This window comes from Coregonus clupeaformis, chromosome 16 (assembly GCF_020615455.1).
Source record: "Coregonus clupeaformis isolate EN_2021a chromosome 16, ASM2061545v1, whole genome shotgun sequence".
In the NCBI taxonomy this organism is placed as follows: domain Eukaryota; kingdom Metazoa; phylum Chordata; class Actinopteri; order Salmoniformes; family Salmonidae; genus Coregonus; species Coregonus clupeaformis.
In genome coordinates, this window is record NC_059207.1 from 35,554,663 (window position 1) to 35,626,751 (window position 72,089).

General features: G+C 43.5%; 2 protein-coding genes across 3 annotated transcripts; one reads left to right on the forward strand and one right to left on the reverse strand.

Annotated features, from left to right (window-relative positions):
• Positions 1 to 219: 219 nt before the first annotated feature.
• LOC121584822 (rho-related BTB domain-containing protein 2) lies at positions 220 to 16,496 on the reverse strand. 2 transcript variants are annotated; one of them, XM_041900963.2, is made up of 10 exons: positions 16,240 to 16,496; positions 11,696 to 11,897; positions 11,259 to 11,362; positions 10,965 to 11,150; positions 9,782 to 10,725; positions 9,485 to 9,603; positions 9,116 to 9,266; positions 4,958 to 5,046; positions 4,665 to 4,770; positions 220 to 4,482 (listed from the first exon to the last, which is right to left on the reverse strand). In XM_041900963.2, the coding sequence occupies exons 1-10, from the start codon at positions 16,302 to 16,304 to the stop codon at positions 4,277 to 4,279; spliced, it is 2,172 nt and encodes a 723-aa protein (XP_041756897.1). In that variant the 5' UTR covers positions 16,305 to 16,496; the 3' UTR covers positions 220 to 4,276. The 2 variants fall into 2 exon arrangements, with proteins under 2 accessions (XP_041756897.1, XP_041756898.1); XM_041900964.2 differs by lacking the exon at positions 16,240 to 16,496 and adding an exon at positions 15,250 to 15,279.
• Positions 16,497 to 18,287: 1,791 nt separating this feature from the next.
• LOC121584820 (indoleamine 2,3-dioxygenase 2-like) lies at positions 18,288 to 32,142 on the forward strand. The gene is made up of 11 exons (XM_041900962.2): positions 18,288 to 18,400; positions 18,633 to 18,742; positions 19,124 to 19,219; positions 19,631 to 19,750; positions 23,235 to 23,353; positions 23,467 to 23,481; positions 28,657 to 28,756; positions 28,998 to 29,115; positions 29,213 to 29,264; positions 29,907 to 30,055; positions 30,374 to 32,142. Exons 2-11 carry the CDS (start codon positions 18,650 to 18,652, stop codon positions 30,835 to 30,837), a joined length of 1,326 nt encoding a protein of 441 aa, XP_041756896.1. The 5' UTR covers positions 18,288 to 18,400; positions 18,633 to 18,649; the 3' UTR covers positions 30,838 to 32,142.
• The last annotated feature ends 39,947 nt before the right edge of the window (positions 32,143 to 72,089 follow it).

Consider the following 72,089-nt stretch of genomic DNA (forward strand, 5'->3'; position numbering starts at 1 on the left):
AAAAATGTAAATTTTTCTATCTGCTGTGATGAGAGGGGGCACTAAAATGTTTTGCAGCGAGGTGAGGCGCCCCTGAACCACATCTCGCTTAGGGCCCCCAAAAGGCTAGAACCGGCCCTGCCTATCAGCAATATATGACTGGAGATGTCAGATCATTAACCCACACCCTGTTTGGCGATTGGACCACTTTCAATAAGATCTCAGTCATACACAAAGACATCCGTGTGGAGGCTGCTACTTTATATTTATTACATAAACACTATTTACACATTTCAAGAATACATGCTACAGAACTCAAGATCTACAGCTCCTAACAAACAATACAAACATCTGTAACTCTCCAGAACAACAAAAATAAATACCTGTTGACGAGCAAAAATGTCAGACCAGGCTATAAACACTGAGAAAAGATTCAAGTTTTGAATTCAGCCATTTCAATACAAGTTCTTTATAACTACGCAACTGATTGTGCAGCAGATTCTTGTCCTGGTACTGCTACAAGCTCCCTTTGATTTGTGCTTCTAAGCAGCAGTGATTTAACACCTAAACACATGGAAAAGGGCTTTAAAAGTTCTGAGTTATAACTTTTATTTTTATCTAGTCATAATATATTTGCAGTTTTTAACACCTGAAGTTTCCTACTCATCTACGAATATGAGCTGTGTACATGTTATACCCCCTTATACAATTCAATGAAAATCGAAGCTAAGGCTCTCAGTCTACATAATGCAATGTGCATTTATGGTTTAAATGACACTGGTATGCCTATGTCCTGCATAGTGCACAAAATCAGCTAGTATCTATGCTGAAATATGTACAGCTAAAAGCTTGTTTATTTTCTCGGCCACATTATAACAGGCAGTTGTAAAACAATTGGCCATTATCTATGTTTTTGATTTATAATCCAACTTTTAATTCCCACACCAAGTCAATGCCATCCATTGTAATGATAATACTGATATTTCTCCATAGTGAGGTTCATGATCAGAAAATTTAGAATTGGTATTCTCTGCATTAATTTGATGGGGATGTGCTGACTTTTGTAATTGATTAATGTGTTTTCTAGAGTGGGCTTGTCATTGTGTTAGTCAATTGGTGTGATCTTATAGTGGTGAAAAGTTGTTTACTACTAAACATTCCGTTCAGAGCATGAACATTTTTAACCAAAACACTGTCTAAACTAACAAAAGCACAGGCTCACGATGCTCTCAAGTGTACACACAGTAATGCCACACTCAGATATGTACACTTACACATAAACAAAGCCTTCAGTACCATGGTACATTGACACATCTTTAGTACACACAAACTAGTGACCACAGTAACAATATCTACATTCAATGTCTCTCACACACTATACATTAAGGCATGAGGTGTCTTCTTCGATGCAGTGCATCAGAAGATGAGGGTTCATTGAGATATCAACTCAAATGCATTTCAACCACAGCATGTAAATGCGGATTGTCAAGTGGAATGGATGAAACTGAAAAAAAGGAACTGAATCAAAACATAAATAGTCTAAGGGTACATTTGATCAATACAATATCTCAAAGTGAGACAGTGGTTAATTGATGCAACATTTACCATTCTGAAAATAGAGGAAGTTCAACAATTTGACAAAACACAACAAAACCATTTTACAGTGTAACAATTCCAACACAATGAATAATTTCACTATTTGGCAAAAACAGAACATTGACCACTAAATCAAGCCTACGTACTCTGATGTTCAGTGCAATACAGGATGATCCAAGTGATTATGAGTTGGGATGGTATGCCAAGTGATTTATCATTTTACGAGATAAATATATCAATCCTGCCCTTTTCAATTAGATTATAGCAACAAATCACATACAAACTTTAATCTAAAAATGTAAAGCTACTGCCTTGTGATCCTGTACTGCCATAATCAATACCTTAAATTACAGATTAAAAATCTATATCAGCCTTGTACATGCAGTCTATTTGTATAATTGAGCATTTAAACAACATTTTGAGTTATCGTGTTAGATTGGTAAGTGTATTCATGGCATTTAAATGACTGTAAAGCTCATTTTAGGGATGTCATAAGGGATGTAGGCTATAATTTCTAAGTGCATGAAGGAGAACAATATCCTACAAGTATCCTACATTATCTTACAAAAAACTGTCTACAATCTATTATTATATATATATATATATATATATATATATATAAAACAAGTAAATTCTTGACAATACTGTATATTGACTGGGAGGGTGCTCCAGGTCATATTTTAATTCTCAAGCTGTAGTGCCACTTCTTTTGATCTCAAAGCAGTTTGCCTGCATACCGTGCATGTAACCAGAGGTCAGCACAAGCATTGGAGAAATTTGAAAATAACTATCCATAAAACAAGCAAAAATCTAGTAGACTATCACACCTTACAACAAATTGCCCAAATAGCACAAAACAAGTTTTGTTATTATTTCTGGCCACCACCGGCATTTCATAGTAATTCCAGGGCACTGCAATGGGGACAACTTCATGTAATGTGTTGCTAGAAATCGGTAATCCACTTTTGATATACACCTACTGTAAATACTCACAATAATGAATGAGCACCATGCTTATAAATCCAAACAATACTGTGGGTTGTCTTTGGTGAAATGACAACAGGGAGATAAACATCCTCTTCAGATATCTCTTCAGTGTACACTAAGGATTTCAATTAATCTTCCTATCAACTTGTCTTGTAGTGCTGTTATTTTTCTCATCCTATGATCATCTCTACAAGCCCATTTAGATAGTTTGAAACTTATGTCAGACACCTGTGAGTCCAGTACTGTAGTGGCCTCGGTGCTCTTCTCATCAGCATGCTGATACATACAGGTGGCGCTCTCACCTCTCTTGAGAAGAGTCCAATAGCAGAGTGTGAGGAGGAATTTATAGATGAATGACGAGACCCAGACACGAGACAGTCTCCTGTATGTGTACGTCTGAAACAACCAATGACATGCAATCACAGGGATACCCTATAAGCATAATGTCAAACTTCTAAAAGGCAAGGTCATTCCCATTACAGACAGACAAGCCGAAGACGCCACCGTCCAAGAGGGGAACTGCTGTACATGTGGATTCTCCAAGTCCAAGAGTTGGCCTATTGGTTTCTGAAATGCACCAGATCCATTGCTATAATGTGAATGACAATGGTCTGGTTGATAGTGGCATTCACCATAAAGCTGTGGGATTCAAGATACGTGGATAAATATATCAGACTGTCCTGATAAGGTACAATTGCAGATTTTAAGGAGAAGGAAACTTGGTAGTGCAAAGCTATTCCATTGTTGCAACACATAGTGGTAAGCTTTGTTTGTGTTTGTTGGCGTTTCAAAAGCAAATCCTGAACAATACTCTGTGATTCAGGCTCTCTTGCATCTTGTCAAAAGACGAATGTGGCCGTGTAAAAGAAAGCCATACGTCACAAGAACACAGGGGTCGTGTATAGACTCACATCAACGTCAGCTGTGCAAGTTGTACAGAAAAATTCAATATACAATAACTGTACAAAAGAGGACAGGAGTCAAATCTCCGCTATCTTCATTTAAATTGTAATTCTGTACAGATTTAAAGAGGTTTCCAGTAGGCAGATGATCTAAGGGGATGTCCTATATGACATGAATAGATTAATCTTGATGCAGACCTAATGCATTTTGTTGATATTTCTGGTTGAGTGGTTATAATTGTACTGTACACATCCTGGTTTGGTAGATTGTGCAAACACTTAAGGGCAAGAAAGTGTTCTATCACTGAGACTTGATTTCTGTGTTGGTTTGCTGGTCATTGGTCTTTGCTATGTCTGTTGCAGCTGATAAGCACTTGGTTGTCAATTCAAGTCAGTCAATGGTTATCATGAGCTTAGGATCACAGTTCTATCCCTTTAAGCAAAGCCCCCTCATAACTTTCTCAGTTCTCCCCCTGGTGGTGTATGCAGGAATATCAACAACATATTGAGCAGTCACCAGCACCAACATCTACCTTGTCTTGTTCATAAGGTTTAAGTCATTGATCTTTAAGGTTTGAGCTTCATTGTCTTTGCATGGATATGCTAACACAAAAAGCAAGAGACTCATTTCGTTCATTACCCGATTTAGCTGACCCTGCAAACCTGGGGGTGTGTAGCTTGGCTGCAGATGCAAAACAGAAATGAGGGAGGGAGGGCCCGAATGAGTAGCCCTAGAGTCTGGCCGACAGTGCCGATTCTCCACTTTCCCAAGTGATCCCTACAGAGGGCCTTGTCTGTACCCTAAGTGCCAATCAGATGACAGCATTGGAACCAGAAGAGGTGGAGTTGGCAGAGGGAGAAGAGGGAAAGTTCCAGAAGAGCCACTTGCGTTTACACTGCCTCCTCTGGTACAGGTAGTCCTCCTTGTCCCGCTCCTTCCTTGCTCTCTGGTAGTGGTCGTCCTCCTTCAGGAACCACACTGGTGGCCAGCGGTGCTTCTCAAAGTAGTCCTGGTTGTCTGCAAGAGGCATGGCTCAACAGCTTTAGTAACATCAAATGCAGACAGATGTGCAGACACAAATGCTTCATATAATGATAACTTCTCTACAAATCCTGCATTGATGTAAATGGGAGATTCAAATGAAAGTTGTAGTTTCACGCACATACAGGTCTCTTTAGTTAGTATTTGACTTGCATTACCTGTAGACGTGGCCTTCATGTCTCGAGGAAACTTGCGGCACACACTATTATAGTTGGTGCAGATGTGGTGAAGGCACCAGCCAGTTAGCTGTTGGGCACAATGGAACTGCCAGAGAGACACAAGATATTATCGAAGGCCTTATTCCATACGTGATAACCTTTTACATTTAAAAGTGTAACACTTGTTAAAGAACTTAGCATTAGAAATATAAACATTTGTGAGATTGGAGAAAAACAGTATAAAAAATATAAACACTCTTGGAATTGCAATAGGAACAAGGCCTCGATCTTACCTGAGCCATCTCCAGGTATAACAGCACATCTCCATCAATATCAGCCCCCATCATAGCAGCCTCCATCAGGACTGTCACTGTATAGAGTTCTGAAACAGAGGCATAACACGCAGGGTATCCCAAATGGTCCACCCACGCAGAAAGTGTGGTGAAGAAGGCGCAACAGAGCCTCTTCAACCTCAGGAGGCTGAATAAATTTGGCTTGGCACCTAAACCCTCACAAACGTTTACAGAAGCACAATTGAGAGCATCCTGTCGGGCTGTATCACCGCCTGGTACGGCAACTGCACCGCCCGCAACCGCAGGGCTCTCCCGAGGGCGGTGTGGTCTGCCGAACGCATTACCGGGGGCAAACTACCCGCCCTCCAGGATGGCCAAAAAGATCATCAAGGACATCAACCACCCGAGCCACTGCCTGTTCACCCCGCTATCATCCAGAAGGCGAGGTCAGTACAGGTGCATCAAAGTTGGGACCGAGAGAATGAAAAACAGCTTCTATCTCAAGGCCATCAGACTGTTAAATAGCCATCACTAGCACATTAGAGGCTGCTGCTGCCTATTGAAATCACTGGCCACTTTAAGAAATGGAACACTAGTCACTTTAATAATGTTTACATATCTTGCATTACTCATCTCATATGTATATACTGTATTCTATAATATTCTACTGTATCTTAGTCCATGCCGCTCTGTCATTGCTTGTCCATATATGTATCTATTCTTAAATTCCATTCCTTACTTAGATGTGTGTATTGGGTATATGTTGTGAAATTGTTAGATATTACTTGTTAGATATTACTGCACTGTCGGAGCTAGAAGCACAAGCATTTCGCTACACCGGCAATAACATCTGCTAAACACGTGTATGTGACAAATACATTTTGATTTGATCAACAGAATAATAATAATTTGCAGTAATTCTGATAATACCGCCATTCAAGGTCTGATGTATAAACATGCTGATACTACTGTGTACAGGTCAGAGATTCAAAGGTTTGTCAAGTGGTGTGATGATCACCATCTCATCCATAATGTAAAGAAAACAGAGAAGATAGTGTTTGACCCCAAATCTGTTGGTGACCATGTGCCTGTGGTTGTCCACAATGCCAACATAGCCCAGGTTAGTTGGTACAGGTACCTGGGTGTATATATGGACAATGTGCTGAGCTGGAGGGTCCAAGTAGAGAGTGTCTGCTCCAGAGTCCAACAACACCTCTACTTCCTATGTAGACTCAGGCTTTTTGGAGTTGGCCAGAAAATAATGCTCCTGATCTACCACGCGGTCATAGAGATGGCATCACAGTCTGGTTTGGCAATTTATCAGTTCAACTGAAATCTCAAATAGCCCGCCTGATACAAACTGCCATGAAGGTCATGGGTGTGAGGCAGCATAATTTCAGATCCCTCACATGTACTTCACTCTGAGTATAACTCCTCCCTTCAGGCAGACGCTATAGGGTCCCTACGTGTAAGCTGAACAGATATAAGCACTCCTTAAACCTGAGCTATGTTAGTACACCACTGACAGAATATAAGGGAATGTGCAATGTATTATTTATTTGGCTATATGAGAAGTGTACAAGGTGTATGATAAGGGTAACATGTAGTGTATATATTATGTTGAGTGTGTAATGTACAGTGTCTATTTTGTTTACAGCAGTAATGTGTCTAAGACAATTATTCCCTTGGGGACATTAAAGTTAATCCTATCCTATAAAAGACCCACAGTCTGTCACTATGCACATTGCCAAATCTAACTCGCAACAGAATTATTAAAGTAACAGAAACAGACAGTTCTCTCAACACACATACAGTGCATTCGGAAAGTATTCAGACCCCTTGACTTTTTCCACATTTTGTTAGGTTACAGCCTAATTCTAAAATGAATTACATTTGTTTTGTTTTACATTTACATTACAGTAATTTAGCAGACACTCTTATCCAGAGTGACTTACAGTTAGTGAGTGCACACAGTTCTCTCTTCAATCTACACACAATGACCCATAATGACAAACAAAAACAGTTTTTTTTTTTTTTTTTACATTTTAGCTAATTTATAAAAATAAAAAAAACTGAAATATGACATTTACATAAGTATTTAGACCATTTACTCAGTACTTTGTTGAAGCACCTTTGGCAGCGATTACAGCCTCAAGTCTTCTTGGGTATGATGCTACAAGCTTGGCACACCTGTATTTGGGAAGTTTCTCCCAATCTTCTCTGCAGATCCTTTCAAGCTCTGTCAGGTTGGATGGGGAGCGTAGGGCACAGCTATTTTAAGGTCTCTCCAGAGATGTTCGATCGGGTTCAAGTCTGGGCTCTGGCTGGGCCACTCAAGGACATTCAGAGACTTGTCCCGAAGCCACTCCTGCGTTGTCTTGGCTGTGCTTAGGGTCGTTGTCCTATTGGAAGGTGAACCTTCGCCCCAGTCTGAGGTCCTGAGTGCTCTGGAGCAGGTTTTCATTAAGGATCTCTGTACTTTTCTCCTTTCATCTTTGCCTAGATCCTGACTAGTCTCCCAGTCCCTGCCGCTGAAAAATATCCCCACAGCATGATGCTGCCACCACCATGCTTCACCGTAGGGATGGTGCCAGGTTTCCTCCAGACTGTGGGGTTCAAGATACAGGTTTCATCAGACCAGAGAATCTTGTTTCTCTCTTTAGGTGCCTTTTGGCAAACTCCAAGAGGGCTGTCATGTGCCTTTTACTGAGGAGTGGCTTCCGTCTGGCCACTCTACCATAAACATTTACATTTTACATTTACATTTTAGTCATTTAGCAGACGCTCTTATCCAGAGCGACTTACAGGAGCAATTAGGGTTAAGTGCCTTGCTCAAGGGCACATTTACGTCATTTAGCAGACGCTCTAGTCCAGAGCGACTCACAAATTGATGCATTCACCCTATAGCCAGTGGGATAACCACTTTACAATTTTTTATTTTTTTTTGGGGGGGGTAGAAGGATTACTTTATCCTATCCCAGGTATTCCTTAAAGAGGTGGGGTTTCAAATGTCTCCGGAAGGTGGTGAGCGACTCCGCTGTGTGTGTGTGGGGGGGGGGTGTATACGTTCATGTTTTTTTAAGTTGCCAAGAAGAGAGAAACTCTTCCCACAGTCAGAGCAGGAGTAAGGCTTCTCTCCTGTATGTATACGTTCATGTTGTTTTAAGTTGTCCAGTAGAGAGAAACTCTTCCCACAGTCAGGCCGGATTGGTGGATTGGTGGAGTGCTGCAGAGATGGTTGTCCTTCTGGAAGGTTCTTCCATCTGCACAGAAGAACTCTGGAGCGCTCTCAGATTGACCATCGGGTTCTTGGTCACCTCCCTGACCAAGGCCCTTCTCCCCCAATTGCTCAGTTTGGCCGGGCGGCCAACTCCAGGAAGATTCTTGGTGGTTCCAAACTTCTTCCATTTAAGAATAATGGAGGCCACTGTGTTCTTGGGGACCTTCAAGGCTGAAGAAATGTTTTGGTACCCTTCCACAGATCTGTGCCGAGACACAATCCTGTCTCGGAGCTCTATGGACAATTCCTTCGACCTCATGGCTTGGTTTTTGCTCTGACATGCACTGTCAACTGTGGGACCTTATATAGACAGGTGTGTGCCTTTCCAAATCATGTCCAATCAATTGAATTTACTCCAATCAAGTTGTAGAAACATCTCAAGGATGATCAACGGAAACAGGATGCACCTGATCTAAATTTTGAGTCTCATAGCAAAGGTTCTAAATACTTACGTAAATAAGGTATTTCTGTTTTTTGCTTTTAATAAATTAGCAAAAATTGTGTCATTATGTGGTACTGTGTGTAGATTGCTGAGGAAATTGTTTTATTTAATACATTTTAGAATAAGGCTGTAATGTAGCAAAATGTGGAAAAAGTCAAGGGGTCTGAATACTTTCCAAAGGCACCGTCCTAGCCTAATAGACACTATGAAGAGAAGGAAAAAGAGAGTAAGTGTGTGTTAAACTATAGACTAGTCAATTGGTAGAGCATGGCGCTTGTAATGCCAGGGTAGTGGGTTCGATCCCCGGGACCACCCATACGTAAAAATGTATGCACACAAGACTGTAAGTCGCTTTGGATAAAAGCGTCTGCTAAATGGCATATTATTATTATTATTATTATTGTGTATGAGGGTGTGCTCAAAAACAACTAGATACCTGTTAGTGCAACTAGGTGTGGGAGGCAAAGACGGTTGGCAAGAACAATGAGCTCCATGGCATCCAGGTCAGTGCGGGAACAGAAGCGCCCAGTGTACAGGTACTCCAGCACAGCCCTCATACAGCTGCGAGTAGTGTTAGGAAACAGCACCTGAGACAACAACAGGCACAGATCGACATCATTTTTCCCGTTCCTGTTCACTAGTGCATTCTACTGTGATCTTGTGTGTTTGGTTATTTAGGTTGGCTATTTAGGCGACTTTCAGAAGGTCTTGTTATTGTGCACATGACCAAGACCAAGGTTTTAGAAAATAAAATATAGTGGCACACTCTGTAACTCCAGCGAGACGGTGTAAAGGATCGACTTACTTCTTTGGTGCAGCTCTCCACAAAGGGCCCCCCAAACATAGCTGCCATCCAGTCACAGCTGGAGATGAGCAGGGGCTTATGGGCCATGATCGTTCCATCATCCAGCTTGAACACTACATCTGGAACACAAAGAGAAATCATACTTCTCCTTCTTCCTCTATTACTACAAGTCCTGTCAAAAGTTTACCTTGTTTTTTTAACAGCATGTTCTTCCCCATCCTCAGACCTCTATATCCCAGAGGAGAAACACTTAGGACAGAGTGTACAAAAGCCCTCAGTATTATGATGTGCTCTCACCAGAGAAGGTGCCTTTGGCCAGGCACTCTTTGACTCTGTTGGTGCGCCGTACATGAAAGGCTTTGGTGATTTCCTGGTTCATGAAGGCCTCGTTGTTAAGGACGTTGGCCACCATCATGCGCAGGTCAAAGACCTCCAGCAGCTCAGCAATGTGTGCGATGTGCATCAGCTCCTTCTCGTGCTCATCCATCTGGCCTGTGTACAGGTAGCGCAGCACAGCGCGGAAGGGCCCCAGCTGCATGGACTGGTCCATGTGCACCACGGTCATAGGCCTGGGGCTGTAGGTCACTGGGTCATCCACCAGCTCCTCCTGGATGCTGACAAAAGCCCTGCTCCAGGTAGACAGCAGTCTGCCCCTCCGGCCCCCCTCAGAGTCCCTCAGGGTGCCGTCACTGGTGCAGGCCCGCAGGTTGGCCCTGTCGCCCTCGTCAGGGCTCTCACACACATCGAAGCTGGCAGCACGCATCAGCATCTCGCGGCCAGACAGAGCAGTGGTGCGCGGGGGCCGCTCAGCCTCCTCAGACCGGGCATCCAGGATGAAGAGGTCATAGAACTTGGAGGAGGACGTGGCCAAGTAGATCTTGTGGGCGAAGATTCTCTGCTTCTCCTGTAGGACCAGGATGACATCGGAACACAGGGGGTCCTCTAGAAGACGGCCAGGATGCTCCTCAGTGGTGGTGGGGGGAGGTGGCACAGTGATGATGGGTGGTGGAGGTTTGGGAGGCAGGAAGGGGGCCTGGAGGAGGGACCGCTGCACGTTGCGCAGGTGAGACTTCCAGAACTGCAGGTGGCGGCGTGAGATTAGGGCGGCCCGGATGGCGTTATCAAATACGTCCTTTACTCCAAACTGAGCCACAACACTGGTCTCATAGTATGGCACTCCCAGCTCTTTGGCCACCTCACGGCCCCTCTCTGGAGGCAGAATCTCATTGTATTTAATGGGTCTGAAAGATATGACCATAAATGAGGCCAAGGTTAAGTGAGTTTAAGAACTAAATTAACATGATTCAGAGCAGCATCAACATGAGGGTAAATTACATTGTTTACTAATCTTAGCACAAAGTGGTACCTACATTTCTAATGGTGACACAGTGAATCTATCAATCACAGGCTATCAACTTTAACTTGAGATGAAAAGCACTGCTTTAGATTGAAAGCACTGGACTTAGTAGTTGTAGGGCACCTTGCTAGTGGCCGTCGTGCCCTGTTGACTGCTTCCAGGTCAGCGTAGCGCAGGTCCAGCTGGCAGCCCACCAGGATGACTGGAGCCCGGGGGCAGAAGTGCTTGATCTCAGGGTACCACATGGTCTTCACATGGTACAGGGAGTTGGGGTTTGCGATGGAGAAACACAGAACCACCACATCCGACCTGCAGTGACGAGTGGGGTTACGGGAGAGACAGAGAGGAAAGGTCCACTTAGTTTACTCTGCACCAGTTCCATGACTTGCATGAGTAAACAAGGTCAGCTGATCTCACCTTCCATATGCAAAGCGCCGGTCCTTGTGATGGTCCCCAAACGTGTCCCAGAGCCGCAGCGACACACTGACGTCATCCACCACATCCCTAGATCGCTCCAGAACCTGACCAGAGACACATCTTTCACATGCATGGATATTACCAACAACGGCAGGATGTGAAACTAACACCTGACCACCAGCCTAATGTGCTAAGCCAACGGTAAACATTGTGTGTTGCAGGTTTGTCAAAGTGCAACAACAGTTTACACAACTGTAGCACTTAAAACAGAGGATTTCAGTATTGTTTTTCTTCACCATCAAGTTGCTGGTGGACCAAACGGTTCATTTCAAACCCCATGCAGTCCATTATCTAAAACGTAGACAACTGAGAAAACAGACAAACAGATAAAGCTTTTCAGTAATTAACAGTCAAAACCAGATAACTCCACCACTCACCTCCTGGCAAACTCTGTACTGGTCTATGGCCCAGACAGTGGGTACATGTGTAGCAAGCAATTGGTACTGAGTGAGTGTGGCATTACAGGCCCGGGCACAGATAAGGCGGGTCTTCCCAACAGCGTTGTCCCCTACCACCACACACTTGATAGTCTCAACATTTGGCCTCTCATAGTCCATGTCAGAATCCATCAACTGGGGCCTGTCAGGGAAAAGGAAAGCAGAGTTTGATAAAATTCCAAAGGATTAATCAACTGGAGATCAAATATCACAGAGGTACTGAGGAGCTTGTTAAAAACATTGCACCTCATCACAACCCCTCTGACCCCATCAGGGATCAATACCGCAATCAAATCACATTTTATTTGTCACATGCTTCGTAAAACAATAGGTGTAGACTAACAGTGAAATGGTTACTTACGGGCCCTTCCCAACAATGCAGAGAGAAAGAAAATAGAGAAATAACAGAACACGTAATAAAACACATAATAAATAAACAATGATACACGGGGTACCAGTACCGAGTCGATGTGCAGGGGTACGAGTTAATTGAGGTAGATATGTACATATAACTAGGAAATTAGTGACAATAATAAACAGTAGCAGCAGCATATGTGGTGAGTCAAAAAACGTTAGTGCAAAAAGGGTCAATGCAGATAGTCTGGGTAGCTATTTGGTTAACTATTTAACTAACTATTTAGCAGTATTATGGCTTGGTGGTAGAAGCTGTTCAGGGTAATGTTGGTTCTAGACTTGGTGTATCAGTACCGCTTGCTGTGCGGTAGCAGAGAGAACTGTCTATGACTTGGGTGGCTGGAGTGTTTGACAATTTTTATGGCCTTCCTCTGACACCACCTGGTATAGAGGTCCTGGATGGCAGGGAGCTCAGCCCAAGTGAGGTGGCTGCCTGGCTGAGTCCCTGTGCCAATTCAGAAGGTCCCTGACGTTCCTTACTCTTTTATTCCAACAGACGCTGGGGATTTCAGAGTTCTGGAAGTGAAGTAGGATGTGTTCCTAAAAATAAGCACAGACTCTGCTAACTCAATTTGTCCAGCATCTGGGTTATACTCAGGCAGGATCTGCGTCTTGTCATTTTGTGTTTCCCTGTGTTTTATGCAGACTTAAATACTATGTTATACTGAAAGGAGAGGTCATTGCATTTCCCAGAACAATGTGTTATAGGATCACAATCTCTCTCCAACATAAGCCACTTTCAACATAACAAAATATAATATGATTCACATTGTTACCCCATGAGATATATCTTTGATCAAATAAAACAGACCACAGGGAGTGCTATTATGCAAGGATGCAGCTGAAATCACAGTTCCATATAAAACACTTACAACCCAAACAAATCTTTCAATAAATTCAGCTATGGTCTTACCAATAGGCCTGACAATGTCGAACAACACAGTGTTCTTTTGAACAAAAATACTCACACTGACATTGTCTCTTGATGAATTTATACAATCAATCATCTATAAGCATTATTTCATCAATAACCCCTCCTTTGCAGTGTCTTAGCAAGCCCCCCAAAAAAAGATTCTAACCATAGATCAGTCTAGGATCCAAGAAAATGAAGGTGAACATAATAATAATAATAATAATAATAATAATAATATGCCATTTAGCAGACGCTTTTATCCAAAGCGACTTACAGTCATGCGTGCATAATTTTTTTTGTGTATGGGTGGTCCCGGGGATCGAACCCACTACCTTGGCGTTACAAGCGCCGTGCTCTACCAGTTGAGCTACAGAGGACCAGTCAATAGGTTTCAATAGTCATGAATAGTCACGAGGATGAGCTCAGGAGCTGAAGTCACTCGGGCGGGCTAAGACCTGAGACCACGCGGGTTGAGACCTATGGAACAGTATTACCACGAGCTATATGTATTCCTTTTATACAACATAGTCATAACCGACTGGGAAGACAACCTTAGTACTGCCTGTGAGTCAGCCCTCTAGAACTGTATTCCCCTACATGGGTCCTTCACAAGCTAATGAGGCACTCCTGTGAAACACTCAGTAGTAGAGTTGCACTTCAGTAACGATGCATCGTGAAAACCATTGAAAGCTGGAAACCAGTCCCAAATCTGAGTGTATGATGGGGGTATGAATAAAAGATGGCTGAACTGTTATACTCAAGCGGTAGACTTGTTCTACTGTTTCTCAATGAAAAGCGCTGCCGATGGCCTTACAAAGCAGCGGGGTGCAAAATGTTTGAAGTTGGAATGAATTGGTCAATGCATCAAATAGTGGATCTGAACTGGCAAAAAGCAAACTAACAAAAACCCTGATATTATCCTAAAGGCGATTTCAAATGAAGACAATTTAATATATTCAACTACCACTATATGTTAGTGTATGGCGCTCCACTTATGCCAACATTTATCCAGAGTGAAGTAACACACAACACAACAATACATAGCAAGCATTCCGGTCTATTCAAACCTCAGCACACCCACTAACATAATTAGTTCAGACAGACGGACACCCTCTATCCACAAATAAGGCTGCAATGATTCATTAAAATTAAGAGAAAAGGGTAAACAGACTACTTTCCTCACTTCACGATTCGAAAAATTGTGGTTGCTGATCTCGTTATCCAGTTTCCAAGGGAACCAGATTTGCTTCTGTGTCATACCCTGCTACCACACATGCAACGGGCTATAGATTGACAGATTATATACCTATCATAAACTCGATATACTGTAACAGGGGTATGGCAACTGAATGACCTTTACAGTGTAGACTGACAGCCACGCGCAAAAATGTAAACAATGTGGCCAGACTGCACCATGAGGGAAAAAAATATCATAGCATGCAAAGCCAGCTAATACACCGTGGAAAATTAAAATTTCACATATGCATGAAAGCCAAGTACTAACGTATACCAGTGTTCCTGCCTATCTGCTTCGTGATGCTGCAGTCCACAGTAGCTTTATTCGATAATAAAAATATGCATTCCCGGTACCAGCCAACCTCCGCAAATATGAGTTGCAACAATGTAACCGTTTTTGACAATGAGCGCGCGAAACTGATGACGTTGAGTTTCGACGAAATTCGAGTGTCTTCTCTGCATGGCTGTCCTGCTGGTTATGTTTGGTCTCTGTGGGTTCCAATATAGGGCTAATTAATCCTCTCACTATGTAGTTAGTAGGCTATCTGTAGCCAAAATGCACGCCAATTCATATAAAATAACTTCAATATTATGTTACTGAATGGGAGAAGAAGGCTGGGATCTTGGACAGCGGCGCACACTGAATTCAGGGGTGGATTGCCAACCTACCCCTCAATGCCATTTTCTCTCGTTGGTAATGTTGGCTATTTGGCAACAGTCTGCGCTTAACAAATAGCCACGTCATCAATTATCATTCTGCAAGAACTCAACCGAGGCTACAGTGTTGCCAATTTAGCGACTTTGTCGCTATATTTAGCGAGTTTTCAGACCCCTCTAGCGACACATTTTCAAAAAAGCGACTAGCGACAAAACTTGCGACTTTTTCTGGTGTTATTGGAGACTCTGACGTGAAAGCACGTATCGTTCTTACTCTTCTCAACGAGCAGCGGGTGCTTTGTTAACCCCGTCTCAAAGCACTCACAGGCGGCCCAGTCCTCGCGCAGCAGTCCCTCCCAGCTGCAGTCAGAGTAGGAGATGTTCACCCCTCCGCGTCCAGACTGCAAATGAATCGCGCATGCGGGAAGTCGCCGCTTGGCTGATCCCGCCCTGGCTTACATTCAGGGCGGGATGTAAATGTATGGTGTTTTTTACTCACTTTTTGTCTCTCCCACGACGTTATTCCTCTCTCATACAGCGTCCATCACAATTACACGCACATGGCCAATTATGCAAATTAGGCGATTACGTCATTTAGCGACTTTAACGACAGCCAATCGCTACTTTCCTTACTGAGGAGTTGGCAACACTGCCGAGGCACTTTAGCTGCAGTTCAGACCTCTGTCTAATGCCGGGGTGATGCAACCAACTACTGTCTGTCATAGAATAGCCTATACAACAACAAGTCTAGCACTATCTTGTGTGCAATAAATGCCAGTTATTTCGTTATATTATGGACGTATGGATTCTCATGAGCCTATGACCATTTAGTTAGGCAGCTTTAGATGCAAACTAGACAGACATAACTAGTACGTTTGATATATCATAGGCTAAAAACATCATTATTTCAGAGGATTCCATTAATTAGATAACTTAGCCATACAGACCATATGATAGCCTCTTTACAATATAACTATACTGTAAGCTATATCCGCTCCAAGAACTGACCATACGTGCAGGTCAGCAAATTTAAGAAGGGCTTAGCTAATAACATTCACCCAGCTTGCTACAAAAGCGTTTTCCATCAAGCCGAGTCACTGGTCATTCAGCGCCACCGTTATGAAACACGCAGAGGTTCCTTTCTTGTGCCATTTTGTGTTATTGAGGTGCATGCCAAAATGTTAGATTATTATAGTCTATTATAGGTTACTAACCCAAAGTCCTATCCCGTTGCGCATTTGCCCAAAATGTTGTTTCTCCTTACCTCAACATAAGGAAATGGCGCATCGGATTGACCGATGTTTGAGACTGAGAAGAAGAGGGCTCCATCGGATGCGGCTAGCACCTTACCGTAGCCTGGGTTGAACGTCATTTTCGCAGCAAGGATAAATATAGGGGATTAAATAGCAGAAAAGTATACTTGGTAAAAATAATAACGATATCATCACCGTGTGCCTGATGACACTTGTGGTCTACATGAGTCCGTCTGCACCGGCAACAGCAGGCCACGCTGCGTCAAAGAACCACCTCCAGTCACCTACGTAATTTATTATAGAGGCACGCGCACCAATAAAACCCCCATTCATTACAAACAGCGTTCCACTGCAAATCTCTCGCAAATCCCATTCCATCCAAACGTAGGCTGTTTAGCTGCTGTATTTTCTGGTTCACATTCTACTGTAAATACTTTTAGTCTCAGCTCGGCGACAATACAGATCATTATTACGGTTAATGTGTAAACTCCAAATATTATGTCTAAGATAAGCAATAAACTATATCTGTCTCTTAAAATTGTAGGCTATTGCAAACATAATGTGAAGTGATCTGAGTGGACTTTAAAGTTGCCATGACTGCCATGATGTGGCACTGTGAGTCAATATGGTCCTGGTCCTGGAATTTGAATAAGATTTTATGATCACTCAATTGGGTTGTTTTTTTCTCTCAAGTATTCTGTTCAAAAAACATAAAACCTTCCAAAAAGAAAGAAAATATTTGCATGACTATAGGTCAATTTAACCATGTCTCATGGATTGATCTCATTTACAAAGTTCTAACCTAAATGGTAACTCAAAGCATAGCCTACATAAACAAGATTGTATACACTTTTTAAAATGTCACAGGCATCATAAATACTGTTTGAAAATGACTTTAAGCTCCTTACCTGTTCTCTTGTGGGCTGGCCAAACACAGCACCTTAGTTTGTTTAGGAAAGATGGTCACTCATCCTGCCACTTTCAATATTCTACTCCCTCCCTTCCTTTTTTGCCTGCCTGCCTGCCTGCCTGCCTGCCTGCCTGCCTGCCTGCCTGCCTGCCTGCCTGCCTGCCTGCCTGCCTGCCTGCCTGCCTGCCTGCCTGCCTGCCTGCCTGCCTCTCTCTCTCTCTCTCTCTCTCTCTCTCTCTCTCTCTCTCTCTCTCTCTCTCTCTCTCTCTCTCTCTCTCTCTCTCTCACACACACACTTCACACAATACAATTTTTTGGTATATTTTAACTTTTTTTAAGAGAACAGGAAGATCAAATTACATTTGACCTTTAGAGATGAAAGTTTGTATGAACTTACCCAGAGCAGTATTTTTCCACAGTGTTAAATGTCCTTGTGTGGAAGAAAATCCAGAGTAGGCCTACTGGATACACCAAAATTGTATAATTGTGTAATGACAGTTTGTAATGTATTTTCTATAGATTGAAAAGCTGTCCTGATACAATGTTTTTAGATAACAATAATGTGCCAGAGGCTGCATCGCACCCATATCGGTGCACACTCTCATCTTACAGTAAACAGCTATTGTTAACAGTAAACCCCTTTGGGAAGGACTAATTAGTTATTGACTTTCATAAACACATTGCTGTAACTGTGTGTTTTTGGCTACTGTAACCCTAATCACAACATTGCTTGAGACAATGACATTGCGTATGTTAATAGACATAGGAATAAGTACCAAAATGTGTCCACCATGTTATTCTAATCATTGTAATGTATTATCTATTCCACTAGATGAGGCTGCTGCATTACTAATTTCTTCACGTCTAAATAAGCTGCTATTTTGTTATCACTGGTAATCACAATGCGATATTGATTGAACATTTCTCGCATAAACATGTTTATAGATTGATACCAGTACAAGTCAAATCAGTTCTCAAGGCCAAAAGCAGGTCTCGACCCTAGAACTACTAACTCATAATGATATGAGACCATTGTGCAATAGTGTGGCTAAAGGTAAAGAGAAAAGTTGTGTAAGCAGATCTTTGTTGACAGGGTTTATGAGTGAACTCTGTGCTGGGGTCCAGACAGTTTGAGGTCTGGCTGGACTCTCACTTTGCATACTTACCAGATCATTCAAACTGCCTGACGATCGCTCAAACTGCCTGACGATTACCTCAACTACCTCAACTAGCCGGTGCCCCCGCACATTGACTCTGCAACGGTACCCCCCTGTATATATAGCCTCCCTACTGTCACTTTATTTTACTTCTGCTCTTTTTTTCTCAACACTTTTTTTGTTGTTGTTTTATTCTTACTTTTTTTGTTTAAAATAAATGCACTGTTGGTTAAGGGCTGTAAGTAAGCATTTCACTGTAATGTCTGCACCTGTTGTATTCGGCACATGTGACCAATAAAATTTGATTTGATTTGATTTGATTTTGCACATATTACAGCCGCTCTTTCAGCCCCCATGGCCACTACTATCATAGACTCACAGAAGCCTTTCTCTCTGGACCACTACCATGTCTCTGAGGAATTTGGCTTCATCCTCCGTGCACCCCTGGTAGGTACAGACTCCTTATCTTATGGGATACCCATTGCATTTGTAATCGGTGTCCGTCATTACTTGGTATTTGCTGAATCTCATTAGTTGTATGGCTGCTGCTTATAGGCATTATAGTTTTCCTGGAGAGCTACCCGTCTATAGGTTTTCGCTCCTACCCCAGTTGTTACTAATCTGATTCTGCATATCAACCAGTTACTGTAATGATTAGAATCAGCTGGCTATATTAGGGTTGGAGTGAAAACCTACAGGACTCTCCAGGAACAGGGTTGGAGAGCCCTGCTCTAGACTGCATTGGCGTTTGAATTTGGAGTGCAGATGAGAGCATTCCAATCCAGGACAATACCTTGACACTTTTCAATATGACTCAATACCCTAAAGGCAGAGCTGCCACCATACTACCAGCCCTGGATGGACATTGCCCAGCACGTTACAGAGCTCATCTATTCTCACACGTTGCGCTCCCACATTCTCAAGGTAAAGCTGTCTATGCTGTAAAACTCAGCTGATCTGTAAGTAACAAGGGGTCAAATAGAGGGGAATGGAATGGAATTACACCAGCTGGTTGAATTCTACCAACTTGGTTTGGAAGACATTAAACAGTGGAAATTAAATATATTTATAAGTTCAACAGCTTTTGGTGACAGTTCCACACTGTTAATAACAATGTGTGACTTCACATGTAAAGAGATGATGACAAAAGAGACATCTGGTTTGATTATGAAGATAATTAATTTCATTGATTCATTACATAGCCTGAAGCATTCAAATGTCTAACAAAGTAAAATGGGTAATGTGTAATATTTCAAGCATAGTGCATTAATAATGACCATCATTTGTACGTGATATACTGTAGTGTCAGCTCCATTCTTCTACTTACTCCCTCAGATGCCCCTGCTGAACACCCAATCCCTGGAGAGCCACAGAGAGCTGCGTCTGGCCCACTTGGCCCTGAGTGTGATGACCATGGGCTACGTGTGGCAGGAGGGGGAGCATGACACAGTCAAGGTTTCACACCAACCCTTCTTATTATGAATGTTCTGGACCTGGAGTGTGAAGAGAGACACATGTAACCTTTAGATTGTTTTGGAAAAAGGGTTCCTTCCATAATCACAGCAGGTGAAAAAATTGCTGAAAATATTTTCTGACTATAAATCAAAGGTCAAAATATCCAGCCACTTTTGCACCTTCAGGTTTGAGATCAAATCATCAAATCAAATGTTATAGGTCACATGCGCCGAATACAACAGGTGTAGACTTTACAGTGAAATGCTTACTCACGAGCCCATTCCCAACAGTGCAGAGTTAAAAAGTAAGACAAATATTTGCTAAATAAAAAAGGAAATAGTAACACAAAAAATAACAATATTGAGGCTATATACAAGGTGTACTTGTACCAAGTCAATGTGCAGGGGAATGAGGTAGTTGAGGAAATTGAGGTAATACAGTATGCCCATGTGGGTAGGGTCAAAGTGACTAGACAATGAGGTTTTACAGTGCATTCGGAAAGTATTCAGACCCCTTTCCTTTTCCACATTTTGTTACGTTACAGCCTTATTCTAAAATGGATTAAATAAATAAAAATTATCCTCAATCTACACACACTACCCCATAATGACAAAGCGAAAACAGGTTTTTAGAAATGTTGTAAACAATGTAAAAAACATAAATACCTTATTTACATAAGTATTCGGACCCTTTGCTATGAGACTCGAAATTGAGCTCAGGTGCATCCTGTTTCCATTGATCTACCTTGAGATGTTTCTACATCTTGATTGGAGTCCACCTGTGGTAAATTCAATTGATTGGACATGATTTGGAAAGGCACACACCTGTCTATATAAGGTCCCACAGTTGACAGTGCATGTCAGAGCAAAAACCAAGCCATGAGGTTGAAGGAATTGTCCGTAGAGCTCAGAGACAGGATTGTGTCGAGGCACAGCTCTGCGGAAGGGTACCGAAACATTTCTGCAGCATTGAACGTCCCCAAGAACACAGTGGCATCCATCATACTTAAATGGAAGAAGTTTGGAACCACCAAGACTCTTCCTAGAGCTGGCCGCCCGGCCAAACTGAGCAATCGGGGGAGAAGGGCCTTGGTAAGGGAGGTGACCAAGAACCCGATGGTCACTCTGACAGAGCTCCAGAGTTCCTCTGTGGAGATGGGAGAACCTTCCAGAAGGTCAACCATCTCTGCAGCACTCCACCAATCAGGCCTTTATGGTAGAGTGGCCAGACGGAAGCCACTCCTCAGGAAAAGGCACATGACAGCCTGCTTGGAGTTTGCCAAAAGGCACCTAAAGGACTCTCAAACCATGAGAAACAAGATTATCTGGTCTGATGAAACAAAGATTGAACTCTTTGGCCTGAATGCCAAGCATCACATCTAGAAGAAACCGGGCACCATCCCTACGGTGAAGCATGGTGGTGGTAGCATCATGCTGTGGGGATGTTTTTCAGCGGCAGGGACTTGGAGACTAGACAGGATCGAGTGAAAGATTAACTGAACCTGCTCCAGAGCGCTCAGGACCTCAGACTGGTGCGAAGGTTCACATTCCAACAGGACAACGACACTAAGCACAAAGCCAAGACAACACAGGAGTGGCTTCGGGACAAATCTCTGAATGTCCTTGAGTGGCCCAGCCAGAGCCCGGACTTGAATCCGATCGAACATCTCTGGAGAGACCTGAAAATAGCTGTGCAGCGACGCTCCCCATCCAACCTGATAGAGCTTGAGAGGATCTGCAGAGAAGAATGGGAGAAACTCCCCAAATACAGGTGTGACAAGCTTGTAGTGTCATACCCAAGAAGACTTGAGGCTGTAATCGTTGCCAAAGGTGCTTCAGCAAAGTATTGAGTCAAGAGGTCTGAATACTGATGTAAATGTGAATTTGCAAAAATTTCTAAAAACCTGTTTTTGCTTTGTCATTATGGGGTATTGTGTGTAGATTGATTTTAGGGTAAGGCTGTAACGTAACAAAATGTGGAAAAAGTCAAGGGGTATGAATACTTTCCGAATGCACTGTATAATAAACAGTAACAGCAGCATATGTGAAAGTGTGTCTATGTGTGGGTGTGTGTGTGGCGTCAAAATGCATGTGTGTGTGTGTGTGTGTTGGAGTGTCAGTGTAGTCTCTGTGAGTGTGTGGGTAGAGTCTAGTGAGTGTGCATACAGCATGTGCAAGGGAGGCAGTGCAAAACAATTACAATAAAGGAATAAATAATAAAGGGGGTCAATGTAAATAGTCCGGGTAGCCATTTGATTAACTGTTCAGCAGCCTTATGGCTTCGGGGTAGAAGCTGTTCAGGTGCCTTTTGGTCACAGACTTGGCGCTCCGGTACCGCTTGCTGTGCGGTTGTAGTGAGAACAGTCTATGACTTGGGTGACTGGAGTCTTTGACAATTTTTAGGGCCTTCCTCTGACACCGCCTGGTAGATCAACATCTCAAGGTAGATCAATTTTTAGGGTCCTACATGGCAGGGAGTTCGGCCCCATGATGTACTGGGCCATACGCACTACCTTTTGTAGCGCCTTGCGGTCGGATGCCAAGCAGTTGCCATGTCAAGCGGTGATGCAGCCAGTCAAGATGCTCTCAATGGTGCAACTGTAGAACATTTTGAGGATCTGAGGGCCAATGCCAAATCTTTTCAGCCTTTTGAAGTGGAAGAGGCATTGTCGTGCCCTCTTCACAACTGTGTTGGTGTGTGTGGACCACGATAGATCCTTAGTGATGTGGACACCAAGGAACTTGAAGCTCTCGACCCGCTCTGCTACAGCCCGTCGATGTGAATGGGGCCGTGTTAAGCTCTCTGTTTCCTATAGTCCACGATAAGCTCCTTTGTCTTGCTGACGTTGAGGGAGAGCTTGTTGTCCTGGCACCATACTGCCAGGTCTCTGACCTCCTCCCTATAGGCTGTCTCTTCGTCATCAGTGATTAGGCCTACCTCCGTCGTTGGACAAGTTAATGATGGTGTTGGAGTCGTGCGTGGCCACGCAGTCGTGGGTGAACAGGGAGAACAGGAAGGGACTGAGCATGCCCCCTGAGGGGCCCCCGTGTTGTGGGTCAGCGTGACGGATTTGTTGTTGTCTACCCTCTCCACCTGGGGGCGGCCCGTCAGGAAGTTCAGGATCCAGTTGCAGAGGGAGGTGTTCAGTCTCAGGGTCCTTAGCTTAGTGATGAGCTTGGAGGGCAATATGTAGTTGAATGCTGAGCTGTAGTCAATTAACAGCATTCTCACATAGGTGTTCCTTTGGTACTGGTGGGAAAGGGCAGTGTGGAGTGCAATAGAGATTGTGTCATCTGTGCGAATTGGAGATGGGTCCAGGGATACGAAGAGCAACAAATCATTACTGGATCCATACACATTAAGGACTTACTGTATGCACATTGGCTATCTGTAAACAAAACCCCAGTCATCATGCAATGCACTGCGAGTATCATCTGGTATATAACAGGAAGTCCCTCTTATATGAACTCTTATCTCTCATAAGATGCTGCCCCGCAACCTGGCCATTCCATACTGTGAGGTGTCTCAGCGCCTAGGACTTCCTCCCATCCTTACCCATGCAGACGCAGTACTGGCTAACTGGAAGAAGAGGGATCCACAGGGGTAAGAGTAGAATTCTCAAGAGTCTCCTGTTATGCTATTCTATTATTGTCTGTCAGAGATATTTAAGGAAAATTTGTTTCTTTTTCATGTCACCTCCTCATCTTCCGTACCAGACTGTTTGACATGGAGTAAGTATCGCCTTGAATAACTGATTCCAACAAGCTGTCTTTATAGATTCCACACATTCCAATAGTCTTTGGTTGTTAGCTAATGCAATTTGAAAATCTCATAAAATGTTTGCTGGAACTTTGACTTTTTTACCAGCTGTCATTGTGGTCATGGTGATACAGTGGCTTGCAAAAGTATTCACCCCCCTGCCATTTTTCCTATATTGTTGCCTTTCAACCTGGAATTAATATTGATTTTTTGGGGGGTTGTATCATTTGATTTACACAACATGCCTACCACTTTGAAGATGCAAAATATTTTTTATTGTGAAACAAACAAGAAATAAGACAAAAAAACAGAAAACTTGAGCGTGCATAACTATTCACCCCCCCAAAGTCAATACTTTGTAGAGCCACCTTTTGCAGGAATTACAGCTGCAAGTCTCTTGTGGTATGTCTCTATAAGCTTGGCACATCTAGCCACTGGGATTTTTTCCCATTCTTCAAGGCAAAACTGCTCCAGCTCCTTCAAGTTGGATGGGTTCCGCTGGTGTACAGCAATCTTTAAGTCATACCACAGATTCTCAATTGGATTGAGGTCTGGGCTTTGACTAGGCCATTCCAAGACATTTAAATGTTTCCCACTCGAGTGTTGCTTTAGCAGTATGCTTAGGGTCATTGTCCTGCTGGAAGGTGAACCTCCGTCCCAATCTCAAATCTCTGGAAGACTGAAACAGGTTTCCCTCAAGAATTTCCCTGTATTTAGCGCCATCCTCATTCCTTCAATTCTGACCATTTCCCCAGTCCCTGCCGATGAAAAACATCCCCACAGCATGATGCTGCCACCAGCATGGATGGTGTTCTCGGGGTGATGAAAGGTGTTGGGTTTGCGCCAGACATAGCGTTTACAGTGGGGAAAAAAAGTATTTAGTCAGCCACCAATTGTGCAAGTTCTCCCACTTAAAAAGATGAGAGAGGCCTGTAATTTTCATCATAGGTACACGTCAACTATGACAGACAAATTGAGAAAAGAAAATCCAGAAAATCACATTGTAGGATTTTTAATGAATTTATTTGCAAATTATGGTGGAAAATAAGTATTTGGTCAATAACAAAAATGTCTCAATACTTTGTTATATACCCTTTGTTGGCAATGACACAGGTCAAATGTTTTCTGTAAGTCTTCACAAGGTTTTCACAGACTGTTGCTGGTATTTTGGCCCATTCCTCCATGCAGATCTCCTCTAGAGCAGTGATGTTTTGGGGCTGTCGCTGGGCAACACAGACTTTCAACTCCCTCCAAAGATTTTCTATGGGGTTGAGATCTGGAGACTGGCTAGGCCACTCCAGGACCTTGAAATGCTTCTTACGAAGCCACTCCTTCGTTGCCCGGGCGGTGTGTTTGGGATCATTGTCATGCTGAAAGACCCAGCCACGTTTCATCTTCAATGCCCTTGCTGATGGAAGGAGGTTTTCACTCAAAATCTCCACGATACATGGCCCCATTCATTCTTTCCTTTACGGATCAGTCGTCCTGGTCCCTTTGCAGAAAAAACAACCCCAAAACATGATGTTTCCACCCCCATGCTTCACAGTAGGTATGGTGTTCTTTGGATGCAACTCAGCATTCTTTGTCCTCCAAACACGACGAGTTGAGTTTTTACCAAAAAGTTCTATTTTGGTTTCATCTGACCATATGACATTCTCCCAATCCTCTTCTGGATCATCCAAATGCACTCTAGCAAACTTCAGACGGGCCTGGACATGTACTGGCTTAAGCAGGGGGACATGTCTGGCACTGCAGGATTTGAGTCCCTGGCGGCGTAGTGTTTTACTGATGGTAGGCTTTGTTACTTTGGTCCCAGCTCTCTGCAGGTCATTCACTAGGTCCCCCGTGTGGTTCTGGGATTTTTGCTCACCGTTCTTGTGATCATTTTGACCCCACGGGGTGAGATCTTGCGTGGAGCCCCAGATTGAGGGAGATTATCAGTGGTCTTGTATGTCTTCCATTTCCCTAATAATTGCTCCCACAGTTGATTTCTTCAAACCAAGCTGCTTACCTATTGCAGATTCAGTCTTCCCAGCCTGGTGCAGGTCTACAATTTTGTTTCTGGTGTCCTTTGACAGCTCTTTGGTCTTGGCCATAGTGGAGTTTGGAGTGTGACTGTTTGAGGCTGTGGACAGGTGTCTTTTATACTGATAACAAGTTCAAACAGGTGCCATTAATACAGGTAACGAGTGGAGGACAGAGGAGCCTCTTAAAGAAGAAGTTACAGGTCTGTGAGAGCCAGAAATCTTGCTTGTTTGTAGGTGACCAAATACTTATTTTCCACCATAATTTGCTAATAAATTCATAAAAAATCCTACAATGTGATTTTCTGGAATTTTTTTCCTCAATTTGTCTGTCATAGTTGACGTGTACCTATGATGAAAATTACAGGCCTCTCTCATCTTTTTAAGTGGGAGAACTTGCACAATTGGTGGCTGACTAAATACTTTTTTCCCCCACTGTACCTTGATGACCGAAAAGCTCAATTCTAGTCTCATCAGACCAGAGTACCTTCTTCCATATGTTTGGGGAGTCTCCCACAAGCCTTTTGGAGAACACCAAACATGTTTCCTTATTTCTTTTTGTAAGCAAATGGCATTTTTCTGGCCACTCTTCCGTAAAGCCCAGCTCTGTGGAGTGTACGGCTTAAAGTGGTCCTATGGACAGATACTCCAATCTCCGCTGTGGAGCTTTGCAGCTCCTTCAGGGTTATCTTTGGTCTCTTTGTTGCCTCTCTGATTAATGCCCTCCTTGCCTGGTCCGTAAGTTTTGGTTGCGGGCCTCTCTTGGCAGATTTGTTGTGGTGCCATATTCTTTCCATTTTTTAATAATGGATTTAATGGTGTTTCGTGGGATGTTCAAAGTTTCTGATATTTTTTTATAACCCAACCCTGATCTTGTCACGATCGTTGACACATGATGAAGCGGACCAAGGCGCAGCGTGATAGGTGTACATACTTTTATTAGTGTACACACAACGAACCAAAACAATAAACGATACGTGAAGTCCTAGGTTAAATACACAAACCTTCCGGAACAAGATCCCACAATGAACTAGTGCAAACAGGCTGCCTAAGTATGGTCCCCAATCAGAGACAACGAGCTACAGCTGTCTCTGATTGGGAACCACCCTGGCCAACATAGATATAAATGATCTAGAACAAAACATAGAAAACTATAACATAGAACCTACACACCCTGGCTCAACATAAAAGAGTCCCCAGAGCCAGGGCGTGACAGTCCCCCAAAGGCGCGGACTGCGACCGCGCCAACCAAAACCAACAGGGGAGGGGCCGGGTGGGCATTCCGCCTCGGAGGCGGATCCGGCTCCGGGCATGACCACCACTCTCTTTCTACCCCTCCGTAGCGGCCCTGGTCTGGTCCCGCTGGCTGGAGCTGGACTGGACACCGGTGGAGCGGATTGCTCTGGCTCCGGAGTGGAGCAGCTGACCGGTGCCGGACCAGGCACCGGTGGAACAGGCACGGGCCGTGCTGGACTGACGACGTGCACCACTGGCTTGGTGCGGGGGCAGGGAACGGGCCGGACCGGGCTGACGACGCGCACCACTGGCTTGGTGCGGGGAGCAGGAACGGGCGGACCAGGCTGACGCACGCGCACCACTGGCGGGTGCGGGGAGCAGGAACAGGCCGGACCGGGCTGGCGACGCGCACCACTGGCTTGGTGCGGGGAGCAGGAACGGGCGGACCGGGCTGGCGGCGCGCACCACTGGCTAGTGCGGGGGCAGGAACAGGCGGAACGGGCTGGCGACGCGTGCACCACAGGCTTGGTGCGAGGGGCAGGAACAGGCCGGACCGGGCTGGCGACGCGCACCACAGGCTTGGTGCGAGGGACAGGAACAGGCCGGACCGGGCTGGCGACGCGCACCACAGGCTTGGTGCGGGGGGCAGGAACAGGCCGGACCGGGCTGGGAACACGCACCATAGGCTTGGTGCGGGAGCCGAGACGGGCCGGGCTGGACTGGGAACACGCACCATAGGCTTGGTGCGGGGAGCCGGAACGGGCCGGGCCGGACTGTGGATGCGGACTGGAGGTCTGGAGCGGAGAGCTGACACAACCCGTCCTGGCTGAATGCCTACTTCCACACAATATGTGTGAGGCATCAGCACAGGACGTACAGGGCTGTGCACTCGTACTGGCGCTACAGCACGTGGCACTGGCGCAGGATATATACGGGACCGAGGAGGGGTACTGGAGGCCACGAGCGTTGAGCCGGCACACTCTGTCCTGGCTGCATGCCCACCTTATCACGACACGTGCTTGGTGCTAGCACAGGACGTACAGGACTGTGCCGGAACACTCGCGGCACAGTACGTGGCTCCGCATAACACGGAGCCTGCCCTTTTAGCCCCCCAAAAAAAAGTTATTGGGGCTGTCTCTCGGGCTTCCTCCTCGGCCGGTACCCACTGCGTTGCCGCTGCTCCTCTCTGTAGCGCGCCTCCACAGTCTCCTCCCAAGGACGGCGATCCATTCCGGCCTGGATCTCTTCCCAAGTCCAGGATCACTTCCCGTCCAGGATCTCCTCCCAAGTCTGTTCCTGGACACGCTGCTTGGTCCTCCTTTGGTGGGAACATAGAACCTACACACCCTGGCTCAACATAAAAGAGTCCCCAGAGCCAGGGCGTGACAGATCTGTACTTCTCCACAACTTTGTCCATGACTTGTTTGGAGAGCTCCTTGGTCTTCATGGTACTGCTTGCTTGGTGGTGCCCCTTGCTTAGTGGTGTTGCAGACTCTGTGGCCTTTCAGAACAGGTGTATATATACTGAGATCATGTGACAGATCATGTGACACTTAGATTGCACACAGGTGGACTTTATTTAACTAATTATGTGACTTCTGAAGGTAATTGGTTGCACCAGATCTTATTTAGGGGCTTCATAGCAAAGGGGGTGAATACATATGCACGCACCACTTTTCCGTTATTTATTTTTTAGAAATGTTTGAAACAAGTTATTTTTATAATTTCACTTCACCAATTTGGACTATTTTGTGTATGTCCATTACATGAAATCCAAATAAAAATCCATTTAAATTACAGGTTGTAATGCAACAAAATAGGAAAAACGCCAAGGGGGATGAATACTTTTGGAAGGCACTGTAGTTGTTATTTTTATCGCTTTCTCAGGAACTTGGAGCTGCTTGTCACGCTGCCTGGTGGGGACAATGTGAGAGGGTTCTTCATGGTCACTCTGCTAGTAGAGCTTGCTGCAGTGCCAGCCATTAAGGTGAAGGCCTCTCCTGAAACACACAAACAGAGCTGTATAATCAGATGTCCAGTTGGTCACACATGTGTTGCACATTCTGAGAAGGATAGGCATGAAACTGTCAGAGGAAACACTGGTCTTTTAGTTGTTACTAGTAAAGACAAAACAGACAAGACACACAAATATAAATACTAGATCACATAACTGAGCAGATAATATCCATAGTATTATGTTTGTTTTTTGATGCCTTGTTGTGTTTCAGAGTATTCCTGTGGTTATTAATGGGGTCCAGTGCGGTGATGCTGAGACTGTGACCAGAGCACTAGAGGAATCCAGCCAGGCCATGCAGGGCATGACAGATGCACTTAAACTGATGCATGGTACTACAGCTGAAACAAATTAGATGTTTTACTGCATTGACATTCAGTCCAGTTCACCTGCATTCTTAGCATATAGATGTCTCTTATGTTGTTCCAGTGTATGTCAAGCCAGAAGTCTTCTATGGCATTATGAGGATCTATCTTTCTGGGTAGGTACTGAATACCCCTAGGCCTAGACGATACAAAATGAGTTTGTATGTCTGATAAAAGTTAATGACGCATATAAAATACATATAATATATGACGATATACTGAGAATACCAAACATTAGGAACACCTTCCTAATATTGAGTTGCCCCCCTTTGCCCTCAGAACAGCCTCAATTTGTCGGGGCATGGACTCTACAAGGTGTCAACAGAATTCCACAGGAAAGCTGGCGCATGTTGACTCCAATGCTTCCTATAGTAGTGTCAAGTTGGCTGGATGTCCTTTGGGTGGTGGACCATTCTTGATACACACGGGAAACTGTTGAGCGTGAAAAACCCAGCAGCGTTTCAGTTCTTGACACAAACCAGTGCACCTGGCACCTACTACAATACCCTGTTCAAAGGCACTTCAATCTTTTGTCTTGCCCATTCGTCCTCTGAATGTCACACACACACAATCCATGTCTCAATTGTCTCAAGGCTTAAAAATCCTTCTTTAACCTGTCTCCTCCCCTTCATCTACACTGATTGAAGTGGATTTAACAAGTGACATCAATAAGGGATCATAGCTTTAACCTGGATACACCTGGTCAGTCTATGTCATGGATACTCAGTGTATTATATACCTGTATGTGTTTGGGTCAGGTGGAAAGACAACTCCTCCATGCCAGCTGGGTTGGTGTATGAGGGCGTCCAGGCAGAGCCTATGGAGTATTCTGGTGGGAGTGCTGCCCAGAGCAGTCTGCTGCACTGCTTTGATGAGCTGCTGGGTGTCAAACATGAAGCAAAGAGTGGTAAGAAAGCAAAGGTCCAGAGGAGTCAGTGCATAGAAAAAATATTACCACACAAAAATCCATCAATGTTATGCAGAGATATGAATGGCTGCTTTAACACATACTTTTTAACAGCCGTTTATTTAGGCAATAAGGAAATGTTCAATTAGAACCACAAAGAGTTTTTGAGGAGGGGGGTGGGGGGTGGGGACGTGTTATACAGACGTCTACAACATGCATTGGCATGGCATTTTATTCTACATAGAAATCTTTCTTTACACTTAGGTATCCTAAAGACGTAATATCCAGTGAGGGTGAATGTGCTATCTACTTGTACAGGTGCCTTTCTGACCCTTATGAGGAACTACATGCCCCCTTCCCACAAGCGTCTGATCCAGGACATCTCTCTGCAGCCCTCCCTGCGAGGCTTCGTCCAGCAGCAGGCCTGTGAGCCGCTGACCGCAGCCTTCCAGCTCTGTGTGACCAAGCTGCTGGCCCTCCGCAGTTACCACATCAACGTGGTCAGCCGCTTCATCACTGTGCCTGCTGCCCGTGCCCGACAGCTCCGAAAACAGGGAAACAGTTCCCAGGAGGAGACTGTCAGCAGGGCGCCCACGGCTCTGGAGGAGACGGGCACCGGCGGCTCGGGCATCATGAGCTTCCTCAAGACTGTAAGGGACAGCACACGGGACGTCTCCCTGCCTCTGGACAACAGGGACATGCAGAAGAGCCCAAACGGATCACAGCTTCAAAACACACAACATGCAACACAACCAAAACATCTGCAATCTAACACACTTTAGAGACACTTTAATACCTATGTTTAATACATTTATGAAATGACTGGAAATTATAAGAGCTTTGTGCATAACCTGTTGCTCTATCAAGGTTTAATGTCTGACTAAACAAGTCCCAGTGTTATTGACTGTAGAAATGATGTCACTCTTTCAGTCCAAACCTTAATTTAAACCATCAGTGTTCATTTCCATTAAATGCAACCACTAATTTCTTAATTGAATCTAAAATATAATGTAAAATATGTATTGGATGACTAGTCCAGACCGACTGTGCTCATACCACAATCCCCAATTCCTGCATCACAGTCTCATGCAAGAAATCTCGCACTTATCCCCAGGGAAGTTATTTTTAGAGTCAGACTGAGGAAAGTTTAGAAAGTTTAGCTTACCATGATCTGAGGTCCAGACTGTTAATACGTACAACCAGGGTTATACTTAACCATAATCTGAATATTGATTTAATAGGTCACCATTACATACAGTCAGGGTTTTTCTGTTGGCAGTTGTATGATGGTTGTTGAATTTGTTGTGTACCTATTTCTGCTTTTTATTAGATATGTATGTCCTGTTTGGGAGTTTTTGCAAAATAAGTAATTTGAAGATCCCTGCAATTGATCATCATGACCAACATAAAAAAGTCCTAAGGGCTGCAGTACCCAGAGACACCAGAGTAGGGCACTGAAGTGACAGCATGTCAGAGAGAGAGAGAGAGAGAGAGAGAGAGAGAGAGAGAGAGAGAGAGAGAGAGAGAGAGAGAGAGAGAGAGAGAGAGAGAGAGAGAGAGTGACCACTGGCCATGTACATCAGATAACTGAGGAAATGGATAGTCCACACCACCTTCCATCATTATTATTATGGTCCCGTTGAGGCACATGTACTGGCTCATGTTTTCGTCTTATGTTTTAATCATGGGATGAAAGAAAGCATCACATCAAATTCAATCAGAGACATGCCAAGTAAGCAAGGAGTGTAAAGTGTTCAGGAACAACAGGCTTATTCTTAAAATGTCTGTAGTCATTGTGTATACAATTTAGGTCCAAGTAGGGCACTACAATGTTTTGCACACTGGATATAAACTGCCATTGTCAGTCCTCTATATAAAGGAGTGCTATCTCCATCAGGGAATTATTTCAGAGCACAATGCCCAATGCAGTGGATTGAAGCTCCATCAGTTACCAGAGAGATTCCTTCACTCCTCCAGACCAGCGCTCCTCCTGCCCACATACACCCCCCACATGCCCCAGCTATCCCTTCCTGGAGTGATAGAGCATGGAATACCCAGAGAAATAAAGAGCTGGATTGTGCCATGAATGGCCTGTGTGCCGTGGTATTATCTTCACCTTTCCTGGCTCGCCTCCATTGGCGTTTCATTACAATAACTGTCATGCCCCATCAGATAAAGCTGGTGATGTGTGTCAATCTGCCATGGAAATCCAATTCCACAAACCTGACCGATCTATCTTACCCTCTCTCTTCTCCCACATGCTGAATAGGGAGGACATGCAAAAACAAGAGATTGTCATTGAGGGGAAATTGATCTCAGGCATCTGTCCCAAAAAGCCATGGTTTTAGGGGCTGTATACTAACTACTTATTTTTCACTAAACAAGCAAACAGAGAAAGAAAGAGCTCATTTACTTACTCACACATACCTCTTTTACAATTGGAGAAACTGAGTGTAAAACATGACAGGGAGGGAGGGTCAGTCAGACAGACAGACAGACAGACAGACAGACAGAGGGTCAGAAAGACAGACAGACAGACAGACAGACAGAGGGTCAGACAGACAGACAGACAGACAGACAGACAGACAGACAGACAGACAGACAGACAGACAGACAGACAGAGGGTCAGACAGACAGACAGAGGGTCAGACAGGGGGTCAGACAGAGGGTCAGTCAGACAGAGGGTCAGTCAGACAGAGGGTCAGTCAGACAGACAGACAGACAGACAGACAGACAGACAGACAGACAGACAGACAGACAGACAGACAGACAGACAGACAGACAGACAGACAGACAGACAGACAGACAGACAGACAGACAGACAGACAGACAGACAGACAGACAGACAGACAGACAGACAGACAGACAGGGGAGTAGAATAGAGAACAAGAAGGGAGGGACAAACACTGCACTCATGTCGTAGTGATCTGATTAGAGCCCTCTTCTGCAGCCAAAGCAAATAATCCGTTCCTTATTACCTCAGAGCGGAGGAGTCCCTGACAACCCGAAAGTAAACACTGGCCATCACTAAGGATCTGTTCATTGTGTGCCGGGCCTGTTGGGCCTGTCTGTCACGTGGGAGAGGGTTCATTGGATCTTACAACAGTGGCCGGTTTCGGGGGATGTGATACACAAACACACACACAAACACACAAACACACACAAAAACATACACACACCCTTCATTCTTTCATATGTTGTTCATTCAAGTCCATTGTATTGACTATGATGTCATAAAACATCAAAACTACATGGTGAAACCCCACTTTAACCTTTGGCCATGGAAATCAACCTAGAGCTGGGGGCTTCATTGGTCTCTGTCCTCATTCGGTAGTGCTGGTACAAACTCCTGTTACAGCACTCAATCCTCCATAAGATAAAGTAAATTTAGTAAAATTGCTGTTAATGATCTTACTGTACTGTATTAAATAACCTGGAAACTTGAATTTCGCAATCTGTTTTATTACAAACAAGAAGACAAAAATGCTTTCATGATTCACCTTTGGAGTTGATGAATGGTTTCCCAAGAGATTTTTTCCAGTTGTTATAAAATGAGCCATCGTTGGAAGAGAGAAGAATAAATGTTATTCAAGGCGCCTCCCCTCACGAGGTTAGTAGGAGCCTGAGCACGTCAGGGCCTTTTGTCTTAAAGGTTAACAGAGCCACGACCAGAGTGACGAGCATAGCGGCTCACACTGACACCACTAGTGAGTGACTCACTGGCCAGGTGTGGATCAGAGACAGTGGTAATGATTTTATTAGATTTATTAGGATCCCCATTAGCTGACGCCAATGGCGACAGTTAGTCTTACTGGGGTCCGACATAAAACGAAAAATACATTACAGACAAAATACTTTACAATTTACATACATTTCAAAACATTAACATGTAGTGTGTGTGTGCATCTATCAGTTACACATACATGTCAGTACATACACACAACAAGTAGGTCACGTGCCGTGAGGTGTTACTATATTTGTTTTTTTAAACCAATGGGTCACACACACTCACACGTAAACATCCGCAAGTACTCACACGTGCACAGTCAAACACACACACACACACACACACACAGTCATAACACCAGTGACTATCCACATGTTCCTGTGTCTGGCCTGTAGCCAGAGATTCCCCTGTGCACCACCACTGAACATCCCCCTCTGCCCCATCACACGTCCCACTGCTGGTTGTCCACCTCCCTCCTGCTCCACTGATTGACTTCCTCTTCCACTAAAGGTTGTCTCTAATGTCACCTTCCCTGCTGGCGCCCACACAATCATGTTATCAACAGCTTCTCATCCGTGTTTTTAACAAACTTACAGGAAGCTCCCCGGGGCTCTCCAGCATGGAGAGGGAATGTCCATCTATCCATCAATCTCTCTTTCTCTCGCACTCGCTCTCTCTGACACACACACCCCCACACGCCTACGAGTACTGTACATGCAGAAACACTAAAAGATACATAGCTTGATATGGAGAGCATGGCTGAGAGATAAAGTAGAAACTGAGTAGATTACAAAGCAGGTAATCGAAGATAAATACCAATCATCTATGGATGATGGTGATGAATTTGCAAACACTCAGGAACCATTAGGCTGTGTTCACACATCTGCCTGTTCAAAACCCAGCTAAGCTCAGTCCTGGTGTGCCTGTGCTTCAGTTGAGTGACAGCTGTTTGGAGCTGTGGCCCTTTTACACAAGGCTTTAAAAATACATACATGACCAAAAGTATGTGGACACCTGCTCGTCGAACATCTCATTCTAAAATCATGGGCCTTAATATGGAGTTGTTCCCCCCTTTGCTGCTCTAACAGCCTCCACTCTTCTGGGAAGGCTTTCCACTTGATATTAGAACATTGCTGCGGGGAATTGTTTTCATTCATCTACAAGAGCATTAGTGAGGTCGGGCACTGATGGGGTTGAGGTCAGGGCTCTGTGTAGGCCAATCAAGTTCTTCCACACCGATCTCGACAAACCATTTCTGTATGGACCTCGCTTTGTGCAGGGGGCATTGTCATGCTGAAACAGGAAAGGGCCTTCCCCAAACTGTTGCCACAAAGTTGGAAGCACAGAATCGTCTAGAATGTCACTGTAATGCTGTTGTGTTAAGATTTCACTAAGGGCCTAGCCCGAACCATAAAAAACAGCCCCAGACCATTATTCCTCCTCCACCAAACTTTACAGTTGGCACTATGCATTGGGGTAGGTACAGTGGCTTGCGAAAGTATTCACCCCCCGTGGCATTTTTGCTATTTTGTTGCCTTACAAGCTGGAATTAAAATAGATATTTTGGGGGTTTGTATCATTTGATTTACCCAACATGCCTACCACTTTGAAGATGCAAAATATGTTTTATTGTGAAACAAGCAAGAAATGAGACAAAAAAACTGAAAACATGAGCGTGCATAACTATTCACCCCCCCCAAAGTCAATACTTTGTAGAGCCACCTTTTGCAGGAATTACAGCTGCAAGTCTCTTGTGGTATGTCTCTATAAGCTTGGCACATCTAGCCACTGGGACTTTTTCCCATTCTTCGAGGCAAAACTGCTCCAGCTCCTTCAAGTTGGATGGGTTCCGCTGGTGTACAGCAATCTTTAAGTCATACCACAGATTCTCAATTGGATTGAGGTCTGGTCTTTGACTAGGCCATTCCAAGACATTTAAATGTTTCCCCTTAAACCACTCGAGTGTTGCTTTAGCAGTATGCTTAGGGTCATTGTCCTGCTGGAAGGTGAACCTCCGTCCCAGTCTCAAATCTCTGGAAGACTGAAACAGGTTTTTCTGGCCATTCTTCCGTAAAGCCCAGCTCTGTATCCGCCAATTCCAGATTTGTCTGTTGGACTGCCAGATGGTGAAGCGTGATTCATCACTCCAGAGAACGCATTTCCACTGCTCCATGGTCCAATGGCGGCGAGCTTTACACCACTCCAGCCGTCACTTGGCATTGTGCATGGTGATCTTAGGCTTGTTTGCGGCTGCTCGACCATGGAGCTCCCGACAAACAGTTATTTTGCTGACGCTGCTTCCAGAGGCAGTTTGGAACTAGGTAGTGAGTGTTGCAACCGAGGGCAGACGATTTTTACACACTATGTGCTTCAGCATTCAGCGGTTCCGTTATGTGAGCTTGTGTGGCAGCCGGCCGCGACCGGGAGACTCATGGGCGGCGCACAATTGGCCCAGCGTCGTCCAGGGTAGGGGAGGGAATGGCCGGCAGGGATGTAGCTCAGTTGATAGAGCATGGCGTTTGCAACGCCAGGGTTGTGGGTTCGATTCCCACGGGGGGCCAGTATAAAAAAAATATGTATTCACTAACTGTAAGTCGCTCTGGATAAGAGCGTCTGCTAAATGACTAAAATGTAAATGTAAATGTAATCCGTTTAGAAAAGGGGATTGTAAATACACAATTGCTTTTATGAGCCATGGAGATGAATGTGAAACCAGTCATATGGAAACAAACTGAAAATCATATCAACATGACAGGTATTGCGGCCCTTTTTCCACAGTGAAATAGGCTTTAATTAGCAGTGCAGTTATTTAAATGCTTTATTGTGTGCCCTCATAATTTGCGTGGATGAGATTATGAGACACCAGTTATAGGCTTCTGTAGGGCTGAACCTGCCGAGTTGATGAATGCACTTTAGAATGTTTTAATTAAATCCCGAGGCTTTTCTCCACTTTATTTTACAATTTGTATCATGTTAAATATTAGCCACTATCCGGAGCCACCGTCAGTAATAGGCACATACATTTATAACTGTCACTTAAGTGTTAGTTTTCTTCAAATTGTAGCATACATTTAGCAGAATTCCATTCCATTCCGTTTACCTTTCTTTCCTCTGCCACGTCTGTGTAGTTGTTCCTGAGGGTCGCTAGCACTAGTGGATCATATTCGATAATTTGGGACATGTAGTCTATTTGAATCATTATGGAACTCAGACCACACATAACAGGTTACAGTGGCTTTAGAAAGTATTCACACCCCTTGACTTTTCCACAATTTGTTGTGTTACAGCCTGAATTTAAAATAGATTAAATTGAGATGTTGTGTCACTGGCATACACACAAAACCCCATAATGTAAAAGTCTAATTATATATTTTGAAATTATTACAAATTCATTGAAAATGAAAAGCTGAAATGTCTTGAGTCAATAAGTATGCAACCCCTTTGTTATGGCAAGCCTAAGGTTCAGGAGTAAACATTTGCTTAACAAGTCACATAATAAGTTGCATGATTTTTCAATGACTACCTCATCTCTGTACCCCACACATACAATTATCTGTAAGTTCCCTCAGTCGAGCAGTGAATTTGAAACACAGATTCAACCACAAGACCAAGAAGGTTTTCCAATGCCTCACAAAGAAGGGCACCTATTGGTAGATGGGTAAAAATACAAAAAGCAGACATGGAATATCCCTTTGAGTATGGTGAAGTTATTAATTACACTTTTGATGGTGTATTAATACACCCAGTCACTACAAAGATACATAAGGTAAGTCTGCATGCCATCCGCTGAGAAGTGCATAAGAAAGGTGTGTAGGAAAGGCATACATTTCTTAAATCGGAATTGGCCCCATAGAGTATAATGCTTATCTCTCTGATCAGGCATCCTACAGTAACAATGCGTTACGCATATCAATTCCTTAACCCTCCAGCAAGTAATATTGTATAGGAAATACTATACGGATCTACAAACCACTGAAAAAGTAGCTGAGTATATATATTGCCTGGATGATACATGATAATGGCAAAAAAAGTATAATAATAAACCCTATGACAGGAGAGGGATGGAGAGGTTCTAACTCCAGACACAGAGAAAAGACACACATGGTGGTGCACACACAGTCAAGAACATTGTGTACTGTAGGACACACTGTACTGTTAGCTTTTCTGTGTGGGAAAAACGTCATTAATCCATAGTGATGTCTTATTTATGTAAGGGATGGGTTCTTTGGAGTGGAGCTTCCCTGGGAAAACATTCCTCTTCCTCCCAGGGGATTGGGACTAGTCCACTGTGCCACGGCAGGATCAGGATGAGAGGGGGCTGCACACACCAGGACAGCCAGGACACGGGGGTGTTAGAGAAGTGCACTTCAGGTACACTGTAGCCCTGAAGACCCAGAGGAGAGGACCACATCTGTTGATGCACTCTTCTCGAACTCCATAAGGATCCTCGCATTCAAAGAGCACATTCATGAGTACAGTGTGATAATAGTAGCTTGATACTTGGTACATTGGTTAGACAAGGCCATGCTTTGTAAACCCACATAACTCAAGTATAGCTCAAGTCGCTCCTCTGTGGTTGTATGCATTGTGCTACCATCGCTATATTTGATGTATGTAGTACTAATATGTCTCTGCTCTTCCTTCAGAGGCTCCCTGGACAATTCCTAAGGTCATGGAAACACATATTTACAGAGAACTCTAAGTTATTACAACATGTTCTGCCAAATCATGTCCGCCACTCAGGCCAAACACAACCAAAATAAAACTCATAAACTCAAATATTATGCCATGCAATATACAAGTCCCTGAATTTGGAAACCAAATATTGTGACTTACTACAATGATATAAGCATATTACAAAATCGTTTAAAAAAATTATTAAGCTAATTATTTTCAGAAGAGAGCATGAGAGATCCAACTGAAATATTGGTTCAAGGCTGAAGTTATTTCTTCAACTAGCCACCCACGGTGTACTCTCCATGTACAGTATTTAGTATATTTTTAAATCATATACTGGATACCTAAATGATATGCCTTGAGAAAAAAATCTGGTAATTTCTTAAAAGGAGACATGGAAAAGGAGGATATCCTTTTAACATTTTACTGCAGTGTGCTAAATCAGGGTCACACAGAGAGATTCTTGGTAGTCTTTAAAAAATCTACTTTGAAACAAAAGTATACACCTCACACACATGGTTATGGGCTTAAAAAAAGAAGACACCTGGACCATATAGAGATATTGAGTTTAAATGTATTCCATTTTGAGTTTGCATCCCAATATTACACTTTATATACATCACAGAAGACTGAAATATAACAAAACTGTTTGACATAGAAACACTGGATTTTCGTCGTAAAAATAAATAAATATCTTTATTAATGATGAAATTATAACAAATAGTAATAACATTCTACCCATGAGGCCAAAGACTGCAGGAAAGGGCTACAGAATAAATATTAATTGTTTAATCAAATTTGAGAGTTTTTGTTATGTGTCCTTGTGCCTATAGACTGGCAGTTCTGCCCTGAACATTCACCTAAATTGTTGTAAATGGAGCAGATGGAGATGAGATGAGATGTTAGCAGAAGAATCACATACAAGTACATTTGGGAACACCTGGGTGTTTTTATTCATATAACGATAACCTCCGGCAAAAAGACCTCGATTGATTTTTAAGTGCACATTTGATTATAATCTGGGGAATTATGCCCATCCCTGAAGCAGAGAGAGTTCTCACAATGATGTCCACAAAACAGTTTTATTCAATTAAATAAATTGTGATGTTTATAGTATGTACAGAAACGGAACCCTCATTTACTCACCAAAGGAACTCACTCACTATTAAATATTCCTTGAAGTAAAGCTACCCTAATTTATGGCTTCCAGGGTTGTACTCTGGCCCTCCACAGACTGTATCCCACACCACACCACTCTCCATGCCTGATGTTCTGCAGCCCACACTTTAATGTTTATTGTTCTTATTTTAATGAGACAATTTTCCAAAAATAATTCCCTGAAAGGATCCTCCATTGTCCAGTAATATCAAGACAGTGTGTCTAGCCAGACCTAACAGACAAATTTAAATGGCCTAATAGTCAAATTAGTAGACAAGTTACCATGCTTGGTATTTGCACCTCCTTCTCTCTCTCTTGCTCTCTCTCTCGCTCAACAACTCTCTTTCTCTCACACACACAAACACACACACACACACACACACACACACACTACACAGCAGGGGCTAGGATCTTTACTTTCCAACTCCAGTCTTCAAGCAAAAAAGGTCTATAAAATGTAATTACCCTGAACAGAGTCTTGTAACACGGCAGTGTACTGTGACCTGTGTGCAACTTTATAATTTTTGTTACATCATAAATCCAACACTCAACTAGCTCTCCCAAATTCAGTTGATTCACTATGAGGGAGAAATCAGTTTCCGACAACTTCTATCATTTAGTCCAATGTAACATTTTTTAAAAGTTTTATCGTAGGATTAGCAAAACAACAGGAGTAGAAACAGCAGTAACGACAGAACAATCTGTTCTTGAATTACAGTAAAGCCATTTCAAATGATGGATCCATTTACAGCAAATGGCCTTCACATAACTAGGTAGTTTACCAAGTAGTAGCAGCGTGAAAGGCAGATGCTCTTTCATTGAGATTATTATGATAAAGTACATTGTCCTGCTGAGCGGGATGCTGGTTCTAATAAGAACCTCAATTACACTATCATGGACTCTCAAGACAGTGGATCATTGTAAATTATTGTTGTAAAGTGTTTGTGGGAGTATTAGGCAGCTATCTTTTCATAGAAGAGATTTAAGAGTAACATGTTACGGTAAATTAATGTCCCCAGGTACTGGAGTATCAAAAATCAAAACCATTGCTTGTACAGAATTACAGTGGCTTGCGAAAGTATTCATCCCCTTGGCATTTTTCCTATTTTGTTGCCTTTCAACCTGGAATTAAATTGGATTTTTTGGGGGGTTGTGTCATTTGATTTACACAACATGCCTACAACTTTGAAGATGCAAAATATTATTTATTGTGAAACAAACAAGAAATAAGACAAAAACAGAAACTTGAGCGTGCATAACTATTCACCCCCCCCAAAGTCAATACTTTGTAGAGCCACCTTTTGCAGCAATTACGGCTGCAAGTCTCTTGGAGTATGTCTCTATAAGCTTGGCACATCTAGCCACTGGGATTTTTGCCCATTCTTCAAGGCAAAACTGCTCCAGCTCCTTCAAGTTGGATGGGTTCCGCTGGTGTACAGCAATCTTTAAGTCATACCACAGATTCTCAATTGGATTGAGGTCTGGGATTTGACTAGGACATTCCAAGACATTTAAATGATTCCCCTTAAACCACTCAAGTGTTGCTTTAGCAGTATGCTTAGGGTCATTGTCCTGCTGGAAGGTGAACCTCCGTCCCAGTCTCAAATCTCTGGAAGACTGAAACAGGTTTCCCTCAAGGATTTCCCTGTATTTAGCGCCATCCATCATTCCTTCAATTCTGACCATTTTCCCAGTTCCTGCCGATGAAAAACATCCCCACAGCGTGATGCTGCCACCATCATGCTTCACTGTGGGGATGTTGTTCTCGGGGTGATGAGAGGTGTTGGGTTTGCGCCAGACCTTGGGTTTTAGCTCCCTGCCGTTTTAGTGTACAGTCGTGGTCAAAAGTTTTGAGAATGACACAAGTATTGGTCTTCACAAAGTTTGCTGGTTCAGTGTTTTTAGATATTTTTGTCAGATGTTACTATGGTATACTGAAGTATAATTACAAGCATTCCATAAGTGTTAAAGGCTTTTATTGACAATTACATTAATTTTATACAAAGAGTCAATATTTGCAGTGTTGACCCTTGTGTTGACCTCTGCAATCCGCCCTGGCATGCTGTCAATTAACTTCTGGGCCACATCCTGACTGATGGCAGCCCATTCTTGAATAATCTATGCTTGGAGTTTGTCAGAATTTGTGGGTTTTTGTTTGTCCACCCGCCTCTTGAGGATTGACCACAAGTTCTTAATGGGATTAAGGTCTGGGGAGTTTCCTGGCCATGGACCCAAAATGTCGATGTTTTGTTCCCTGAGTCACATAGTTATCACTTTTGCCTTATGGCAAGGTGCTCCATCATGCTGGAAAAGGCATTGTTCATCACCAAACTGTTCTTGGATGGTTGGGAGAAGTTGCTCTCGGAGGATGTGTTGGTACCATTCTTTATTCATGGCTGTGTTCTTAGGCAGAATTGTGAGTGAGCCCACTCCCTTGGCTGAGAAGCAACCCCACACATGAATGGTCTCAGGATGCTTTACTGTTGGCATGACACAGGACTGATGGTGGCGCTCACCTTGTCTTCTCCGGACAAGCTTTTTTCCGGATGCCCCAAACAATCGGAAAGGGGATTCATCAGAGAAAATTACTTTACCCCAGTCCTCAGCAGTCCAATCCCTGTACCTTTTGCAGAATATCAGTCTGTCTCTGATGTTTTTCCTGGAGAGAAGTGGCTTCCTCGCTGCCCTTCTTGACACCAGGCCATCCTCCAAAAGTCTTCGCCTCACTGTGCGTGCAGATGCACTCACACCTGCCTGCTGCCATTCCTGAGCAAGCTCTGCACTGGTGGTGCCCCGATCCCGCAGCTGAATCAACATTAGGAGACGGTCCTGGTGCTTGCTGGACTTTTTTGGGCACCCTGAAGCCTTCTTCACAACAATTGAACCTCTCTCCTTGAAGTTCTTGATGATCCGATAAATGGTTGATTTAGGTGCAATCTTACTAGCAGCAATATCCTTGCCTGTGAAGCCGTTTTTGTGCAAAGCAATGATGACGGCACGTGTTTCCTTGCAGGTAACCATGGTTAACAGAGGAAGAACAATGATTTCAAGCACCACCCTCCTTTTAAAGCTTCCAGTCTGTTGTTCTAACTCAATCAGCATGACAGAGTGATCTCCAGCCTTGTCCTCGTCAATACTCTCACCTGTGTTAATGAGAGAATCACTGACATGATGTCAGCTGGTCCTTTTGTGGCAGGGCTGAAATGCAGTGGAATAGTTTTGGGGGGATTAATTCATTTTCATGGCAAAGAGGGACTTTGCAATTCATTGCAATTAATCTGATCACTCTTCATAACATTCTGGAGTATATGCAAATTGCCATCATAAAAACTGAGGCAGCAGACGTGTGAAAATTAATATTTGTGTCATTCTCAAAACTTTAGACCATGACTGTATACTGCAATGTGATGTTCTTGTCATTTTGCTTATTTTGAAGGAAGCGGGACAGTTAAGGTCAGACAGTTCAACCCATTTCTAAATGCCTTCTGAGGTAATAAGGGCTCAGGCCTCATGCTGAATTTCTATGTAGTATGCTGGGTGCTATTCAAAATCACTGGGACACAAATGGATTTGACGGCTATGCTTATTCTCATTATGAATAAAAGAACAGTCTCTCACTGGATTCTCACTGGATTCTGTGTTGCTAAAATATGGTTCAAATAAAGATTCTTGAGAGGGGTTCTAGGGACAAAAGGGATAAAACAGCAATCATTAGCAAAGTGGTTGGGGGTAGAGTTGTTTTTTATGGCACAGGGGTGAGGGGCAAGGCCTTTTTATCTTAATGGGCAGGATGCTACATACGGCTGTGTGCCAACACTGCCCAGGCTGCTGTTTTCCCACCCCTCACCCGCTGCTTTGGCACCAAGCAGGCCCGGGAGAAATTGCCCGTCATGCAGTAGCTCAGCAGCAGCTTGAAGTAGACGGTCTCACGCTTGTTTCATTAATAGAGAGGGTTGGAGGCCGGCATGTTCCAAAGAAGGCACTCCTGTTGTGTCTTCGGCTTCAAGCTAAAGAGCTGGATGTTAATTAGAGGGTTGAAAATATAATTTAGGTGGAAATTGTCTAACTAGATGCAGCACGAGTTAGAGTGGCCACTGTTGAGCCTCAGAGGATGCTCCCCTCACAGGCTTCTCTGTTTGATCTGCCAATTGGGATTAGCGACAGAATGAAAGTATACAGCTGAAACCCACATGAATCTACATCTCAACCTGGAAATCTAATTAGGCTAATACCTGCAATTTCTGAGATGTTTTGGAAATATCACACCTACACTGACAGGAGCCATCAAAGGCAGAATGGAAGAAAAAAAACGTTATGGGTTTTATTTCACAGGAAACTAAACGTACAGATATCACATAACACATGGACTTTGTGCATTCATGCCAGACGACTAATGCACATTTGAATGAATATTTGCTAAGTTACATGCTGCAGGAGCCAATGAAAGGCCAAGGCCTCTTGTTAATTCTGGGAGTCAGTGAATGTAATGTACTAGTTGATATCAAGATAAAGAGGTTATTAAACCTCCCAGGGGAAAATAGAGCAGGTAAAGAGTCTGCAGCTCTGTGGGAGCTGATGCCATTTTTCCTGTGGAAAGGAAAATAGAGCAGCCACTCTGTCCTCCACCGCTGGTGGGAATGTCTGTCAGCGAGTACACAGCCGGGTCACATTAACAACCAGTTTTCCCACAATCTGGCCTTTATTAGTGCTGCTAATAGCAACCCTAGAATCAGGTAGATCTGAACTGCCCCACAGAGAGAACACTGAACACTACTTCAATTCATTGGAACTAAATATATCTCTCCCCTGTGCTAGACATGTCAAAAGTAGCTTTTAATTCCTCGGCTACCACAAATTATATTGTTAATTTGGGCTTCATAGTGTCTAGTCATATATTTGATGGATGGTATTACTTAGGAAGGCCTTTGTAAGTAAGGCTTGCCAAAAAAAAAATAGAATAAATTGTTGAGGACATCTGCAGGTCTGTGTTAAATAAGTTTATGTTCTTATTGTAGTTGTCCTAGCCTTCACTATCAAAAATAATTCACTATCAGCAATATCAGAAGAAGCATTCAGAAATGTACTGAAGTTAGCAACGGCCATCAAAATTGTTAAAAGGTTTTTTTAAACAATTCTAATAAATGCAACAGTTGGACAATGGATGAAGATATTGACTGACATATAGCACATAAAACATTTTAATGGCATGGACAAATAATAAATGGAGTTCAGGGATTTGGGTGGGAATTCAGGTATTCAATTTATTGTCAAATGTCACATTTTTCTTCTTAGAATGTATTTGCAGATATGAATAAATTAACATAAAGAGGTGGAACAGGGCTGCAACCACCAAAAAACGTGCTATGTCTAGGCCTACCTGCACTCACCTGTGCTGTCTAGACTGCCTCATTAATTACTGTTGTTGTCACGTTCTATTGCATAATTCAACAAGTGTGTCAATAGCAGGATATCCTCGGATAAAAAATCAACACACTTGGGTCTAGATTACACCTACTGTATCTATACATACGTTACATTGTTTGCGAGATTAGACATAATATCACTATAATCCGAGTATTCATTTTCGGAAGTTTCTTTTATTTCAGCACATCTCATTTGTAAACATTTAAACTGTATTACATGATTACTTTATTTTATTTTATTCCACAAACAATGAACACCCCATCGAAATAAAGTTATCTTTCATCTCTTTTTTGTATGTAAGTGTCGAGAAGATGCGTTAAATCCCTGACAAAGCTTCAGCGTTCTTATAGATGCAACGGAAAGACATTAGCTGTGTTCGAATACCCATACTAACATACTGTAATGACCTGACTAGATCATAAAAGAACAACTGTCCAGACAGAGGATTGAGTTTACGAATGGACGGTTTATTAAACCAACTTTACACAGGCTACTGTTTGGCCGTAGCCCACGCCAAATAAATGAAAGATAACCCACAAGCCAATCGTGACCTTCTCTTGTGAAGTCCAGACGTCAAAAGAGAGAACAAAGGCTAAACCTGGTCTTAACTTCCAATGCTCCATCCCCCTGCCCAACCCCCCTCCACGCCACTCCGCCAACCGCCAGGATGCCCGGCATCAGAACATTCCAGGCATTCCCGTGATTGGCAGATAGCAGGTTGATTGACATGTCGGACCCCGCGAACACTGGGTACTGGTAGGTACAACACAACCATCTACTAGCCTAACACATAACACACAGCTGTCTGTGCGGGTCGCTACAATACTGTATACTACATACTTAATGAGTATATACTACATACTATTAGTTCATTTTAGTATACTATAAACGAACGGTATCGTTTCAGTTGAGAGTACTAGAGCTTAATCTGTCTACCGGAAGTTGATGCTGTTGCTATGCAACCTCTTGCTAGCTTGTTTCCGTAACAAATGACTAGCTAAACATTTTAAGATTTCGGGGGTGTTAGTAAATTCAATCTGGAGTGCCAGAGTGCGCTCTGGGCGTTCGTAAATCCAGAGCGTTATCAGATTGTCCGTTCGTAAATTCAGAGTGTTTCGCTCTCGGAGCGTTCAGAGCGCACACTAGACGCTCTGGCGGAGGAGTAGGGTTGATCCGAGCGTTCAATGGCAGTCAAGCACCCAAACTAACTGGCTAACGTTGGCTAGCTACTTCCAGACACAAATGAGAGAACACCTCACTCTGACCATTTTACTCGCCCTAGCAGAGCTGGTTAGGCTGATTTAATGTTTTCCAGAGCATTGGTGACTGTAACTGTGCTGCTGGCAACAATTTAAATACGCTTTTATTTGCCAACGTTTACTGACGCCGGCCATACTCAACAGGTGTTGATCATAAATTCATCAGTTATTCTGCGCGAGAGTGCTCTGAAATCGGAGTAGATAGCCAGAATTAACAATGTCCATTGAAACGCACAACATTTACATTTACATTTTAGTCATTTAGCAGACGCTCTTATCCAGAGCGACTTACAGTTAAGCACATACATTATTTTATCGAACCCACAACCCTGGCGTTGCAAACGCCATGCTCTACCAACTGAGCTACATCCCCTGCCGGCCATTCCCTCCCCTACCCTGGACGACGCTGGGCCAATTGTGCGCCGCCCCATGGGTCTCCCGGTCGCGGCCGGCTACGACAGAGCCTGGATTCGAACCAGGATCTCTAGTGGCACAGCTAGCACTGCGATGCAGTGCCTTAGACCACTGCGCCACTCGGGAGATCACACGATTATACGACTTAGCTAAGAATGATGTGAATAATCAAGTCAATAAACATTGGGTAGTTAGTTAGATAGCAGATAGTTAATATACTGCCTGGCAAGTTCGATGTATTAGTAGCCAACTAATGTTAGGTAACTAGCTAACATACCGGTACATACTGCTGTAATGCTAGCTATGTGGTTCGTAAGGATAGCATAGCTAACAAATTGTCAGCCAACATAACGTGTAACGTAACTTATTTGAAAAGTCATTACTTTATTACATTGCTCAACATTTTCTTAACATGTGTCATAATTAGTTAAAGCAATGAATTTGTATCCGCCCTCGTCGGACTTCGGCTGCACGCCCATTTTCGGAATAATTGCATTATGGGCCCTAAAAGCACCTGAAATAGTGTCCACTGCATGTATACTTCGTATTTTGGCAAATTTAGTACAACATCCGGGAACTTTTGGCATACTAACTATATCCATACTATGACCAATAAGCATTCTATATACTCAATTCACATCACAAATAGTACGGTTAGTGCAGTTAGTATGAGTATTCGAACACAGCTATTGTATTCCATTGAAGCCATTACCGGGGTGTGTTTGACAAGTCATTACAAACATTTCCGCGGTCGTAACATTAACAGGAAAAAACTACAGGCACAAACATGAGTATGAAAGACTTGCAGGAGTAAAATGAAAGCAATCAATCCAGCTAGAGTTAAGTGACAAGGGGATTTTGCACCATTCAAACACAGGAAAAAGACAGATCCTCAGATGAGCGGGGCATGCGCGTTGCTACTGAAGTTCCATGGCCTTCGAATACAAATAAATAGATAAATAGCTTTGTGTGTGCTCAAGCTCCCTGAACTCCCTACAGACAATGGAAACATCTCAGGCTCCTGTTTGTGTTGTCTACTATATTTAGCTTATGGATTAATCCAATTTAGTTTAGCCTCACATAATTTACTCAATATATACAGTATAATGAGTAAATTATGTGAGGCTTTGTACAGCGGTAGAGTGGCTGTAAATATCTAAGAATGATTTGTTTGGCAGATGTGAGCTTCTTTGAATAAGAACATGTATTGTTAAACACACCTTACCAAACATCCTCACTCTTGACTCCCAGGAAGTCAACCATCCATGTAGCCTTCCACCACATCCACCACCATAATACAAAATGAGAGATGTTTGTTGAGTCACAAAGGATGAAAGGAACCACAGGGAGGTATGGCATCTTTCCCATTTACAAATTACTCATCATAGTTTTATCAGAAGCAATGTTTGGCCAAGATAAAGCCCCTATCATTTCCTGTTTTAACCCTTGCCTAGAGCCTCTAATGTGTGTAAGAACAGTGGTCGTCATACAGAACATGTGCTCTCCTATACAGAACGCTTGCCAGATGATAATAGCGAGGCTATTGTTTTCTCTGATCCTCTGACACATTGGTTACTCACTCCAAACCTTTTACTGAGATGTTGTGTCAAAGGACATTTGTAATTACTTTTCTATCAGTTTCATACACTGCCAAACAAACACAACTCATCATTCATTACTGTGAGTATCTTTACGCAGAGAAACTTCACAATGGCCAAACTTCCGCTACCTGTATACCTGATAAGCCAGCAGTTGCAACATACAGCTCCTATATTGCAACTCCACAATATCACCACTGTCACAGGTTCACACCACTCCACTGCACCATGATCTACTTAAGGAAATCCTAAACCACCTATGCTGTCTATAGATAGACTGGCCATGAGCCACCAGGGACCCTGACTGTTCTAGATACAGTATAATGGTCCTGTTGTCAGCACTAAGTAAACAGGGGCTAAATCTAATGTTATCTTCATGAATATTGTGTTTCCAGCAAGTGGAGTGCAGATAGCAGCTGCATGTCCTGGGGAGAGTGGAGACAGCCTTTGGGATGCTAATAGCCTCTGATGGGTCCAAATATGAGCAGGTGAGGATTGAGCTGCTTCCAAACACATGGGAACCCATTTAGTGAAGTTTGAAAGGGAAAGGCGATTTAAAACAAACAAGGGGGGTTGGCCATTTAAACTGTGCAGTACAATCAATATTCAATCAGGAGGGCAGAGTAGCCTCTTACAAGAGAGAATACATATGCGTGTGAACAGAAAATAAGTATGTGGAGGAGGAAACACAAGGGAAAACAATGCAGCAACAGGCAGGGAAATGAAGTCAAGTGAAAAGGAAGTTCAGCAGATTCCTGTGCAAGCTGTGGATGATTAGCGTTGATGACTCTGAGTGCTCCAAAGCGCAGGTGTTCACAGGACTAGTTTCTTGCTATTAGCTCAGCCATCTAAGTATTGAGTGTACACAATACAGTTTCTGCTGTAAATGATTCACAAAAAGAAGCAGCAGGGAGGGTTGATAAGCAAGGAGGCCTGGGAGGCTGCACATACTGTAGTCATGAGTCAGAAAACAGAACAGCGTGAGCTCACAGTTCTAATGCATTCAGACAGACAAAGCTAATGTTCAGCGTTCAAGGCTAATATTCTACACTATCTTGATATTGCCGTACATTGCACATTTCTTATTACAAGCATGGGTAGGGCCCTCAGGTTAATCAGGCAAATGTGACCTTTTTAATCAAAACATATACCAGTATTTGTTTTTGTTGTAGAAAAAATACTTATTCAACTTGAGTATATAACATTCAGCTTTCTCAAACCTATGATTTTCCAGAGAACACACATACACTTTATTTGACAGTGGTCCTTATATTTACAATCAAGGACCATCGCTGAGAGAAGATAATAATGTAGCAATTTTACACACCAAAAACTTTGCTTTCCAGTAAGAGTTAGTTTTGAAATACAGTAAAACATTATAGCAGAGAGTAAATAAAATCTAGCTCTAAAATGTAACACAAGTTCACCCAATTTCAAAGTGTGTGACTCAAACTCGTCGGCACAATGACAGCTGTATGGGTGCTCACAGGTGGCCCTTTAAAGTTTGCAAACATCCTCTATAAAAGTACAGAGCTGACAAGTGACTTTCTATTGAATCATCCTTACATTTTACTCATTTAGCAGACGCTCTTATCCAGAGCAACTTACAGTTAGCACATACATTATTTTATCGAACCCACAACCCTGGCGTTGCAAACGCCATGCTCTACCAACTGAGCTACATCCCCTGCCGGCCATTCCCTCCCCTACCCTGGACGACACTGGGCCAATTGTGCGCCGCCCCATGGGTCTCCCGGTCGCAGCCGGCTACGACAGAGCCTGGATTCGAACCAGGATCTCTAGTGGCACAGCTAGCACTGCGATGCAGTGCCTTAGACCACTGCGCCACCTTACCAGACAAGGGCCCCATATGCACCTGAAGACCAACCCTACCCAAGTTCTCACCTGCCTACTCCAAACCCCTATAACAAGCTTAGTAACAGCTTGGGTTGGCTAAATGACTACAAGCAACCCACCATGGAATGAGGCCAGGGCAAGTTTTTCAAGAGGAGTAGCAGTACGATAGAATGTGGGGTTAGGGTTTGGGAAAGGGGTAGAGTTAAGGCCGTGGCTACATATAGTAGGGTTTAACAGGTAGGGGCTTGGGAGCTGTTCTTGAGCAAACACAGTGGGAGAAGAATGTCAGTGAAAAGAAAATTAGTGATATTTCTCTCCAAACAGACTGGTTATCGTCCCAGACACAACAAGCTTCCCAGAACAGAGGTGTTTACAAGCTCATGATTTTCTTAATGGAAAATATTTGCCCCAAATATAGTCCCCGCCAGTGCAGGGGTCTGTTTCTGCAAGCACATTAGCTTTTCCACATAAAAACACTGTCTTAAAATTGTGCCGTTTTCAATTAAAACTTCCTTTAGCTATTGTGTCTCCTCTAAGTCCTGTATCACTGCTAGTGCCAGCAGTGGCAAAGCAGTATAATGCAGTAGCGAAATGAAGTGAGTTATGTAAGTGAGTTATTCCAGGAACAGTTTTTGTTCTGTAAAAATAAAATGAAAACTCAACATTTCATGAAACATGTTTAGAAAGTACATGAATACAAAATCTAGTAAATTAATTAATTGTTTTGAGTAAAAAAAAGAGTGCACCAATTAAGAATAGTTTCTTTTATTTCTGTTCCAAACTTTACTATTTTCATTGCTTCATTTTATGAAGCTTTTACAGCAGTGTTATTTTTAAAACTAAGCACAGTGACAACAGGGTTAAGGGTGTTATTCACACTTTCAGTAAGACTGTGGCCTTCTTACGGGATCAACAGACCCCAGTCCAAATGGTCTCTCTCCTTTTCTCTATGAAAGCTGCCATCAAAGAGGCCACCACTAAAGTGAAAGCCAAACTGAAATAGCTCTACCATTCATCTGAATGTCTGGGCAAGTGAGGAAAGACATACAGCTATAAACACCCATTCCCTACCGCTGCTCCACAATATACAGTAATCTGCCATCTGAAAGAATTCACATTTCACTGAGAAATCTAAAGTAAAACCACAAATTACAGGAAATTAAGTTCTATGTGAAATGAAATGTCCTAACTAATTAAGTGGCTTTAATATTTTCTTTTGTAGGCCTATATTCCAGGCTATTTCCTGCTTTCCTCGGACAGAGATCTCATAGGCTTGGCTTTACTTAACACACTGGGATCTGCAAGCTCTTGGATTGTGATACTCATTGAAACAAAGAATATGATCTAGTGTTATTGAACCCTAAACATAGTGGTAAGCCTAACCCTAGCTTCTTGTCCACACCCCGGCTCAACCCTAAAACTAGCCTTAACCCTAACCCAAACCCTAACCCTAACACTAACCCTAATCCTAACCCTAATCCTAACCTTAGCTTCATGTCCACATGCTAGCTCAACCCTAACCCTAGCCATAATCCTAATCCTAATTCTTGACTGGAGATATCAACAGTGAATGAATTCACAAGTAGTGGGCTCAAAGTTTCATGACAGAGGACAGAATACTAGCCACTTGCGTACCACAACCTGCAGGCCCCGTAAAGCGGAGGCTACTCCCGAGTGGCGCAGTGGTCTAAGGCACTGCATCGCAGTGCTAGCTGTGCCACTAGAGATCCTGGTTCAAATCCAGGTTCTGTCGTAGCCGGCCGCGACCGGGAGACCCATGGGGCGGCGTGCAATTGGCCCAGCGTCGTCTAGGATTGGGGAGGGAATGGCCGGCAGGGATGTAGCTCAGTTGATAGAGCATGGTGTTTGCAACGGCAGGGTTGTGGGTTCGATTCCCACAGGGGGTATGAAAAAATTACAAATTAAAATGATTCACTAACTGTAAGTCGCTCTGGATAAGAGCGTCTGCTAAATGACTAAAATGTAAATGTTGCAGAAAGTTAGCTGCCCCCCCCAAAAAAAATAACTGCCACTGGTAGCAGCATGCATAGCTAGAGGTGAGCTAGGTGTGAAATCCACCACTGCTGGTGACCGCAAACACCCCTCTGTCCGGGCTCCACAGGGGGTCCAATGAGGACACAAGCAGTACATTCCCTACAGTTCAGAAATCCATACTTCAGTGCTGCTTTTCATGCAAGCAATATTGGGTCATCTGTCATCCTGAACAGGAATGCAAACAAGCTCGCTAACAAATACCAGGACGGTAACGCCACGTGAATGTCTGCTTCTTCACAAGCTAATATCAGAGAGATTAATTCAGAAATGAGGCTACACTATGTAGACCATACTGGGCCATGTTGGAGTAAGCCAATGTTGTGAGCCAGACATAGAAGCAAGTTGGTGCCAATTTTGAACCAGAGGATGTGTGAGGTTGTAGTAGGAGCGTGGATGACATAGAAACAAGGTACCAGATAATACCGCTGGTTGGGGATATGTGGCCATCCAATCTTGATGAACACAGCTGGTGAAGAGATGCTCTTATTGATTACAATAGGAGCAATCTATTTTACTCTGTCATCCACTTGTGTAAGACGTACAGTTAGCCAGCAATGTAAAAGGGAAGATTATCCATTTCATTGTGAGGTCAACTCATCATGCCACCACACCCAACACCCTTAGGGGACACAAGCTGTGGGAGCAAGACTCCCATCCAACAGGGAAAGGGCAACAAGTGTGGGCTCGCTGTGTGTGTCTGGGTGTCTATTTTAAAATGCGGTCAACAGTCAAACGCTCTCAGATCCATGATCAAGGTTGTTGGGAGGGCAGTGATTGAAGTCAGTGCAAAACCACTCGCACCTGAACTTTACAGCTGACAATTAATGCATCATAGCCCCAGTACTTTCAAAAGCCTTTCTCACAGGGAGGCCGAAATCTAAAACATCTTAGGGAATTTGACATACTGCCAAGAATTCTCACATGAAGGATTATAACAATCCCTCTTGTTTTCCTTTCTAGCCTCAGTCACTGTGAGTGTTCTATGTGGTTTATGTTGCATACTTATTGAAACCCACAAGACCAAAGTGCTACAAAGGAGTCGTAAAGACAGCACTCATTTATTTGACTTTGACATACACACACAAGCCACACCAAAATATATTTGGACTTACTCCACCTTTCTCATCAACTGAATACAGATCATTTTGATGTGGATTGGGAGTTTTGACTGAAAGGCCTCAGGAGCAGATTAGTTTCCATAGCAAGTTCAAAGTTTAAGAGGATCTGCCTTTGAGTCATTAGTTTCACATTCTATATGTGACCAGTCACTGAGACTGCATGCTGGTTCACTAACATGCCTGGTCTCACAGTACATCAAAGCTCATATCACTCTACCTGTAGGAACTTCCACAAGTAGTTCTCATCTCATCTATTGATGGTGAATAGAAATTATGTGTCATTGTCATCCGCTGGAAAACACCATCAGTTCCCAACACATAGCAAACTCATCTCAGTGTAATTATAGAGCTGAGTTGAGAGATAGAAGGAAAATAAAACATTTTGGAGCATGTGAGTCCCAAAGCGTTCTCTCCTTTTGTATCCCCTTTTAATTCATTTGTCTAATCGCCCCTGTGTGCACTAAATCACATCTAATATCCGCTCTAAACAGAGCGAGACAAAAGAGGAGAGGTGCCCCAGCCTGCAATGTTTCCACCTGAGAAGGACTTTTAGTTTAGTTCAGGGCATGATGGATCTTTGGAAAATGCATGGCCAATTCTCCCTGATTGTCAGGTCTGGAGCTGCAGCAGGCTATAATTGGAAGTTCTAAATGGCTTTTCTGTCACTAGGGTAGACATCACTAAATAGATGCTAAGGAAACCTCCCAATACTGTCTGTAGCTGCACAGACAGCAACCGTTGTCACAGAACCAATTAATGAGAGAGGGAAAGTTTCCAGTAAATTGTACCCTGACTGTTAGGGGGCACTATGATGCAAATATCCAGTCTGATATAACCACTGGATAGATAAACAAAAATAATTCCTATAGAAACCATCTCCTCTTTTTGGGTTGACACAGGCACAAACATCTTAAAGGTAATTTCTGAGTAACAATGAAGTACCTTACTGTGATTGTTTTCAATTAAAATGGTCAAATAGAAACAAAAATAGCTTCTTAGCAGAGAGCAATTACTCAAGCAAGAATTTTGCTATGACTGTCTGCGAGTGGTCTGAGTTGGGAGAGGAAAACTGAACTATCTGTTATTGGCAGAGAGGTTTGGAACTCTCTTTCTTATTGGTCTTTTAACTAATTTACCAGACAGGCCAAAATTCCCACCAAAACAGGCTGACATTTCAGATGTTTTTTTCAAACAGCTCTTACACTAAAAGGGCATTATCATCATTGTAAAGAACAGGAAGGCCCACACACTGTTTATCCTCCCAATTCACTGCTTTATTGACAACGTTTTGATCTGAAACAGATCTTTGGCAGGTCAAACAGACTGAGTGCTCACATCCCAAAATATACACATTTCACCTCACATGACCTTTACGCACATGACTCACAGTAAGGTGTGTAAACAATTCAATTAACTTTTGCGCATAGTCAATCATAATTAATCAAAAGAGGTACATATGGTCATAAAGGATTACATACATACAAATCGATCCGAGTTACAACCTAGGCAACAGTAAAAAAAGATTACGTTGGAAACTGTTGGAATACCTCCCTATATGACCATTACACGCAGGACGCACGGTGGCCGTAGATATAATTACAATGACCTATTTCAAAAACAACTTGCTTACCTCTAATAATTTGATATCAATTAAATGGGCACATGTAGTAGTTACAGAACATATAATATACTGTATACATACACTGAGTGTACAAAACATTAAGAACACCCCCCCCCCAAATACGGGAAACTGCTGAGCGTGAAAAACACAGCAGCGTTGCAGTTCTTGACACACTCAAACTGGTGCGCCTGGCACCTACTACCATACCCTGTTCAAAACTACTTAAATATTTTGTCTTGCCCATTCACCCTCTGAATGTCTCAATTGTCTCAAGGCTTAAAAATCCTTCTTTAACCTGTCTCCTCCCCTTCATCTACACTGATTGAAGTGGATTTAATAAGTGATATCAATAAGGGATCATAGCTTTCACCTGTATTCACCTGGTCAGTGTATGTCATGGAAAGAGCAGGTGTTCATAATGTTTTGTACATTTTGTGTTCATAATGTCTGTACAAAATGACCAAGTGGAGCCCTGGATGGCAAGACAAATAAACGTAACATATTCATGTAAGAAATGGTAGGATATCAAATTCTTGGTTCAGACCTTTGGGAGACATGGTAGACAAATGGTGAATCCAATACAATTCTCTTCTCAGTAATAGATTATCAGTATCTCCCCCCTCCTAGGAGCCTTAATATGTTCGATACCAATATATCTCAGAGAGCCACAATTTTTGTAGAACACGTAATGATACCCTTAATCTTAATGGCCTTGCCCGTGATGGGGTGATTGAGCATTGTGCATTTGTTCGTAAATTTACACTGGGTACATTGGCCACATCTGTAATTACCGTCCGGCACATTGTCTAGGAAGGTGTTACGTGGCACCGGTGGAAGATCAGACCTCACCACCATTTGACTGACCTCTACGGGATCGGTGTCCCGTATACGGGACGGTTGAGCTAACGTGCGCTAATGTGATTAGCATGACTGTAACAGCAAACTTTCCAGGACATAGACATGTCTTATATGGGCAGAAAGCTTAAATTCTTGTTAATCATACTGCATTGTCCAATTTACAGTAGCTATTACAGTGAAAGAATACCATGCATGTTTGAGGAGAGTGCCAACAACAAAAACTTATCACGGCAAATGGTTTGATACATTCACCTCTGAAGGTAAATAATGTGCTTACATTCAGTAATCTTGCTCTGATTTGTCATTCTAAAGGTCCCAGAGATAAAATGTAGCATAGTTTTGTTTGATAAAATCCATTTTAATATTCAAATGTAGGAACTGGGTTCTACAGTTTGAACCCCTGCTGTCTCTGGCTCCACACCCACCCCGCTCGGCCATCTAGATGTGTGAAAGTTAGTGTATAAGCTAATTATCCATCATGCATGACATTCCTGGGAGTGTGTAAACTTATATTTTGTATTGCCATATCATTGTTGTATGTTCTCTATAGTTATGTACTTGAAAATGTATCGATTGACCAATTCGGCACATTTGGGCAGACTTGATACAAAATAGTCCAGTATTGCAATGCTTCACTGGATCAATCTGAAACTTTGCAAACACACTGCTGCCATCTAGTGGCCAAAATCTAAATTGCGCCTAAACTGCAATATTATATTGTGGCCTTTCTCTTGCATTTCAAAGATGATAAAAAAAGAAACAAAAAGAAAACACATGTTTTTTTGTTTGTATTATCTTTTACAAGATCTCATGTGTTATATTCTCCTACATTAATTTCACATTTCCACAAACTTCAAAACGTTTCCTTTCAAATGGTATCAAGAATATGCATATCCTTGCTTCAGGTCCTGAGCTACAGGCAGTTAGATTTGGGTATGTCATTTTAGGCGAGCATTTAAAAAAAGGGTCCGATCCTTAAGAGGTTAAACGTATTTTTCAGTTGTGGGTCAGTGCTCAAGATGTGCCAGTGTTTTTTAATGATATGGTCGAACTGTTTGCCAAGTGGGGAGTATTGAAGGAAGCATTGGAATCGTTGGTCAGGGGGGCGGGGTGTCATACTGGGTCATATGTTTGTAATGGTCCTGTGTGTCATGCAGCCATTCCTCTGGGTAACCCAGCTGTCTGAAGCCTCATCCAGACAGTGCGGTTGTTTGTCATAGTCATTCTGTGTACTACAGATCCATTATCATAATTTTTACAATTTCACAGTGTTATTCCAACCTCATAGTGTGGAAATATATATATATATATATATATATATATATACAGCTCTGGAAAAAAATAAGAGACCACTGCAAATGTTTCTTAAATCAGCATCACTACATGTATGACAGCCATTCCAATCCAGTGTCTGTTGAATTCCAACACAGGCACACCTCATTCTACTGAATTAGGTACTGATTAGGTGATCATCTGAACCAAATCTTATTTAACGAGGAAAAGTATAAAAACCACTGCTGTGGTCATCACTATCCTCTTGCAATAGGACCAGCTGGATGGCAAAAACAGTGCTAATAGTACCTCCAAAGGAATATTAATCAAAAAATAACTATTGACCATGCCAAAAGAGTTGAAAATGAAAGTTTTGAGTGAGGAAAAGAAGGGTTCAATTCTGGCTTTACTGGCAGAGGGATACAGTGAGCGTCAGGTTGCTTCCATCCTTAAAATTTCTAAGACGGCGGTTCATAAGAACAAGGTCAAGCAGCAGACATTGGGGACAACAAAGCTACAGACCGGCAGAGGGCAAAAATGACTCTCTACTGACCGGGATGACCGCCAACTCATTCGAATGTCACTCAACAACCGTAGGATGACATCAAGTGACCTACAAAAAGAATGGCAAAAACGGCAGCTGGAGTGAAGTGCACAGCGAGGACAGTTCGAAACAGGCTCCTAGGGGCAGGGTTGAAGTCGTGCAAAGCTAGAAAAAAAGCCCTTCATCAATGAGAAGCAAAGATGAGCCAGGCTGAGGTTTGCAAAAGACCATAAGGATTGGACTGTAGAGGACTGGAGTAAGGTCATCTTATGAGTCCAATTTTCAGCTTTGCCCAACACCTGGTCATCTAATGGTTAGACGGAGACCTGGAGAGGCCTACAAGCCAAAGTGTCTCGCACCCACTGTGAAATTTGGTGGAGGATCTGTGATGATCTGGGGGTGCTTCAGCAAGGCTGGAATCGGGCAGATTTGTCTTTGTGAAGGACGCATGAATCAAGCCACGTACAAGGTTGTCCTGGAAGAAAACTTGCTTCCTTTTGCTCTGACATTGTTCCCCAACTCTGAGGATTGGTTTTTCCAGCCAGGTCAATCAAGGTGTGGATGGAGGACCACCAGATCAAGACCCTGTCATGGCCAGCCCAATCTCCAGACCTGAAACACATTGAAAACTGCTGGAACATGATCAAGAGGAAGATGGATGGTCACAAGCCATCAAACAAAGCCGAGTTGCTTGAATTATTGCGCCAGGAGTGGCATAAAGTCACCCAACATCAATGTGAAAGACTGGTGGAGAGCATGCCAAGACGCATGAAAGCTGTGATTGAAAATCAGGGTTATTCCACCAAATATTGATTTCTGAACTCTTCCTAAATTAAAACATTAGTATTGTGTTGTTTAAAAATGAACAAGAACTTATTTTCTTTGCATTATTCGAGGTCTGACAACACTGCATCTTTGTAGTTATTTTGAGCAGTTGTAATTTTCTGCAAATAAATGCTCTAAATCACAATATTTTGGGGGGTAATTTGGGAAAATGTTGTCAGTAGTTTATAGAATAAAACAAAAATGTTATTTTTACCCAAACACATACAGTGAGGGAAAAAAGTATTTGATCCCCTGCTGATTTTGTACGTTTGCCCACTGACAAAGAAATGATCAGTCTATCATTTTTATGGTAGGTTTATTTGAACAGTGAGAGACAGAATAACAACAAAAAAATACAGAATAGCGCATGTCAATAATGTTATAAATTGATTTGCATTTTAATGAGGGAAATAAGTGTTTGACCCCCTCTCAATCAGAAAGATTTCTGGCTCCCAGGTGTCTTTTATACAGGTAACGAGCTGAGATTAGGAGCACTCCCTTTAAGAGTGTGCTCCTAATCTCAACTTGTTACCTGTATGAAAGACACCTGTCCACAGAAGCAATCAATCAATCAGATTCCAAACTCTCCACCATGGCGAAGACCAAAGAGCTCTCCAAGGATGTCAGGGACAAGATTGTAGACCTACACAAGGCTGGAATGGGCTACAAGACCATCGCCAAGCAGCTTGGTGAGAAGGTGACAACAGTTGGTGCGATTATTCGCAAATGGAAGAAACACAAAATAACTGTAAATCTCCCTCGGCCTGGGGCTCCATGCAAGATCTCACCTCGTGGAGTTGCAATGATCATGAGAACGGTGAGGAATCAGCCCAGAACTACACAGGAGGATCTTGTCAATGATCTCAAGGCAGCTGGGACCATAGTCACCAAGAATACAATTGGTAACACACTACGCCGTGAAGGACTGAAATCCTGCAGCGCCCACAAGGTCCCCCTGCTCAAGAAAGCACATATACAGGCCCGTCTGAAGTTTGCCAATGAACATCTGAATGATTCAGAGGAGAATTGGGTGAAAGTGTTGTGGTCAGATGAGACCAAAATCGAGGTCTTTGGCATCAACTCAACTCGCCGTGTTTGGAGGAGGAGGAATGCTGCCTATGACCCCAAGAACACCATCCCCACCGTCAAACATGGAGGTGGAAACATTATGCTTTGGGAGTGTTTTTCTGCTAAGGGGACAGGACAACTTCACCGCATCAAAGGGACGATGGACGGGGCCATGTACCGTCAAATCTTGGGTGAGAACCTCCTTCCCTCAGCTAGGACATTGAAATGGGTCGTGGATGGGTATTCCAGCATGACAATGACCCAAAACACACGGCCAAGGCAACAAAGGAGTGGCTCAAGAAGAAGCACATTAAGGTCCTGGAGTGGCCTAGCCAGCCTCCAGACCTTTATCCCATAGAAAATCTGTGGAGGGAGCTGAAGGTTCGAGATGCCAAACGTCAGCCTCGAAACCATAATGACTTGGAGAAGATCTGCAAAGAGGAATGGGACAAAATCCCTCCTGAGATGTGTGCAAACCTGGTGGCCAACTACAAGAAACGTCTGACCTCTGTGATTGCCAACAAGGGTTTTGCCACCAAGTACTAATTCATGTTTTGCAAAGGTGTCAAATACTTATTTCCCTCATTAAAATGCTAATCAATTAATAACATTTTTAACATGCGATTTTCTGGATTTTTTTGTTGTTATTCTGTCTCTCACTGTTCAAATAAACCTACCATTAAAATTATAGACTGATCATGTCTTTGTCAGTGGGCAAACGTGCAAAATCAGCAGGTGATCAAATACTTTTTTCCCTCACTGTACCTATAAATAGTAATTTTGCAGTGGTATCTTAATCTTTTCCGCAGCTGTATATAAAGAAAAGGAAAAGCAAGTTTTGGACTGCACTGGGCCTTTAAATCTGGCAAGGCTGTTGGTGAAGCTTTGGCTTCTAATATAATCTGACCACATAACTGAAGACCTTTGTGAAAATGAAGAGGCCTCTGGATGACAAGAACATTCAGAGTCACAAGATCTAAATAGAACATTTCTCGATGTCCTCTTTCATTTAGGCTAAAGGTACATAAAACTCCACTGGAGTGACAATCTGGTAGATTTTGTAATTATACATGGATGAATTAGCATGTTTACAAATGCTTGGAGACCAAAATGTCATTGCACAATTAAGGCATGCGTATAACTAAACTTCTTATGCAAAGAACCATGGATAAGGTTTCACAAAGATGTATTTGACCACAGACGTCAGAGCGCTGACAATGGGTGATGGGGGTTGTGGTGAGTGCAGACAAGGATAAAGACATATGTCTATGTGTGGGAACAGTGACACAAGAGCAGGTTATGAATGGGTACCATTGTCGATAAGATACTTTATACAAGATAACTTAATCATGAAGGTTGTCCTTGGTGCATATGGAGAGGGAATAATGCTTTCCTTTGATAGTATTGTCTTTAAAAGCTCACTATATTTAAAGACGAAAGAAAGTGTCTATGAGGAGAGAACAGAGAACAGGGCGAATACAACAGCTGTAGACCTTACCATGAAATTATTACTTACAAGCCCTTACCAACAATGCAGATAAGATCCGTTTTCACTATACATGATCGATTCCTGAAAATTAAAACACCAGAAATGACTCACCGGCAGTTTATTAGGCTGTTCACGAAAATTGATCACTCCTATAGACCGTGAGTCACGTGGCCATGGCTTGCTATATTAAGCAGGCAGACAAGCATCGAGGCATTCAGTTACTGTTCGATTGAACATTAGAATGGGCAAAACGAGTGACCTAAGCGACTTTGAGCGTGATATGATCGTAGGTGCCAGGCGCCCCCGGATCCAGTATCTTAGAAACAGCCGCCCTCCTTGGCTTTTCACGCACAACAGTGTCTAGTGTGTACCGTGAATGGTGCGACAAACAAAAAACATTCAGTCAACGGCAGTCCTGTGGGCGAAAACAGCTAATTGATGAGAGAGGTCGAAGGAGAATGGCAAAAATCGTGCAAGCTAACAGGCGGGCCACAAACAGACAAATAACAACGCAGTACAACAGTGGTGTGCAGAACGGCATCTAGGAATGCACAACTCGTCAATCATTCACGGATGGGCTATTGCAGCAGACGACCACACCAGGTTCCACTCCTATCACCAACACTGGACAATTGAGGAGTGGAAAAACATTGCCTGGTTCGACGAATCCCGGTTCCTGTTGCATCAGGATTTGACGTAAGTAGCATGAGTCCATGGACCCATCCTGCCTGGTGTCAACGGTACAGGCTGGTGGCGGTGGTGTACCGCCGTCCAGTCTGCAGCAACTGCGTGATACCATCACATCAGCATGGACCAACATCCCTGTGGAAAGTTTCCGACTTGTAGAATCCATGCCCCAAAGAATTCAGGCTGTTCTGGAGGCCAAGGGGGGTCCGACACGGTACTAGATGGGTGTACCTAATATACTGGCCAGTTAGTGTATATATTATATTCTATATATATTCATTTATTTGATTGGGCTCATAAATGTAGATACATTATTCTAAGAATGGAAACCAGGGACACTGCGACTTCAGTGTTAGACTCAATGTTTAATATCAGAGTGCTACACAACTTATACGGGACAAAATAATAAAAGTGAGTCAAGACAAGAGCGTGCCTTCTTCTTCCCCTCCAAACTCAAGACTGAATAATTACCCATGAACCTTTGCTCTTCTCCCAAGAGACAGAATAACATTCATTTCAGAATAAGAGTCCCACATTACAATCACACAATAAAGGTCTCACATTACTCTCACTTTGGGAGGAGAAACATCCACGTTTCGGAACAGCAATGTACTGTATATAAAAAAATTACATTACATTACTCAAATATTATGTAACCATATAAAGTCACGCTAACAGGATATAACAATGTGAATACAAATAAACACAAAATTATGCAAATAACAAGCTTTTTTAAATTTGGTATTTTCTGTGTGTGTGTTTACTCCACACCAAAGTCTCTGAAATGGTCCGACAACATAACCAGCCTGCGACCCAATGGTCATGTGGACTGCCCAGAGTCCAGTTGCGGACCAGACTGTGTGTATGCAGCCTTATGATCCTGAGCACTCTGCAGCTCAAGAGGTAGGGCTGACTGGGTATAGGACTGTCTGTGTGTCATAGTCTTACCTGGTGCAGGAGCATTGTGAATGTCTCTCTGTGACTAAAAGCAGTAGGCTGGGGGGGCGAAGCCGGCATCACATTGGTGGTGGCTCCTAGTCTAGACATAAGAAGGTACAGTGCCTTGCAAAAGTATTCATCCCCCTTGGCATTTTTTCCTATTTTGTTGCATTACAACCTGTAATTTAAATTGATTTTTATTTGGATGTCATGTAATGGACATACACAAATAGTCCAAATTGGTGAAGTGAAATGAAAAAAATAACTTCTTTCAAAAAATTCTAAAAGATTAATTATGAAAAAGTGGTGCGTGCATATGTATTTATGCTCTTTGCTATGAAGCCCCTAAATAAGATCTGGTGCAACCAATTACCTTCAGAAGTCACATAATTAGTTAAATAAAGTTCACCTGTGTGCAATCTAAGTGTCATATTATCTGTCACATGATCTCAGTATATATACACCCCCAGAGTCTGCAACACCACTAAGCAAGGGGAACCACCAAGCAAGCGGCACCATAAAGACCAAGGAGCTCTCCAAACAGGTCAGGGACAAAGTTGTGGAGATGTACAGATCAGTGTTGGGTTATAAAAAAATATCAGAAACTTTGAACATCCCACGGAGCACCATTAAATCAATTATAAAAAAATGGAAAGAATATGGCACCACAACAAACCTGCCAAGAGAGGGTCACCTACCAAAACTCACGGACCAGGCAAGTAGGGCATTAATCAGAGAGGCAACAAAGAGACTAAAGATAACCCTGAAGGAGCTGCAAAGCTGCACACGGAGATAGGACCGCTTTAAGCCGTACACTCCACAGAGCTGGGCTTTACGGAAGAGTGGCCAGAAAAAAGCCATTGCTTAAAGATAAAAATAAGCAAACACGTTTGGTGTTCGCCAAAAGCCATGTGGGAGACTCCCCAAACATATGGAAGAATGTACTCTGGTCAGATGAGACTAAAATTGAGCTTTTTGGCCATCATGGAAAACGCTATGTCTGGCGCAAACCCAACACCTCTCATCACCCAGAGAACACCATCCCCACAGTGAAGCATGGTGGTGGCAGCATCATGCTGTGTGGATGTTTTTCATCGGCAGGGACTGGGAAACTGGTCAGAATTGAAGGAATGATGGATGGAGCTAAATACAGGGAAATTCTTGATGGAAAACTGTTTCAGTCTTCCAGAGATTTGAGACTGTGACGGAGGTTCACCTTCCAGCAGGACAATGACCCTAAGCATACTGCTAAAGCAACACTCGAGTGGTTTAAGGGGAAACATTTAAAAGTCTTGGAATGGCCTAGTCAAAGCGCAGACCTCAATCCAATTGAGAATCTGTGGTATGACTTAAAGATTGCTGTACACCAGCGGAATCCATCCAACTTGAAGGAGCTGGAGCAGTTTTGCCTTGAAGAATGGGCAAAAATCTCAGTGGCTAGATGTGCCAAGCTTATAGGGGGGGGTGAATAGTTATGCACGCTCAAGTTTTCTGTTTTTTTGTCTTATTTCTTGTTTGTTTTACCCCAAAACATATTTTCCATCTTCAAAGTGGTAGGCATGTTGTGTAAATCAAATGATACAACCCCCCCCAAAACCAATTTTAATTCCAGGAGGGGGTGAATACTTTCGCAAGCCACTGTAGGTGTCAGGTGGTTGTAATTGACTAGTTTGGGTCCATCCTCTGGGTCCTGCCAATCGGCATCCTGCTGAAGATTAACCTAATGCTGCTGCTCTTTTGCCTCTCTAGGTGCTCCAGGAGATGCAGAGGCTCGGGTGGCATGGACTGTTTCAGGTAGGGCTAGGGGCACTGGAACTGCTCTGCAGTAGTTGTTAATGTCTCTAGCCATGAATGGCCAGTAGTTGTGCTTTTGAGCACGGGAGAGTGTATTTTTGTGACCTCTGTTGACACGGTGCCCATGTGAGTGCTTTAGCACATGAGGAACAACTTTGCCTGGAACGACAATGTGTAGAGTGGGCTGCTCACCTGGTTTGTTACATGAGTGGCGGAAGACCAAGTCATTGTGAAGGCACAGACTCTGAAATTGTCACCTACACTCAAAGTGTTAACATTTTGAGTGTAGGTGAACTGTTCCTCAGTGTCCACTGGGGGTCTTTTTCGGGACCACGTCTATGTTCCTTTTAGCCCTATGTTCCCTGGGCCCTATGTTCCCTCTGTTCCCACAGCCCTCTGTTTCCTCAACCCTATGTTCCCTCAGTTCCCACAGCCCTATGTTTCCTCAACCCTATGTTCCCTCAGTTCTATCTAATAAAACCATGAGTCAAGGGGGAGGGGGACAGACAGAAAAAGGGAGTGATAACAAATATTACATATTTATATTTTTTATATTTTTCACACCCTTGGTGTACACATTTTTTTTTTGTTGATCCACTGTTGCATGATGGAACAGAGATGGACAATATTTATATTACAGGTTTTTTATAACTTTTTATTTCAATAACTTTTGAGTATTTTTTCATTTGTATTTCACTGGCCTGAACTACAATGCAATGTACAGGTACAGTGAGGGAATAAAGTATTTGATCACCTGCTGATTTTGTACGTTTGCCCACTGACAAAGAAATGATCAGTCTATAATTTTAATGGTAGGTTTATTTGAACAGTGAGAGACAGAATAACAACAAAAAAATCCAGAAAATCGCATGTTAAAAATATTATTAATTGATTAGCATTTTAATGAGGGAAATAAGTATTTGACCCCTTTGCAAAACATGAATTAGTACTTGGTGGCAAAACCCTTGTTGGCAATCACAGAGGTCAGAAGTTTCTTGTAGTTGGCCACCAGGTTTGCACACATCTCAGGAGGGATTTTGTCCCACTCCTCTTTGCAGATCTTCTCCAAGTCATTATGGTTTCGAGGCTGACATTCGGCAACTCGAACCTTCAGCTCTCTCCACAGATTTTCTATGGGATTAAGGTCTGCAGATTGGCTAGGCCACTCCAGAACCTTAATGTGCTTCTTCTTGAGCCACTCCTTTGTGGCCTTGGCCGTGTGTTTTGGGTCATTGTCATGCTGGAAGACCTATTTTCAATGCCCTGGCTGAGGGAAGGAGGTTTTCACCCAAGAGTTGACGGTACATGGCCCCGTCCATCGTCCCTTTGATGCGGTGAAAGTTGTCCTGTCCCCTTAGCAGAAAAACACCCCCAAAGCATAATGTTTCCACCTCCATGTTTGACGGTGGGGATGGTGTTCTAGGGGTCATAGGTAGCATTCCTCCTCCTCCAAACACGACGAGTTGAGTTGATGCCAAAGAGCTCGATTTTGGTCTCATCTGACCACAACACTTTCACCCAGTTCTCCTCTGAATCATTCAGATGTTCATTGGCAAACTTCAGACGGGTCTGTATATGTGCTTTCTTGAGCAGGGGGACCTTGCGGGCGCTGCAGGATTTCAGTCCTTCATGGCATAGTGTGTTACCAATTGTTTTCTTGGTGACTATTACATTACATTTACGTCATTTAGCAGACGCTCTTATCCAGAGCGACTTACAAATAGGTGCATTCACCCTATAGCCAGTGGGATAACCACTTTACAATATCTTGTTTTATTTTATTTTTTTATTTTATTTTTAGGGGGGTAGAAGGATTACTTTATCCTATCCCAGGTATTCCTTAAAGAGGTGGGGTTTCAAATGTCTCCGGAAGGTGGTGAGTGACTCCGCTGTCCTGGCGTCGTGAGGGAGCTTGTTCCACCATTGGGGTGCCAGAGCAGCGAACAGTTTTGACTGGGCTGAGCGGGAACTATGCTTCCGCAGAGGAAGGGGAGCCAGCAGGCCAGAGGTGGATGAACGCAATGCCCTCGTTTGGATGTAGGGACTGATCAGAGCCTGAAGGTACAGAGGTGCCGATCCCCTCACAGCTCCATAGGCAAGCACCATGGTCTTGTAACAGATGCGAGCTTCAACTGGAAGCCAGTGGAGTGTGCGGAGGAGCGGGGTGACGTGAGAGAACTTGGGAAGGTTGAACACCAGACGGGCTGCGGCATTCTGGATGAGTTGTAGGGGTTTAATGGCACAGGCAGGGAGCCCAGCCAACAGCGAGTTGCAGTAATCCAGACGGGAGATGACAAGTGCCTGGATTAGGACCTCTGCCGCTTCCTGTGTAAGGCAGGGTCGTACTCTCCGAATGTTGTAGAGCATGAACCTGCAGGATCGGGTCACCGCCTTGATGTTAGCGGAGAACGACAGGGTGTTGTCCAGGGTCACGCCAAGGCTCTTCGCACTCTGGGAGGAGGACACAATGGAGTTGTCAACCGTGATGGCGAGTTCATGGAACGGGCAGTCCTTCCCCGGGAGGAAGAGCAGCTCCGTCTTGCCAAGGTTCAGCTTGAGATGGTGATCCGTCATCCATACTGATATGTCTGCCAGACATGCAGAGATGCGATTCGCCACCTGGTTATCAGAAGGGGGAAAGGAAAAGATTAGTTGTGTATCGTCAGCGTAGCAATGATAGGAGAGGCCATGTGAGGATATGACAGAGCCAAGTGACTTGGTGTATAGGGAGAATAGGAGAGGGCCTAGAACTGAGCCCTGGGGGACACCAGTGGTGAGAGCACGTGGTGCGGAGACAGCTTCTCGCCACGCCACTTGGTAGGAGCGACCGGTCAGGTAGGACGCGATCCAGGAGTGAGCCGCGCCGGAGATGCCCAGCTCGGAGAGGGTGGAGAGGAGGATCTGATGGTTCACAGTATCAAAGGCAGCAGACAGGTCTAGAAGGACAAGAGCAGAGGAGAGAGAGTTAGCTTTAGCAGTGCAGAGAGCCTCCGTGACACAGAGAAGAGCAGTCTCAGTTGAATGACCAGTCCTGAAACCTGACTGGTTTGGATCAAGAAGGTCATTCTGAGAGAGATAGCAAGAGAGTTGGCTAAAGACGGCACGCTCAATAGTTTTGGAAAGAAAAGAAAGAAGGGATACTGGTCTGTAGTTGTTGACATCAGTGGGATCGAGTGTTGTTTTTTTTAGAAGGGGTGCAACTCTCGCTCTCTTGAAGACGGAAGGGACATAGCCAGCGGTCAAGGATGAGTTGATCAGCGAGGTGAGGTAGGGGAGAAGGTCACCGGAGATGGTCTGGAGAAGAGAGGAGGGGATGGGGTCAAGCGGGCAGGTTGTTGGGCGGCCTGCAGTCACAAGTAGCAAGATTTTATCTGGAGAGAGAGGGGAGAAAGAAGTCAAAGCATAGGGTAGGGCAGTGTGAGCAGGACCAGCAGTGTCATTAGACTTAACAAACGAGGATCGGATGTCGTCAACCTTCTTTTCAAAGTGGTTGACGAAGTCATCCACAGAGAGAGAGGGGGGGATTCAGCAGGGAGGAGAATGTGGCAAAGAGCTTCCTAGGGTTAGAGGCAGATGCTTGGAATTTAGAGTGGTAGAAAGTGGCCTTAGCAGCAGAAACAGATGAAGAAAATGTAGAGAGGAGGGAGTGAAAAGATGCCAGGTCGGCAGGGAGTTTAGTTTTCTTCCATTTCCGCTCCGCTGCCCGGAGCTCTGTTCTGTGAGCTCGCAATGAGTCATCAAGCCACGGAGCTGGAGGGGGAGGACCGAGCCGGCCGGGAGGATAGGGGACACAGAGAGTCAAAGGATGCAGAAAGGGAGGAGAGGAGGGTTGAGGAGGCAGAATCAGGAGATTGGAGGGAGAAGGATTGAGCAGAGGGAAGAGATGATAGGATGGAAGAGGAGAAAGTAGTGGGAGAGAGAGAGCGAAGGTTGCGGCGGCGCATTACCATCTGTGTAGGGGCAGAGTGAGTAGTGTTGGAGGAGAGCGAGAGAGAAAAGGATACAAAGTAGTGGTCGGAGACATGGAGGGGAGTTGCAGTGAGATTAGTAGAAGAGCAGCATCTAGTAAAGATGAGGTCAAGCGTATTGCCTGCCTTGTGAGTAGGGGGGACGGTGAGAGGGTGAGGTCAAAAGAGGAGAGGAGTGGAAAGAAGGAGGCAGAGAGAAATGAGTCAAATGTGGACGTAGGGAGGTTGAAATCCCCCAAAACTGTGAGGGGTGAGCCATCCTCAGGAAAGGAACTTATCAAGGCGTCAAGCTCATTGATGAACTCTCCAAGGGAACCTGGAGGGCGATAGATGACAAGGATATTAAGCTTAAATGGGCTAGTGACTGTGACAGCATGGAATTCAAATGAGGAGATAGACAGATGGGTTAGGGGAAAAATTGAGAATGTCCACTTGGGAGAGATGAGGATTCCTGTGCCACCACCCCTCTGACCAGATGCTCTCGGGGTATGCGAGAACACATGGTCAGACGAGGAGAGAGCAGTAGGAGTAGCAGTGTTTTCAGTGGTAATCCATGTTTCCGTCAGCGCCAGGAAGTCGAGGGACTGGAGGGTAGCATAGGCTGGGATGAAGTCAGCCTTGTTGGCAGCAGAACGGCAGTTCCAGAGGCTGCCTGAGACCTGGAACTCCAGGTGTGGGATGCGTGCAGGGACCACCAGGTTAGAGAGGCAGCAGCCACGCGGTGTGAGGCGTTTGTGTAGCCTGTGCGGAGAGGAGAGAACAGGGATAGGCAGAGGCATAGTTGACAGGCTGTAGCAAATGGCTACAATAATGCAGAGGAGATCGGAATGAAATGAACTAAACATCTGGGAAAGGAGAGAGTAAAAACCAAAACTCCCAAATATAACTCTCCCAACTTCACCTCAGAAACTATAATTGTTTCACTGAACCACCCGAATAAAACTCTCCCAACTTCCACTTTAGAAATTAGAATTATTGTGAACTACTGCGGTTCAATGTTTCAAGGAATAGACTCAACTTACTTTATTCAGCTAGCTAACTATGACGCTATAGCTAACTAGCATGCTAGCATCCAATAACACACAGTTTAGCACCAATACTTGGTTACAACAAACTACCAATAGTGTGTTAACACACTAAACAGATAATTCGTGTCCGTGTCTAGTTCCTTTCATAACGCAGCAATAATTAAACGTTGGCTAGCTAGCACAACTATATTGTATTTAGCTGCTACAGTACAGCTAGCTGGTCGTGTTGGCTAGCTAGCAATGGCTGCTGTGTTGACTTTGTTTGAATAACGGCGGCGCTGCGAACAAATGTAGCTGGCTAAAAGGATATTGTATTTAGTTGCTACCGTTGCTAATAGCTACTCGCCAGCTAGTCCAGGAGGTGAGTTAGCTAGCTAGCTAGCTTCGTGCTACACCCGGCACCGCCGAATACAATACTAACCTACAATAACTACCCACAACAGCCCACGATGCCTACCTATAATACCTAATAATATACAGCCCACGATGCCTACCTATAATACCTAACTACAATCTAAATACATAGTTTAAGCCTTACTCGACAAAGCCCAAGCTATGTATAAAGCCAAACTTACCCGACGCCAGCTGTCTGGGTGGCAGACTGCCTATGGTCCCAGCTGCCTTGAGATCATTGACAAGATCCTCCCGTGTAGTTCTGGGCTGATTCCTCACCGTTCTCAAGATCATTGCAACTCCACGAGGTGAGATCTTGCATGGAGCCCCAGGCCGAGGGAGATTTACAGTTATTTTGTGTTTCTTCCATTTGCGAATAATCGCACCAACTGTTGACACCTTCTCACCAAGCTGCTTGGCGATGGTCTTGTAGCCCATTCCAGCCTAGTGTATGTCTACAATCTTGTCCCTGACATCCTTGGAGAGCTCTTTGGTCTTGGCCATGGTGGAGAGTTTGGAATCTGATTGATTGATTGCTTCTGTGGACAGGTGTCTTTTATACACTCTAGGAGGTTAACAGACACTTTTATCACACCATAGTGCCATCATACTTCTGATACCAATGCAGTCAATTTGGGGTGATAGGGGGTCACAAAATTGGGAGCTGCTATAAAAAATGGTATATTTTGTATTTGGAAATTGTGTAACTTATTACAAAATACAGGTAACTGCCAAAATAATGGAAACATTTGAGTAAATGAGGGATGCTTCCACACAGGTGTGGTTCCTGAGTTAATTAAGGAATTAACATCGCATCATGCTTAGGGTCATGTATAAAAATGCTGGGCAGGTCAATATCTTGGCTACCATGGCTATGCCCCCATAGGATAAAAATGCCCCCATCCACAGGGCATGACTGGTCACTGAATGGTTTGACGAGAATGAAAAGGATGTAAGCCATATGACATTGCCGTCTCAGTCACCAGATCTCTACCCAATTAAACACTTATGGGAGATTCTGTAGCGGCCCCTGAGACACCAAATTATGGAATTTCTAGTGGAAGAATGGTGTCGCATCCCTCCAATACAGTTCCAGACACTTGCCAAGGTACATTGAAACTGTTGTGGCTTGTGGTGGCCCAGTACCATGTTAAACTCCCACACCAGCGAAAATCCAAGTTTTTCAGCTGAAAGACAATGCCCAGAGCTTACCAGTGATGTTGCACAATGATTTAAGTCAATAAGTCATTGTTTTAGTCAAAGTATGATATATTTGGGCTTGAACAGGGAAATCTGTATTTTTATGCATCTATCCCGTGTGTTTCCTGATCAAATGACGTACATTTTGATCTGACTATATGTGTCTTGCGAGAGCTGGCTTTAGTTCATTTGGAACCACCTACAAACCATGTACATGTGTGGACTCATTGCTTCATGTTTACAACCTGGTGCTACGGCTTACTGCTGTTTGTAATGCACTTAGTTCGATCTGGAGCTGTTGGATGGGCTAAGAAAAAAGCTAATATTACTCTGATGAGCTACTGCCGTTCACTTGGCTATAGTTAGCCAAACGATCAGGGGCAAGCTTCATGGCTAATGTCAACTAGATAACATTAGCTGGATAACTAGCTAACACAGCTGGGATACATAATCATTTCTGGAGACATGTTATGCACGACAGCGCTACAGTAGCAGCAAATGTAGTCCTATGGGTCACTAACAAGTTTGGCTGGCTAGCTAGCTAGCTAGCTATAGCATACTGTAAGTAACTGGGCGGTGAAGTAAATTCATTTGAAGTAGCTAAGTTCAAGTTCAAGTTCAGGGCAGCAGGTAGCTTAGTGGGTAAGAGTGTTGTGCCAGTAACCGAAAGGTCGCTGGTTCTAATCCCCGAGCCGATTAGGTGAAAATCAGTTGATGTGCCCTTAAGCAAGGCACTTAACCCTAAATGCTCATGTAAGTCACTCTGGATAAGAGCGTCTGCTAAATGACTAAAATGTAAATATATAGCTTTACCAGTACTAATGTGACTGCACTGTTTTTATGTTACCAAACACGAAGCTGTCTCCAAAACTGCAAGGTGTTTTTACAGGAATAAATCTAGCTATCAAAGGGAATGTGTGTTTGCTGGCCAACGTGATACAAAATACTGCAAAGTAATATAAAAAATGTGCAAACTACAGTTCAGGTAAAGTTGTAAGGACAAAACATAAATATACTTTAATTAACAAGCTAGCTTGCTTTCAAAGGGAAATTGGGTGTAT

Bases quoted from the DNA above. Each gene is read 5' to 3' on its own strand.
- LOC121584820 (XM_041900962.2), top strand. From the start codon at position 18,650: ATGGCCACTACTATCATAGACTCACAGAAGCCTTTCTCTCTGGACCAC. The intron at 28,757-28,997 runs GTGAAGGCCTCT...GTTGTGTTTCAG, and splicing joins CTGCAGTGCCAGCCATTAAG to AGTATTCCTGTGGTTATTAA. The intron at 29,116-29,212 runs GTACTACAGCTG...ATGTTGTTCCAG, and splicing joins TGCACTTAAACTGATGCATG to TGTATGTCAAGCCAGAAGTC.
- LOC121584822 (XM_041900963.2), bottom strand. From the start codon at position 16,304: ATGGAGCCCTCTTCTTCTCAGTCTCAAACATCGGTCAATCCGATGCGC. The intron at 11,898-16,239 runs GTAAGGAGAAAC...TTTCCCTGACAG, and splicing joins CGCCATTTCCTTATGTTGAG to GCCCCAGTTGATGGATTCTG. The intron at 9,267-9,484 runs GTAAGTCGATCC...TTGTTGTCTCAG, and splicing joins TGGAGAGCTGCACCAAAGAA to GTGCTGTTTCCTAACACTAC.